This window comes from Ostrea edulis, chromosome 9 (genome assembly GCF_947568905.1).
Source record: "Ostrea edulis chromosome 9, xbOstEdul1.1, whole genome shotgun sequence".
Lineage (NCBI taxonomy): Eukaryota > Metazoa > Mollusca > Bivalvia > Ostreida > Ostreidae > Ostrea > Ostrea edulis.
In genome coordinates, this window is record NC_079172.1 from 38,052,984 (window position 1) to 38,125,072 (window position 72,089).

At 36.0% G+C, this 72,089-nt stretch overlaps 4 protein-coding genes across 6 annotated transcripts in view; 1 reads left to right on the top strand and 3 right to left on the bottom strand.

The window, feature by feature from the left end:
* Positions 1-12,215: 12,215 nt before the first annotated feature.
* Positions 12,216-37,007, bottom strand: LOC125658753 (uncharacterized). 2 transcript variants are annotated; one of them, XM_048890147.2, is made up of 3 exons: positions 36,812-37,007; positions 22,677-22,760; positions 12,216-14,786 (listed from the first exon to the last, which is right to left on the bottom strand). In XM_048890147.2, the coding sequence occupies exons 1-3, from the start codon at positions 36,852-36,854 to the stop codon at positions 13,855-13,857; spliced, it is 1,059 nt and encodes a 352-aa protein (XP_048746104.2). In that variant the 5' UTR covers positions 36,855-37,007; the 3' UTR covers positions 12,216-13,854. The 2 variants fall into 2 exon arrangements, with proteins under 2 accessions (XP_048746104.2, XP_056005098.1); XM_056149123.1 differs by lacking the exon at positions 36,812-37,007 and adding an exon at positions 23,042-23,147.
* Positions 37,008-45,526: 8,519 nt separating this feature from the next.
* On the bottom strand, positions 45,527-53,645 carry LOC125658754 (probable 28S ribosomal protein S26, mitochondrial). The gene is made up of 4 exons (XM_048890149.2): positions 53,320-53,645; positions 50,296-50,436; positions 47,088-47,211; positions 45,527-46,167 (listed from the first exon to the last, which is right to left on the bottom strand). The coding sequence occupies exons 1-4, from the start codon at positions 53,556-53,558 to the stop codon at positions 45,946-45,948; spliced, it is 726 nt and encodes a 241-aa protein (XP_048746106.2). The 5' UTR covers positions 53,559-53,645; the 3' UTR covers positions 45,527-45,945.
* Positions 53,646-58,309: 4,664 nt separating this feature from the next.
* Positions 58,310-68,229, top strand: LOC130050128 (uncharacterized). 2 transcript variants are annotated; one of them, XM_056149125.1, is made up of 4 exons: positions 58,310-60,207; positions 62,829-62,925; positions 63,571-63,641; positions 67,939-68,071. In XM_056149125.1, the coding sequence occupies exons 1-4, from the start codon at positions 59,991-59,993 to the stop codon at positions 67,965-67,967; spliced, it is 414 nt and encodes a 137-aa protein (XP_056005100.1). In that variant the 5' UTR covers positions 58,310-59,990; the 3' UTR covers positions 67,968-68,071. The 2 variants fall into 2 exon arrangements, with proteins under 2 accessions (XP_056005100.1, XP_056005099.1); XM_056149124.1 differs by lacking the exon at positions 63,571-63,641 and having other exon boundaries at positions 67,939-68,229.
* Positions 68,230-69,466: 1,237 nt separating this feature from the next.
* Positions 69,467-72,089, bottom strand: part of LOC125658755 (uncharacterized) — a 6,229-nt gene continuing 3,606 nt past the window's right edge. The window contains exons 2-3 of the mRNA XM_048890150.2: positions 70,859-71,048; positions 69,467-70,031 (exon numbers count right to left, since the gene is read on the bottom strand). Coding sequence (XP_048746107.2) covers positions 69,545-70,031; positions 70,859-71,037 — 666 coding nt within the window. The 5' untranslated portion in view covers positions 71,038-71,048 and the 3' untranslated portion in view covers positions 69,467-69,544. The remainder of the gene's footprint in view (positions 70,032-70,858; positions 71,049-72,089) is intronic.

Consider the following 72,089-nt stretch of genomic DNA (forward strand, 5'->3'; position numbering starts at 1 on the left):
TAATTCATAACAATTTACTCTCAACCGCTTTTTGTAGATCAATGGGAATTTAAAGGTTTCTTCATGCTGACTCGGACATTTTACATCACGCGATTTAGAATGACAGCAAACTTTCTCTAACTGAAATTTGTTATCATCGGAATAAATGACGTTAACATAAGCAATAATCTTAGTCATAACAATACTCAGTCTTGTATTCCATCATATTTTAAGTGTAGGTATATATGTTTTTCTTACCAAGATACTTTTGCTATTGCATCCAAAATTTTCAATTACAAATTACATCGATCGTATTTTAGAAGAATTTTGCTTTAATTCAACATTTGGTTATGATTCAACTTATAGTTATACTAAAAATTTTCTTTCAAAAGACGAATGTCCACAAAATTCAATCTCCGTTTTCAACATACGTTATTTTTCAGTCAATGGGATGATTAAATTTGACTTACCGCACCTACACTGGATTCCAAAACTTCACAAAACCCCTTACCAACACAGATGCATTGCAGGATCCAGTAAATGTCTCATCAAACCCGTCTTTATTGCTCGAGACAATATTAACCACGGTGAAGGAAACAGTTTAGACACATGGTGCCACAACATATGTGAGAAATGGTGGAAAGAATAAATTCTGAAAAATTCCTAACAACTTTTGATACAAATGAAATCACCAATGTTTTCGAAAATGGAACAATATCAAAACAAGACTTCAAAACCTTTCATGATAAATCAAAGGTTAGGCTTTATAAGGACAACTGATTCCTGAATAAAAGTGGAACTCAGGAATATTCTCATCTTGTGATAAAAAAAACTATATTAAAAATCCATTATGCGCAAATGTACAATGAAGTTGGTAGTAAAAGACACTGGAGTTCCTTGTTGATAATATTTCCCAAATTCTTTTGAAATCCCCATGGGTACCAAATGTGTTCCTTCATCATCTGACTTGATTTTGCATTTTTATCAGGAGAGATATATTTGCAATAATCTGACTATGACCTTCAACTCGATATTTACGTACATCTATCAACAATATTTAATTTCATTCACATGACCGGTTGCGGTAGCTCAGTAGTATACATATCGATTCATAACTGGGAGGTCGTGAGTTCGAGTCCCGTTCGTGCCATGGCCGCATCAAACATAAGACGCAAACATGGGTAGTTATTGCTCCTTTGCCAAACTCTCGGCATTTGGAAGTGAGAATCACCGGTCTTTCGGATATAACCTTAAAAACGGAGGCCCGTGTCATTGAAGGCGTTAGTGTGCTAAAGAACCTTCACTGCTACGGCACTGAGTGATAAGCATACGCCTAAATTTGTGGTACTTCACCTGAAGCAGGTGACGTCTCAATATGAGTGAAAAACCTCGACAAGACGTAAAACAAACAATCAGCTGACCTACAACTGGTGATGTCTCCACATAACTAAAGTGAAGCATTCTCGAAGGGACGTATAACAAATAACCAACCATTATCATGGTTCCCAACTCATTCGATATGCAGAAGCTTGTTCTGAGTGTGATGAAATTTTAAACTAGACAGGCTACTGACAAATAAGGTGATGTTATAGGGATTTCAAAAGTCTCGTTTAAAATCAGCATTTCGCAATTTTTATGGTTATTAACATTATCTTTTATTGCCAATATACCCTGTCTTTGAGTCGTATGCTGTCCGAATGTTTGATACCAATTGTTAGGCCGTACATATTTATTGTGATTACGGATTACTCCGTCTACCTGCTCGAGGTATAAGGCTCATGATGGGTGTGACCAATCATCAGGGGGATGTTTACTACTCCTAGACACCTGAACCCACCTCTTGTGTTTCCAGGGGTCCGTGTTTGTCCTATTCTAAATCTTGTATTCTTTAGAGGATTTATAAGCTTGAGTACCGTTTTTTTTATCTTCACTTTTTCATTCAATAATCTTAGGCTTCTTGATTGATAAGGATGTTATACTGTAAATTTCTCCAGTTATGTCGACTGAGGTCGGGGTAACCGTCGTCTATGACGAAGCCTTCCGTTCTGTATCTGTACTGAATCAGAAAATTTCCCCACGAGCTGACGTTCGAAATTGATTATTTAATTTACCTTTAGAAACTGAATTTGATTAATATACGTCCTTAGATATGAACCAGTTTAATGATGAACTACCGGACATTACAGGCTTCATCTGATTGTTAAAGCACAATATCAATAATTGACAAAGACCAAAGTTAATCCAGGAATATCAAAGTTAAAAGGCAGCTATTAAAGAATTTACTGAACAACGAAACGTTTTTACAGGATTTCCTCAGATCACCGCTTACTTCCATCATTAATAACAGCGCTGTGATTGCAGAACTTGATATCGAGTTGAACATTTTGACCATTCTTTGAATATAATTTGTGAGATCAGAAGGTTACTTTTCTTCACCTGAACATGCATATGTAATTGGAAAATAGGCTTGATGATTAGTAGATCGAGACCGTACAGGGAGAACACATGATTAGTACACGTTGAATGTAAAAGGGAAGATGATCAGGCAAAAACTAAGTAAATATAGTAAAACCAGTATGTAAAGAATGATCTAACGATGGGTATCAAACACAAACAGTATTCAACCTAATGACAGGCTGCATTTGCAACCAAGATCATTGTAACCACCACATAATTTGTGAAATGATGAGTTAAACATAAGATATGTAGAGTAGAGACCCTGAACATCAATGTATCAGTCCGTAGTTTGTCTCGGTTTGAAAAAAAAACCATTATATGGAAAACATTGTTTAGTGTATCGTATCATTGAAAAATATCAACACCATGTGCACCAGATCCCACCTCTGGTATGACCCGGGGTTCGTTTGCCCAATTCTCTATTCTGTATTCAGAAGTCAGAGATTGATCATTGTTCGTTATCTGCACCTTTCATGTAGCTGTTAATGGAAGGTTAAGATGGAAGGTTGAAAATTGAGAGACTGTTCATCCAGTTTGTCATAAAGTTTAGTTGTTAGTTTGCTGATAAAACTTGTGCTCAGTAAAATATTCAAATAAGAAGCAGACGTGAAAGTCTGTGGTTTTTGTTTCGAGATTACAGAATATATCGAATCTACATATACTAGTAAATAAAAGTAGATATTGTTAATAAACTAAGCATCTTCGAAGCATCTAAATGTCGAGCTGAAGGCTTCTTCTCATGTAGAAGACTGTGAATGAATTCTGCTTCAAAAGAATGAAAACGACAAGCGAAACAGGTTAGCACATCCAGGGTACTTCCACAAACTGTTAGAAGGTTACATACACGTTCATTATTTGCAGTAATGGAACGTGAGGAGGTTTCAAAGTTAGTAGAAAGAGAACGTATATCGAGGTTTCGGGATTATAAGGATGCAATTAATCTTTCACAGTTCAACGTACAACATTCACTCTATTAACAACGAAACAAATTCATTCAATATCCCTGCTGTTAAACATAAAACGTTCAGTTCGTGGTTGTTGATCGTGTCAGAACTTTTAGTTTGGAATGGACTTCCACCGGAAAATCAGAACTCTTGGTGATTATAACATTTTTAAGCGTTATGGGAAATCAATTTATTTCAGAATTATTTTCCTAAGGCCTTAACCACTCGATAACATTGATACTCAACAGTTAGTGTTTTCATTCAAAGTTCATATTTCTGGCATAATTTCATCTTAGTCAATATATTTACAATGTCATTGATTGCGTTTTGTTTTGTAAAATTGTGCGCTATATGAATAATAAATTAACAGTAATAATTGATCTTTATTTTTGCCATGAAGATATTTGGGGTTTATGTACCTGTTGCGGTGGTTCAGTGGTAGAGCGCTCGCTTCGTAACCGTGAGATTGAGAGTTCGAGCTCCACTTGTACTATGGTCACGTCAAACCTAAGACGTTTACAAACATAGGTAGTGATTGCTCCTTCGCCAAACGCCGGGTATTTAGAAGTGAGAATCACGGGTATTTCGGATATGACCTTAACAACGGAGGTACCGTGTCGTGACAGGTGTTGGCACGTTAAAGACCCCTCACTGCTACGGCCTTGAACGCCACAAGCATAGGTACAAATTTGTTGTACTTTCTCTTCAGCTGATTAAGTCTCAATTTTAGTGAAAAATTTCTCCACAGGACGTAAAACAATGAGGTAAACAACCTTGGGTTGTGTATGTAAAACTTATACGGTACCAATTTTGATGCACCAGATGAGCATTTCGACAAATAATGTCTCTTCAGTGACGCTCAACCGAAATGTTTGAAATCCGAAATAACAATGAAGTTTTAGAGCTATTATAGGGAAAACAATGTGCCAAAAAAAGAGGAGTCAAGTTCGTCTAAGGATAAGAGCTATGCGTTAGGGAGATAATCCTTAATTTTGAAATGAATTTCTAAATTTTATAACAGCAATTAAATATACATCCGTATTTTCAAGCTAGTGACGAAGTACTTAGCTACTGAGCTGTAGAGACCCTCGGGGACTAACAGTCCACCAGCAGAGGCCTCGACCCAGGGGTCATAATGTAAAACTTATACGGTACCAATTTTGATATACTGACAATAAGTGTAGCTAATCATTAATGAGGAACAAGATAAAGTACATTAAAGTATCTCATTTATGTATTTAGCATTAATGATTGGCTGTTATAGAATTAATGTTTGGCTGCGTTAGCTTTACTCTATGCTACGACATTAATGGTTGATACAACATTGACGAATATCTCTTTGCAACATTGACATTTAAGTTTACATAGATTTTTTTTTTTTTTTTTTTTTTTTTTTTTTTTTTTTTTTTTTTTTTAGAAAAAGCTTTCATAGAATTAATATTCTTTACAGTGTTTATGTTTTATCTTTACAGCAATCAATACGTATTTGTTTACAGCACTAACCTTAGACAGTTTACAGAAATAATACTTCATAGTTAGGATGGGTAACAGTGCCCATTGATTGTGATAACGGGCAATGCTTGCTGATGATAGACATTGAATTTGATTGCTACACTGTGGAATCATTAGAATTCGTGGTGGCTCAATTTTCGTGGAATTCGTGGGTACCCCTCACCCACGAATTTACATCCTCAACGAATAAAGAATCATAATTACATTCCATAGTTATCTTTCTTACAAATATATAAATCCACGAAATTACGTCCCCACGAACCCGTAAAAATTCAGCAATCCACGAAAATTGGCCCCCACGAATTTAAATGATTCTACAGTATATGACTGTTGATCTTAACCGCAAGCAATTCTTGGCAATTTGAATATTTGCAATAATTGTTGATTATGCCTGCTACAGATGCTTGATAATCGTCATTCTTACTTGTTTCCATGCTACCCTTGTGAGCAACGAAAAAGTGAATGCAACGAAGAGTGATCAATGATCAATCTCATAACGTATACCAGGAATACAAAATTAAGGGTTGGGCAAACACATATCCCTGGATATACGTGTATCAAAGGTGGGATCAGGTGTCTAGGAGGAGTAAATATCCCCTGTCGACCGGTCACACCCGCCCTGAACCCAATACATTGATCACTTAAACGGGGTAATACGTAATCAAAATCATTGTGCGAAGAACAGCCGTACAATTGGTATAAAACACGTCAGACATCATTTGACCCAATGGCAGGTTGTGGTGGCAAGCTAGATTGTTATAACGACCATATAATTTGCGAAATGCTGACTTTAAACTTATAACATCAACTTATTTGTTAGTAGGCTGCTTCGATTAAAAAACTGAACATGCGTAGCTCTAGTTCTCGCTTATCGAATTCATAGGCGTAGCTTGGGTTCGAATATTACCGAGGCAGGGGGTCTGGGGGGCGCAGCCCCCAGAAGCTATCGACATTTTAACAACGTAAAAGGTGGGTTTTTTTTTTTACCGAGTTAGCTGCCTCGGTTGCCTCAATGGAAGCTACGCCACTGGAATTAGTTGAGAGACATAAACACCATTTGTAGGTGATAATGGAATATACATAAATATGGGAAGTTGACGATGGAGAAGCCGAAGCCACCCCGTTTTTCACAAAGCTGAGACGCCAGTCTGCAGCCAACATCCATCTCCAACAAAACATCCAAGCATAATTGATTGATTAATTTGTTTTCATTCATATGTCAATTCTATGTATCTCATTGAACTTGAAATAAAAGAAACCACATTCTTTCATTGCATGACAAACAGGATGCCTTCAGCTTCTTCTTCATCAATTTTCCATAGTCGCATAGTAATAATCCATAATCACTTGCATATGGCGTCTTAACACATTCTGAAAAAATAAGTTGAAATTACAAAGGCCTCGACTGTTTCGTTACAAGTCCGCATTTCACAATATCTATGGTCCCTATAATGATCTTATTTGTTAATACAACTTGCTATTTAAGTCGAATACTGTCTGACGTGAACGGTGAAAATAACGAACAGTGATCAATCCCATAACTCCCACAAGGAATACAAATAGAGAATTTGGCAAACACGGACCCCTAGACATACTAGAGGTGGAATCAGGTGCCGCCTAAGAGGAGTAAGCATCCCTTGTCAACAGGTCATGTCGTATACCATAGCAATTTTTAGGCCATTCTATACATACTGATTTTGATTACAGATTACTCTGTATACCTGATCAAGATAGAGGGTTCATTGTGTGTGTGACCAGTCAGCAGTGAATGCTTACGCCTCCTAGTCATCTGATCCCGCTTCTGGAGTTTACAGGGGTCTCTTTTTGACGCCTTTTCAATTTTGTGTTCTTTGTAAGATTTTTGAAACTGATCGGTTATCGCTGTCTTCACATTTCCCCCCCAAACTTATGTACAGTGAATTTTCCTTGTTTGTTCAACTCTTAATTTAATTGTATATTACTTATAGGGATTATGAGATAATCCCTGCTCGTTATTTTCACCAGTGCACTTTATAAAATTCACACATTTTGGTAGATCTCGTTTTCTTTTCATTTTGTTACATATCTTTTTCATTAATTCAATGGTTCATTCAAAATATCATCAGTTCTCTTTCAAGTGTTTATATCTTGAAGGAAGTATATTGTATCGCTTTGTTTCCTCTGCGTGAAATAAGTGTGAGGACGTAGCAAAAAGCTGAAATGTGAAGATAACGAACAGTGATCAATCTCATAATTCCTTCAAGGAATATAAAATAGAGAGTTGGACAAACACAGCCCCTGGATATACCAGAGGTGGGATAAGGTGTCTAGAAAGAGTAAGCATCCCCTGTCGACCGGTGCAAAATAGAGAGTTGGACAAACACAGCCCCTGGATATACCAGAGATGGGATAAGGTGTCTAGAAGGAGTAAGCATCCCCTGTCGAGGTATATTGTATCACTTTGTTTCCTTTGCGCGAAAGAAGGAACAAATATCTGATATAAAAACTTATATTAAGTCTCCAGTTGCCGATTAGTGACGAATAACGTGTATAGAAATCTTCAGTTACACCCATCTGTTGTCAAACTGTAAATTATCTAAAGTAAATCGAGTCTATCACTTACAGCATGACTTTACGGGTCGCGGAATCCTAGTAATTAGGTTATTTGTTTCGCAACCACGAGGTCCCGGGTTCAATTCTCCACACCGGCGTTAGGCTAAACCAAAGAGATTAACATACGTAATGACTGATCCTTAGCGAAGTGTCTTGCTTTAGAAGTGAGACTCGGGGATTTTTGGATATTCCCTTAAGGTGGGATATAGCGTTAAGGTGGGAGTCCAATGTCACATTAGGTGTTGCCACAATAAACAAAACCCTCACTGCTACAATCTTTGGAGTCATGCATGAACCAAAAAGTGTTGTAATTCACCTGAAGTCTATCAATAATGTCTGAAAATTGCCCAGTATGACTTAAAGCATCACACGCCTTGCTTTAGGTAATGTCTAATTTCTGTAACGCCTTACCTACTTCTGAACCTCCTGTCGATCAATGTTATAAGTATCTATAGAAACATTTAATTTAGTCTATATACTGTAGAATAAGGCACCTTATTATGACTAACAATACAACTAAGTAGCCCTGAAATATGTTTGGCACTTACAGCACAGCTTTCAACAATGGCTACTCTTAGCAATACTGGATGTTCTTCATGGAAAGGAAACTGTTTCATTGACTGGATTTATTGTACCTTAATTCCCTGATATGATTCTTGCACACATTCATATCTAGGCATCTGATCCCACCTCTGGTGTGTCAAGGGTTCCGTGTTTGCCTAACTATCTATTTTGTATTGCTTATGGGATTTATGCGATTGATCACTGTCGTTATCTTCACCTTTCATCAAAGTCTTTAGAGTTGTTTGGTTTGTTAGCGTCGTCATGGTTTAGTACTATTTTTGACTTTAGAATTCCTGACATACTCTGAACATTATAAACTGGGTGAATTGATGGTTAGCAATAATGTTGCAATTTCTCGAGGTAATATTGAGAACAGAATAATTATTATACAATAGGGATCCAGGAGAATCAATTACCATTACAGTAGTTCCATTTCAGTGAAGATAATTACTAATGTTTATCTCATGATACTTGCTCAGAATTAATTGGTTTCTTTGTGTCGTAGTCATGAATAACTTGTACTCGAAGTCACAATTAAGCTGCAATTATAATGCAGTTAGAATAGGATTAGACTGTAGTTAGAATGCTGCAGTTAGAATAGGATTAGACAGTAGTTATGATGCTGCAGTTAGAATAGAGTTAGACAGTAGTTATGATGCTGCAGTTAGAATAGAGTTAGACAGTAGTTAGGATGCTGCAGTTAGAATAGGATTAGACTGTAGTTAGGATGCTGCAGTTAGACTGGGATTAGACTGTAGTTAGGATGCTGCAGTTAGAATGGAATTAGACTGTAGTTAGGATGCTGCAGTTAGAATAGGATTAGACAGTAGTTAGGATGCTGCAGTTAGAATAGGGTTAGACAGTAGTTAAGATGCTGCAGTTAGAATAGGATTAGACTGTAGTTTGGATGCTGCAGTTAGAATGGGATTAGACTATAGTTAGGATGCTGCAGTTAGAATAGAGTTAGACAGTAGTTAGGATGCTGCAGTTAGAATAGGATTAGATTGTAGTTAGGATGCTGCAGTTAGAATAGGATTAGACAGTAGTTATGATGCTGCAGTTAGAATAGGATTAGATTGTAGTTAGGATGCTGCAGTTAGAATAGGATTAGACAGTAGTTAAGATGCTGCAGTTAGAATAGGATTAGACAGTAGTTAGGATGCTGCAGTTAGAATAGGATTAGACAGTAGTTATGATGCTGCAGTTAGAATAGGATTAGATTGTAGTTAGGATGCTGCAGTTAGAATAGAGTTAGACAGTAGTTAGGATGCTGCAGTTAGAATGCAAGGTGAAGATAACGAACAGTGATCAATCTCGTAACTCCTATAAGCAATACAAAATAGATAGTTGGGCAAACACGGACCCCTGGACACACCAGAGGTGGGATCAGGTGCCTAGGAGAAGTAAGCATCCCCTTTCGACCAGTCACACCCGCCGTGAGCCCTATATCCTGATCAGGTAAACGGAGTTATCCGCAGTCAAAATCAGTGTGCCAAGAACGGCTTAACAATCGGTATGAAACACGTGACACAGCATTTGACCCAATGCGAGGTTGTATTGACGAACTAGATCGTTACAACGACCATAGAATTTGCGAAATGCTGACTTCAATCGAGACTGTTGAAACCCCTGTACCATCAACTTGTTTGTCAGTAGCTTACCTCGATTTAAAAACTGACCATACGCAGAACAAGCTCTTGCATATCGAATCAATTGAGATATATAAACACCATATGCAGGTGATAATGGAATATCGCTACATAAATATAGGAAGTTGACGATGGAGAAGTTGAAATCATCCCGTTTGTCATACAGTTGAGTTGTCAGTTTGCCGTTAATGTCTACTTTCAATAAAATATCCAAGTATGAAGCAGAAGTGGATGACTCTGTGGTGTCCTTTATTTCGAGCTCACAGGGATATATCAAATCGACATATGAATGAAATATATTATTATTAATAGACAAAACGTCATCGATATATCTAAATGTTGAATTGAAGGCCACAGCGAGAGATTTTTCTTCTCGCGTAGAAGTTTTTAAATAAATTCTGCTTCATAGGAATATAGAAACAGGTCAGCTAACAAAGGAGCACAATTCGTGCCCATGGGAATTCCAACAGACTGTTAGAAGACCTGATCACCAAAGACCACGAAGATATTGTCAATGAGGAACTCTAGCATATTTTTTATTTCAACTTCAGAGTACTTGAGTGTGGAATCAGAGTGGTGTTTAACAAAGTAAGTTTTTGAATGACTGATCACTAGATATGAATATTTCCGTTTTCCGTTTTTGTTGAAGAAACAACTGTCTATGATGTCAAAGAGTCTAGTCTTTAATTTATCGTGAGGAATGGTCGTGTATAGTGTTGAAAAGTCATGAGTTTTGATGTTATTGATTTGGGAAAAATTCTGCGATTTCAAGTTTAATAAAAATTCTTCAGAATTTTTTAGAATCCGCATTTGATTAACACCACTTCTGGCATATGTCGTCGCACAGTAAGTTTGAAGTTTCTCCTTCACAGCTGTTAATATTTTCGTGAGGAGCAAAGATAGGGGCTTGGTAGAGCATTTACTGGATCCAGTAATGTATCTTTGTTTGTATGGGTTTTTATGTAGTTTAGGAATCCAGTATAGGTACGGTAACTCATATTCATTCGACCCATTGATTGGGATATTAAATGTGTCTAAAACTGAAGCATGGTTTTGAAGACTTTCATCTTTTGAAAGGGTAGTTGGAGTATAAGTATGATTACCAAAAGTGGAATTAATGCCAAGTTCGTTTAAAATACAGTTGTAATAATGAGCCATACACACAAAGACAATGTCGATACTAGCTTTGTCAGCTGGAACCAAAACATATTCCTCATGTAACCTATTTAATTCTTTTATCACTTCTGATTTACTAAACACAGAAGGATAGATGGTACGTACTTTTGTTTTCATGTGTCTAATGCGGGATTTTAATATCCCTCTTATGCTTTTAACCCATTCTGACAATGTATCAAGTTCTTCTTTTTCATATTTAGTCCATCGTCTGACATAATCTTCGACATAATTCATAATAGAGATGAAGTTCTGTCGCCAATTAAAAGACCGAGGTTCTCTGTATTTAGGACCTTTTAGAATAAGTGATTTGAGGTCCTCATTTTCAACTATATCAACATCACCAGTAATGACATGTCCGGCTGGACTATAGTTGAAAGAAGATGAAGAACAAGAACATATTGGAGGATTACGTATAAGATGGTCTATATCTAGGCACTGCAAAGTTTGTTTATAATTAAAAAGTTTGGATGCAATACTAGAAGTATAGCTGTAGGAAATACAGGGTGTAGACTTGAACTTGAAATAAGTTGGAATACACGACTGAACCCTTTTATGACGAAGAATGTTGCTTATGTTGACGGCATCTATTCCTTTGTTTGACAGGGTTAGACAGTAGTTAGGATGCTGCAGTTAGAATAGGGTTAGACTGTAGTTAGGATCCTGCAGTTAGATAAGGATTAGACTGTAGTTAGGATGCTGCAGTTAGAATAGAATTAGGGTGCAGTTAGACTGCAATTCGAGTACAGTTACTATACAGTTTAATTTGTTACAGTTACTTAGCAATAAAATTTAATTATCTTTATCTCCCTTATGAGGCATTGTGAACTTTTACTTTACATGCAGTCAAATTGTAAAAATGATTTGAATCGAATTGGCTAAATTTCTAGTGTCCTCACGCGGTCAACTATAATAAATTCGCTGGTTTCGAGTTATGTAAAATTCTGTAGTAGAGATGATTTCCGTTTTACTTTTGAGACAGATTCACTATTAAAAGAATATGGTTGGTTGGTTGCGTCCCGCTCGAGATTAAGACAATATGAAGGCAATGCTTGATAAAAACGGTTAAAATGCTCCAAAAAAGAGAAAATTTTAAAATAAGGTCATTTTCGCAGCAGGTATTTTAGTTGATGTCTTATATTGATAACCACGGTCTGGCGGCGATTAAACTGTGTATGAAAAACTCGTTATCACAAATGTAGTGATAATTATTTGTCCCAAAGCTTGTTTCTAGTCTTCACAATTATGAAGGTTTTTCAGCGGATATACCTCGAAAGAATCACAAAACTTCCGCATTGAGAGTTTGTTCACAGTAAATACATTTTTAAGTTCTAAATCAAATTAATCTGATGTTATAGTTTTATTGAAATAATTCAATGCTTTGTAAAATAAACATTAAATAGTGAATAACATACAGAAACATTACAATTTTTACATGCTGAATGTTTCATTGTTTATATGTCATGATACAGAGGATGGACGTATCATGATAAAGAAAATATGTATCACAGATTTAAGCCTTAAAACACGATATAACAAATAACAATTACAATGATCAAATATAAATCTACTCTAACGCACTATCAACAGTCTGTATTAAAGATGCTGGTCATAAATAAAATCCTGCACTGATCCCTGATGTTTTAATGTGTGGCTTTGAAAAATATTTCAATGCGTTTATATTTTGATCAAGTTTATGCTATATAAGACTGACTAAATCTTGTAGTATTTTGTAATGACGATTTGTCGATGGTTGTTCAGTTTCCTGGCTAAAATCTAGCAATGGAACAGTACAGTATTCAAACAACAAATAAAACTACAATAAAATGTTAGACATTTTTGTCAATGTTAAAACAACAATGTGTAACATTTTGAAGAGTCGGGCTTGTCGAATCTTGTAAGGGATTCAACGTGTACTATGATTTTTTATCTATCCATTCTGAGATATTTGATGAAATGATAGCTGAAATTTAATTGTATATTTTTGAAAATTAGCAACATACATGTATTCGTTAGGTTAATAATATTTTACATATGTTCAAATCATGAGAATTTTATGTTACACGTGCAATTATGATAAACTAGGAAACTACTGAACAAATATCTATGATATGAATAAATTGTAAATGTAGTTGTTTCTAAATTATCGAGATATACACTGTCGTTAAAATCTAAATTTCAAGAGCTTTCTTTTGTGTATTGCAACGTTCCACGGCTCAACTGGGACCCAACGTTAGTTAGTATCACCCACCGTGTAGTTCATCCGCTCTACTGGGACCCAGCGTTAATTAGTATCGCCCACCGTGCATTTCCTTAAGCGGTGTGAACAATACAAAGTGCTACATAATATACGAAAGTTTCTAAGAACAATAAATTAAAAAATTACACTCAAATTGCTGCATACACAAAACTGTCTACAAAACCAAAAAAGATCTTCATCGCAATTATAAGGTTTGATTAATTTTGTATAATTTACATATTAACAATAAATCTGATTTTTTGACACATGTCATCACAACATCAGCTTGTGTTCGTCCATTTTCCTCCGAAATATCTAGAAGCCTGATCCCATCTCTGGTGTTTCCAGGGGTTCATGTTCGCTCTGTTCTACATTCTGCATTGTTTACAGATTTAATGAAATGGCCCATTGTTCGTCATGGTTACCAGTTTCTTCCAAAATATAACAGAAAGAAGTTTGTTTCATAGAATTAAATGTAGAAATTAATTACATCGTCAATGTATGCGAATGGAATAAGGAATATATACATTGATTATTACTCCGTGTGACAAACATTTTTTTTTTTTTGCATTTCGATAATTTCAGGGAGGGCGACATCAAAACGACAAACTTGTGTTTATTTTCTTCTCTAAAATTATCAGTCTTAGTGTTTCATGAACACAGTCTCTATCCATTTGCGACTTCATCTTATCACTTTCTCTATTTCATTTCTAGTTCATTTAAAGATGGACTAATGCCACTTTCTTTATCCATTAAATACTCTATGTTTCCACTTCTTCACCTTCTTCCTCAGTGGAACAACATTTTCCGTATCGTCCGGAATGACGTCCGGCATGTGCTTTTTGTCGCTGTAGTAATTCAGAATATCTTCAATGTCTCTTGGTGTCAGATCAAAAGCCTCTTTGCCTTTCGACGACTTGCCGTCTGGTGACGTCCGTTTTTCATATGCGGGCGGGGGCGATGTCTTTGGTTTTGTCGGTGGTCTAGACAATTTGCTAGATGATCGGGAGTCATCTTGAAAATAATCCATGCCTCTGTTCACATCTTGGACCTTGTTTGTTTCCGCCATTCGAACATGTACCGGTGTCTTAATGAAACTTGTCTCCTCCTCTTTGTATTTTTCCTGAAGATTGTATTGTGTTTCGTGGGATTCTTCGATATCTTCCAATGGTAGGTCCTCGTGTTTTAATCGTGTTTGTTCATATGCCGGCGGTGGAGAGTTGTCCAGCGCTTTATCTTCATTGCTGTGTATACTATCTGCATAGACAGGGGACAATGCCCTCTCTGATTCAATGTTCTGCTTCTCCTGTGTTTCCTCTATTCCAGTACAACTTCCGGTGTCAGAAGTTAATCTTTCCCTCTTTTGCATTTCTTTTTCCAATTTTTTCCGTTTGACGTAGCGACAGCATTTGTGAATGCAATAAATAGAACTACATCCTCCATATATCAACACAATCAGAGGAAGCACTAAATACATAGCTCTGTTGTTTGGATCGGCGTAAAACTCCTCGATTGCGTTTGCATACTGTTTCGGAGGTGGTGCTGAATCATTGGATCGTTTCACACGAACGTGAATGTTTCCTGAGAGGGCTGTGTCGCTGTATTCGTTGTCTAACAATAAAAAGGACGAGTGTGATTGTTTCGCTCCAGTTGGATAAGCATGCCCAGGATCAGAGCCTGAAATATACAAATGTTTAATAATTGAAAAACCAATTTTTACGTATCTAAAACGCTTCTACTTCGTGATCATAAAACCTATTATAAGGAAGAGAAAAAATCGATACAGAAAACGGATTGCATACCGAAAATAAAAATAATGAACAAAAACAATTAATGAACAAAAACACCACAGCGTATTGATAAACTTACATAGAATTATTTTTGAATCTTTAACCTATTTTAAACATTGTAGGGATCCGGGTTATGATAGGTCCCCAGTACCCCTTGTTTGTCGTAAGAGGCGACAAGATGCAGCGGTCCTTCGGATGAGACCACAAAACCCGAGGTCCCGTGTCACAGCAGGTGTGACACGATAAAGATCCTTCCCTGTTCATGGCCATACGTGCCGAGCATATGTATAAATTTTCCAGCCCTTCACCACCAATGGTTACGTCTCCATATGAGTGAAAAATTCCCGAGAGGGAGTTAAACAATATACAATCAAACACTCAATCGAATGATTTTATTGGGGGTCAGAATGAAAAGGTGAAGATAACGATCGCGAACAGTGATCAATCTCATAACTCCCATAAGGAATACAAGACAGAGAGTTGGGTAAAACATTATGCTAACTATTTGAACTATAAAACATAAACCATTCTTCATCACAAGAGGTTCACATACCTTATAGGTCACCTGAGTATTAGTTAAAAGTATCACTAGTGCACAGGCCTTACAAATAGGTTGATGTTACAGGGGTTTCAAGAGTCTTGTTTAAAGACAGCATTTAGCAAATTTTATGGTCGTTATAACGATCTAGTTTGCCACCTCTACCTGTCATTTGGGTCAAATGCTGTCTGACGTGTTTCATATCGATTGTTAGACTGTTCTTTAAACACTGATTTTGACTACGTATTGCTCCGTTTGCCTGATCAAAATATAGAGTTCAGGGCGGATATGACCTGTTGATAGGGGATGCTTACTCCTCCTAGGCACCTAATCCCACCTCTGGTATATCCAGGGGTCTGTACTCTTAATTTGTTTTCTTTATAAAAGTAATGAAATTGATAACAGTTCGTTATCCTCGCCTCTTTTCATTAGACAGATTAGAACAAAAGTTCGTACAAACTATCCCTCGGTATTTTGTGAACCTGAAGTGATGAAAAAATTAGGAATATGTACTGGTTCCAGCTAACAAACTTGTAAAACATTGTCTTCGTATGAAAGGTGAAAATAACGAACAATGATCAATCGTTACAGCTCATAATTATAATTGCATTTTAAAAGAATATGGCTTTGATTCCACATTGAGTAATCCAGCTTATACTTGTAAAAATTCTTTTTTACGCAAACACAACCTGTCTTTAAGTTGAATGCTGTCCGACATGTTTCATATCAATTCTCAGGCCGTTCTTTACATTTGATTTTGACTACAGATTACCATTGTTTTCTTGATTAAGATATAGGACTCACAGGCGATGTTATCATTCAAAAGGAGATGTGATCAGTCAACAGGGGATGCTTACTCGTTGGCACCTGATATCCCCTCTTGTGTTTCCAGGGATCCTCGATTGTTCTGTTTTCGATCTGGTTTTCTTTTTAGGATCTATGAGAATGATTGATTTTCATTACATTCGCCTTCTTTGTTTATATCCCGGTCAACAAGACAAATTACTTTGAGTTGCCGCATCTATACTAAATCCAAACTAATTCCATACGTAAGAACACGATCTGCGTATGATTAATTTCTGAACCTTAGGATCTAATTCCACCTCTTATATGTTTGCCATGTTCTCGATTTGCATTAAATGTATTCATAGGAATGCATCACACAATCCATGCTTCTCGTTTTTAAAGTAGCCATCTTTTAAAGTACTGGTATTTAACTTTGGATACATTGCCTTAAGATTCCTTTTTATTTGAGGAATGAAAGACATATTCTTGAAACAATAAATGGTGAAAAATCAATCCCTGAATCAATAGATTTTTTAAGTTTGTTCGTATGGTGCTAAAGCGGTTTATCATGCAAATGCAAATCCTCCAATAAATGTCGGTGAAATACATTCAAACATTAATAATTCATAGAGAGATTCTGTTTAGAAAAAGATAAACTTTTTGATGTAAACAATGATCAGATGAACAATGTAGTTTTACAAATGGAACCAAGGATGGGTCATTAACTATTCATAACTTCTAATCAGGATATCCGTAGCTATGTTTTTATATTTTTGTTTTGTTCATGTCAATACCAAGCCATTGGTCAATTTCCAAGCTTTGCATTGCATTATTTACTCGTTCCATTGCATATGAAAAGGATAAAAAGAACATTAATAAATGTAATCACACACAACAAACTTCAACTTTTGGGGTGTTAATTGTCATCCATTATGGCTTTTTATCTTGTACGTTCAGACTGATTACACATATCCGATGACTTGGTTACACAAACAGAAACAATTTTGCGGTAACACTCATGATCATATGACAATCTTTAAAAGTTCAATGCTGTCGAATCACCGGGATTCCCGCCTTTCATTCCAGATCCTGTGACGTATCAAACGTAAGACGTAAAACAGACGTAGTGACAATCGGATCACGTGCTCGTCTTTTTCCGTAACCGGTAAGAAGATGCAGGGAGTCCCGATATTTAAATTGGCAAAAGTACTTCAGATTTTTTAAAATGAATTCTGTTGGAGATTATGGCAGACGATGAATTACATTTGAAGAGTAAGACCTTGATATTTTGTCAAAATGGACTAAGGGGTCCGTGTTTGCCCAACTATCTATTTTGTATTGCTTGTAGGAGTTATGAGATTGATCACTGTTCGTTATCTTCACCTTGCACTAAGAGTACTAGTATAAGAATAATAATATCAAAATCTCGTATAAGACCAGTTAAATGAGGATCAACATTTGATTTAACAACATTTGATTTACACCTCTTCTTGCAAATGTTATGACGCAACACGTCTATAGATTCTCTTTTACACCCGTTGATATTTTCATGAGGAAAGAAAATAAGGGGTTAGTAGAACATTAACTAAATCCTGTCATATCTTTGTTTGAAAGGGTTTTTGAGAAGTTTTGGAATTCAGTATGGACACGATAACTCAAATTCGTTGGTTCCATTGACTGCGAATATAAATGTATTTAAAACATATTTAAATCTTATGATTTTTAACATAAACAGTAGAAATTTGGAACTAATTCAAATGTTGTAAATTCGTAAATTTGGTTGATGTATTTCAAAAACAGAACATCGATCCTAAATTATGTTTGCATAATTTGCTTGAAAGTTTTGTTTCTTAGTTAATCATTAAAAATATGGTCCACAGTTCCCACTGTTCTATGTTTCATCTTTATATATATTTTAAGACAAGGCATTGCAACTGCTGTGTAATATTAAACATTGACAACATTGCTCTTTGGGATAAAACAAAAGTGTGCGTTAGTTGACGTTGTGTTGACGTTAAAGAACAGAACAAGTTTACGCGAATAAATCAAAAGGAGATTTTAAGTGTAAACGTTGAAATTTACATGTAACACACCACAGTTTAGTGACATACACTGTGGCCACTATTTTTCTTTTCATAATCCAATTTCAACGTACTAATCAATAGAATTAACAAATTCACAAAATTTAGATGCGACACGTTATATATTTCTAAGTTATGTAATGGCATGAGAGATGAAAAAGAATAGATAATTAGTTCCGAAAAGCTAACCTAAGGGAAGCACTCTCTGAGATTGATTTTCAGACCTTCGCCTGTACTTAATCAGTTGTAAAGGGGAGCAATTATTTAATATCTGGCGGTCAGATTTGTCGGTGGGAGCATTTAAAGAAGCGTATCCGGAAATGTACATAATTGATGTGCATCAAAAACTCACGAGCATTCCCAAGATCAAGCGTGGTGTCTTTTGGAAAGATTTTTAGTGCTCTATTTTCAAAAAGAGCACATTACAGTTGTTGATGAAATACGAATGCTGCATGTGAATTATAGAGTGAGTCTAGGGTGCTTCACGTGCAATCAATAATTACAATGATACATGGACATTAAAATCATCCGGTTTCATTACCTGCCATTATTGTATATCAATATTTGAACTTCACTTGTGTACAATGAACACTCCCCGAGTCGTTTTCGGAAACCTAGTTTAATACTGTGAATATATGATATTTGTCGTGTACCATTTTTGGAGGAAATCAATTGTTTGCTTGTTTGGCTTAGATCTGATTTCATTTTTATTTTTTTCAACTATGCATAAGTTAACCCATAATGATGGACATTTTGTGATACACTTGATTTAGCGGAAGGTATTTTTCACCAAGAGCGGTAAAAGGATTACATCACAATTAAATAAGTTTACAGTATGCTGTGCAGAATTTCACTTGACTTTTGAACTGCCAGTCCCTGCCTTCGATGGATTTTGAACAGTCCGTTTGATACTTTTATTATAAATATTTTCTTCCGTATTTTTGTATGTATTGCAAACAATGGCACATGCTATTTTGAGTTTTTAGATAGGTTTTATCATCGTATCAAAATATTTCATAAATGTGTGTACTATTCTATTCTATATCCTCAACAACGTACATGTATGAAATTGAAGATAACAAACAGTGATCAATCTCATAACTCCCATAAGGAATACAAAATAGAAAGTTGGGCAAACACAAACCCCTGGATATACCAGAGGTGGAATCAGGTGCTTAAGAGGGGTAAGCATCCCCTGTTGACTGGCCACACCCGAATTGAGCCCTATATATCTGGATCAGGTAAACGGAGTAATCCCTAGTCAAAATCACTGTTCCCAAGAACGGCCCAACAATCGGTATGAAACACTTCACACAACCTTTGACACAAAGATAGATTTTACATAGTTTCTCTTTATTTCCCTGATACCCAATGTGACATCAAAATATAAATACATGGTCAATTGTATATAATCAAAGTATACCGTAATACTGATATTGTTTTGCGTCCATATTTGCTAACGCATGTAAAGTAAAAAGTAAATGTGGACAAGAAAAAGTGATAAATCTCACAAATCCCACAAAGAATACAAAATCGATACTAGGGCAAACACGAACCCCTGGAAACAGCAAGTGGGATCAGGTGTCGACGAGAAGTAAACATCCACTGTTGATCGGCCACACCCATCGAGAGCCCTTGATCAGGTAAACGGAGTAATCCGTAGTCAAAATTAGTGTGTAAAATTGGTATGAAACAAAATTTCACTTGATGATAGGTTGTATTTACACATAAGACCAACATAAGGACCATGAAATATGGAGGGAACAATAGTAAGCACAGCTTAAAATCACCGTATTTGTTACACGTTACTACGATGTCAGAAATACAGTTGGTAGCTTAACTTTACCTTCATTTTCTGTCTGAAATAGCAGATTCCATATGTTCTACAAATTAATTATTCTTGATCAATCATATTTCATGTAATATCAATTAGTACGGGGTGGTTCTAATTTTCACTGTTTTGGTTGAAAATACATGTAAAGAAAATGGAATCATCCATGGAGTGAATAATACGACCCATAGACAACGACATCAAACCGGGACCACGCTTATATTAAAGACGTCTTAAGCCATGAATTGTATAACAACTTATGAGACTATTGTTTGAGAACACAATTCATTTGAATTGCATATGCAGTGTCAATCAATGAAATGTTACTTTCTATGTGTTTAGCTCAAAGTTCCTATACCATTTGTTTTTGCATCAAAGTTCCATTGATCGAAGTACTACTTTTAGTTTTAGAAGCAATACACTCCAAGACCGAAAAATGATCAGGTGTTCATAAATGATACTATTTTGAATTTAAAAAAAAGCCCAGTGATTGTTCCGATCGACTTTAAATCATAACGTTTTTGATGCATGCTTTATAGATACTCATTATGTGATGCAGTTTTGTACATATGGTGCTCAGTTTTGTACATATGGTGCTCAGTTTTGTACATATGGTGCTCAGTTTTGTACATATGGTGCTCAGTTTTGTACATATGATGCTCAGTTTTGTACATATGGTGCTCAGTTTTGTGTACGGTGGATATGTTTCCTTTCTGTATTTTGAGCAGTATTTACTGGTTGCATTTAATTTGTGATATGAAAAGTGATTCCAGAGGTTACTTTATTTGTGAAAATTATATTGTAACTATAATTTACACAACATGGGGAGATCCGTTTGATATACTGCCAATAGAACTGTAATTTACAATCATGGTGAAATCCGTTTAACATACTGCCACTAGAACTGTAATTTATAAAAGTTTGTAAGTGTTTACAATATCATTTCATCAGAATATTGTCATATTTTGATCAATAAACTTTTCTTTCAATATAGATTGGGTTTGTATATTTTGATGTGTAGGTCTGGAATGAGGAGAGATAAAGAACCTTTATGCACATCATTTATTGGGATTCTACCTAAACCATGAAAAGGGGAAGATAACGAACAGTGATTAATCTCATAAATCTTGTAAAAACGCAAATCTAAGAGTAGGACAAATACGGCCCTCTGGAAACACCAGTAGTCCGCCGTCTTCTTGTTATACGACATCCATTTGGATAATTTAAAGTTTAAATAACGTTACAAAATGCATCAATTTATGATTCGTTGACTTTCCGTAAAGCATAACAAACAGTTAAATGAAGATAATGAACAGTGATCAATCTCATAAATCCTATAAAGAACTAAAAAAATCGAATGTAGGACAAACACGAACCCTTGGAAACACGAGAGATGGGATTTGGTGCCTAGAAGGAGTAAGTATCCCCGTTGACTGGTCACACCCGCGTTGAGTCATATTTCTTGATCGCGTAAACGGAGTAATCCGTAGTCAAAATCAGTAAGAACAGAAGGGCCTAACAACTGTTCGAAACACTGGACGTTATTCGACGTAATGACATGCTGTACAGTGTATTTGTAAAGTAGATCATTATAACTAGCATATAATTTGCAAAGTGCTGAATGTAAAGGAGACTTAAACAAGATGTGTTTGTGAAACACAAATGCCCCCGATAATGGCCAATTCCGAAGATGGCCAAGGTCACAAGGGCAAATATCTTGGTACCAGTAGAAAGATCTTGTCAAAAGAAATGCTCATGTACAATATGAAAGCTCTAATATTTACCATTTAGAAGTTATGACCAATGTAAAAAAAAAAATCAAGTAGGTCAAATGTCAAGGTCAAAAGGTTCAATACCAACGGAAAGATCTTGTAACAAGGAATACTCATGTGAAATATCAAAGCTCTATCTCTTATTGTTCAAAAGGTATTAGCAAGGTTAAAGTTTTCAAAAAGTAGGTCAAACTCCAAGGTCAAGGTCACAGGGTCAAAAATGTTGGTACCCACGGAAAGGTCTTGTCACAAGGAATACTCATGTGAAATATCAAAGCTCTATCTCTTACTGTTCAAAAGGTATTAGCAAGGTTAAAGTTTTCAAAAAGTAGGTCAAATTCCAAGGTCACGGGGTCAAAAATGTTGGTACCCACGGAAAGGTCTTGTCACAAGGAATACTCATGTGAAATATCAAAGCTCTATCACTTACTGTTCAAAAGTTATTAGCAAGGTTAAAGTTTCAGACAGAATGACAGAACGACAGAATTACAAAATGACAGAATGACAGACAGGACAAAAACAATATACCCCCCGATCTTCGATCTCGGGGGCATAAAAATACCACAGAAATATACTATGTGTTGAGCATGCGCAGTTTTGGTAATCAATCAACACTAACTTAACATACTATGGAACCCAAAAATTACCACCGCAATGATGAGTTGACTTTTCAAAATTAAAACTTAGTATGAATCGAAAAAATGAATTAAATGGATAAAAGATGGTCATTGGTTCCATTCACAAAGGTAATAAATATGGGATAACTTACCGATGATCAGGTAGAGAAGACAGCACGACCATTGAAGACGGGTAGGGGTCCTGACTGCCCAGTCTAACCATTGACACAGTGCTCCTAAAATATAAAAATGTACATCACGTGATTACCTAGCCGAACCACTGACACATTACTCCTAAAATATAAAATGTACATCACGTGATTAACTAGCCGAACCACTGACACATTACTCCTAAAATATAAAATGTAACTAGCCGAACCACTGACACATTGCTCCTAAAATATAAAATGTACATCACGTGATTAACTAGCCGAACCACTGACACATTGCTCCTAAAATATAAAATGTACATCACGTGGTTAACTAGATATTGCCACGTTCATTGTATAACATTTACGTTTCCAATGATCCTTGTAATGATAGTCTCGTGAATGTGTTGCAGTTTTCAACAATGCGCGTATGAATCTTGGTAAATATAGTACGTCCATTTTAACGATTGGGAATTCCGACAAAAATAATTAAAGAAAATAAATTTCACTTTTGAAATTACATGAGAGTATGAACTGTGATACTTCATGCCGGCATACTTTACGAAGCGCGTTATTTATTTCTTACATAGATTCTGCACACTGCTAGTCTTGACCCAATTACACAAGATATTTGATCAACAATATTTCATTTTATAATTTATTGAAAATATCGACTATTTCAATAAAAATTTTATCCTGCTGTCATTCGCAGAGAATTAGTATACATAATTTAGGGACACAACAGTGTCTTGTTTCTAACGATAAATGATTCCTCGTCATACGGAGCACCTGATGAGTATCAAACAAAAGACGAGTGATGGATACTTTTAGTAGCGTGGATAAGTTCATATCGGTCATCGAATCAATGATCGGGTTTCTCATCTACTCAAGCCATTGTCTCATTTTCTGTTCACAAGGGAAGAATAATCACTTTGTTTTCGATCATTTCAACCAACAATAAAATACAATCTTTTGTCTCTAAGCAACTCAAACTTCTTGTTTTGCTTCTGAAGTGAGGAAGTATGGTGGGGTTTTCCAATAAATCTATTCAGATAACATAAAATGTCTTGCACTGGACATCAGTTAAATTACTTAAGGAAACTGGTTTCTTTGAGATTACTGTACCATCATTTTAGGCACCCCCCCCCCCTTTGATCATACCTTTAATTAGTTCATGTTAATTTCAAGATGAAACCAAAATATCAGATTGATAATGAAGATTAATGTGTTTTATTATTCCGCTGATACGGCTAATCACAATGATCATCTTCTATTTTGAAGCTTTTTCAACAAACATCATAATGCATGCATGTATGCAAAGCCCATTAGCAATAACAGAGTGCAGCATGGAATGCTAATACCATATTTACCTCTAAAATGATGCGGAAATACTGGGAAAGATTCCTCTAAAGTTTAACAAGATATTTGATTTAATACATGTATTTACATTTCCAATGTTTTTACTTTCAATATCCCTACATATTGTAACGATAGCCATTTCCTCATAAATGTGTTCAATGCACGGATGAATCTTGATACATGTACATATAATACGGCTATTTTAAGGGATTGAAATATTCCGACAGTATTGACTATAGAAAATAAATTTCCGTTTTGAAAATACATGAGGATATGAATGCAACACTCCGTACTAACGCGCTTCGTGAAGTATGCTGGTGTGAAGCGTCGCAGGTCATGTCCATATGGCTTTCAAAAATGAAATTTATTTCATAAATGTATACGTGTAGACCACATACATTAGTGTTTGTATACTGTGTAGAACACTTACATTAGTGTTTGTATACTGTGTAGAACACATATTAGTGTTTGTATACTGTGTAGAACATTCACATGCATTAGTGTTTGTATACTGTGTAGAACATTTACATTAGTGTTTGTATACTGTGTAGAACACATATTAGTGTTTGTATACTGTGTAGAACATTCACATACATTAGTGTTTGTATACTGTGTAGAACACATACATTAGTGTTTGTATACTGTGTAGAACATTCACATACATTAGTGTTTGTATACTGTGTAGAACACATACATTAGTGTTTGTATACTGTGTAGAACACTTACATTAGTGTTTGTATACTGTGTAGAACACATACATTAGTGTTTGTATACTGTGTAGAACACATACATTAGTGTTTGTATACTCTGTAGAACACTTACATTAGTGTTTGTATACTGTGTAGAACACATACATTAGTGTTTGTATACTGTGTAGAACACATACATTAGTGTTTGTATACTCTGTAGAACACTTACATTAGTGTTTGTATACTGTGTAGAACACATACATTAGTGTTTGTATACTGTGTAGAACACATACATTAGTGTTTGTATACGTTTAGAACATTCACATACATTAGTGTTTGTATACTGTGTAGAACACATACATTAGTGTTTGTATACGTTTAGAACATTCACATACATTAGTGTTTGTATACTGTGTAGAACATTTACATACATTAGTGTTTGTATACTGTGTAGAACTTTTACATACATTAGTGTTTGTATACTGTGTAGAACTTTTACATACATTAGTGTTTGTATACTCGTTAGAACACATATATTAGCGTTTGTATACTGTGTAGAACACTTACATTAGTGTTTGTATACGTGTAGAACACATATTAGTGTTTGTATACTGTGTAGAACATTCACATGCATTAGTGTTTGTATCCTATGTAGAACACATGCATTAGTGTTTGTATCTGGGTTTTCATGCATGACATTAACAGGCTCGGAAGCTTTATCTAATTACGGAATCTTTGTCCAAGCTGTTGGTTTTATGGGGGCATATAAACAATGGAAACGTTGCGTGATTTTTATGCAAATAATTATGTCTACGTATCTCTTATAATACATATATTATTAAGAGTTTTATTCTTCACATTTATATTTTGTAATATAGAAGTTAATGTCCAGCTAAGAGGTCAGTGGGGTTCATTAGGTCACTGTCTTTATCGAGAAATAAAACATTGAAAAAAGCATAGGTATAGTACTGACACCCCCCCCCCCCCAATACAATTTTGGTTGATGTAGATATCAAAATACCCATTATTCTGGTTGCGTTTTTATATCATTCAATCTGTACTGATTGCCCCGAACGACTGTCAGCTAACGCCGATCTGTGTAAATAATTGTCCCAGTGGCCCTGCGAGTTTTGCAATGAATTTATATGTTAAATGCAGTTCTCAAAAACAAAGACAAATGTAATCGATAAATGAATGCTGTAACAACTGGATATGATGGTGAATATTGAAATATTGATTAGACGATTCTGTCTGGGTGACGAGGAAACAAATAATTATAGGATAATGGTATCACAATTTCGATTTCAAGAGCTTGTTATGACATAACAAATAGCTCGGATAATGAATGTGCTGTATAATCCACTAGATGATTGCACTTCTTATTTCCAGATGAATAGAAAGAGTTTATGTTACATTGATTGGCAATTAAAATTTGGATAGGTGTAAATTTTGATTACATACACACCATTATTTAAATCCAAAAAGATGCTAAATATATTCGTATGTTTTACGATATTTAGAAACATTTTTGGGTGGTTTTTTTAAAAGATCAAATACGTAATGTTCGTGTCTTTAATATCAATTTTTGAAAAATATAGAAAAAACCCAATTAGTCTAATTTGCAGAATAAAGAAATGATGAAGGATTGGGTATATGGATGGCGAGAAACAGAGGAGGAAAATTTGACCTGGGCACATTTCAGCTTTTTAATGAACAAGTGGAATAGGACACGAACTCGATGACTCGTTTTACCCTCTATCTACAATATTTCGCAACCGGAAGTTCTCAGATTCCCGATCCCTTCACCACGACAAAACTAAGACCTTTAACTTGGGTAGTGACTTTCCTTTACCAAACAACCAGCATTACAAAAGCCACAGATCCTTTGAACATGGCCTTCAAAAAGGAGTTCCCATATGACAGTGGGTTCTTTCACGATAAAGAAACCCAACAATTACGGCCTAAGCGTCACGCATTGGTCAAAGTGTGAGATAGACTTTACCCATGTGAGACAGCCATGTGAGATTTTTCTGTCTCACACTGCTGCGACGTCATTTGATTGTGACGTCATATATTTTCTATGATGTACGTTGCACGGTGAAGATTTACGTTACACGATGAAGCAAAAATATTTTGCATTGTTATCTTTAAATTTTAATGTATATAGCTTTCTGTTGGACAACCCTGGGTTTTTTAGTTTACACTTACATTGTCAACCATTTTCGGGAATGCTCTTTCTGCCTATCTAATTAGTTTTTGCATCGAAGTTCAAATGAAGATTTTGATAATTTAGAATTTTCTCAAAGCTCCTAAATATATGCACTAAACTGTAGGTAAAATGTGAGAAAAATAATCCTTCATTATTTACTCGTGTGGGATAGGGAAATTCCACCTCTGGAACAAGATTCGCTGTCTAGGACTCGGCAAAGCCTCGTCCTAGACTGCGAATCTTGTCCCCTCGGTGGAATTTCCCTATCCCACACTCGTACTAATGAAGGATTCTATTAATATCAGAGGAGGAATTCTCAAAGGGACGTAAAAACAACTGGCAAAACATGTCATTTCTCTGATCTAAGTGGATAAATGAATCTGAAGTACATCAATAATAGATCCTAAATATTTTGAAATCAATACTTCATTATTCCAGAACTAAGTCAAAGTAAATTTTCCTTTTATGAGTGAGAAGAGAATCCCATATGGTTTGTTCTAGATGAATAATTTCATCTGGCCTGATAGCTTGATGATTTCAGCCATTTTATTTAGTAAATTTAATATGATTCAATAAAAATAGAATATTAGCATTATAACCACTGCATTCGGAAAATTTGAAAATTTGCACAATCTGATTACCATGAATATCAAGTAAAAAATGTGGTGTTAAGTGAGGTTAATTAGCAGACTAATTCTTTAAATTGGAAACACAACATACATTGCTAGGTCTGTTAAATAAAGGCTGAGAGAGAATTACGAAAAGATAAGGTTTCCCCTTCCATCTAGTTTCAAAATCATTGTCATCATTTTTGTAAATTGATTTTTGGGTTTCATGATAATTTTAGGTAGAATATTAAAAAATGAACACTCAAATCATTGTCAGTGCATCATGCTATAAAAATCTGATATTCTAAGCTCATGAAAAGGTAATTTTGAATATCCTGTTTTTCTCGAGCATATCCAAAATATCCTCTATTTTTTGCATATATGTTTAGAGTCATTCGTACTATATGTTACCTTTTACTAATGAAAATATTTATCTTATCTATCATACTCTTAATATAAACTTTATATATCCATTTAACCACCAAATACTGAATTTTTATCCATGGAGGAAAATGTTCCGGAAAAGAGACATCATAATTTAGTTAATCAAGACATTGACTCTGATATCATATTTCAAATATTTTTTCAAAATGGATTTTATGATATTGTTAAACTAATACCAACATAAATCGCCAAAACGTATTCAGAAATCAATGAAGGAAAACATTCCAAAAGGAAAGAAGCTATCTAAAATGATTGTCAGAAGGTTAGCCACAAAGTTTGGGGTGAAAGACACGACGATCCCGGACGACCATTTGAGGATATCAAGGACCAAAAAAAAATCACCAAAAGGACCATAGTTTCGGAACTTCCACAGAAACGTATCATCAGGACGTTTTCAGAGAGAAATGCGGACAACACAAATATTTCTATTAAATATATAATTTCTAAAATACGATATGAAAATGACACCCGACAAGATTTTCAATTATGTAATACGTCAAAGAAGTGGATATTAAATACTAACTTGAATTTGCAAGATGGATGTTTCAGTATGGGAACGACATCTCTCAGAAAATTTGGTTTTCAGGTGAAACACATTTTGACTTGGATTGTTGGACGAACATACAGAATGTGTGAATCTGGTCAACTGTAAAACTAGATTAAGCCTCTATATCCCCAGAAAGTAACGATGTGGGCTGCGTTAAGTAGTCAAGGGGTATTGGTCCTTTCTCTTCTAAGGAGAAAGATTAAATCAGTGTGGTTAACTTAGAGTCTTTTCTACACTCATTGAGATTTGATTATTTCCTACCAAGAAAGTATGCTGATCGACGGTAAAAACCGTTTGGTTTAACAGGATGGAGAGACAGCCCACACTTTGTTTGTAGTTTTAACAGGATGGAGAGACAGTCCACACTTTGTTTGTAGTTTTAACACGATGAAGACACAGTCCACACTTTGTTTGTAGTTTTAACAGGATGAAGACACACTCCACACTTTGTTTGTAGTTTTAACAGGATGGAGAGACAGTCCACACTTTGTTTGTAGTTTTAACAGGATGGAGAGACAGTCCACACTTTGTTTGGAGTTTTAACAGGATGGAGAGACGGTCCACACTTTGTTTGTAGTTTTAACAGGATGGAGAGACAGCCCACATATTGTTTGTAGTTTTAACAGGATGGAGAGACGGTCCACACTTTGTTTGGAGTTTTAACAGGATGGAGAGACAGCCCACACTTTGTTTGGAGTTTTAACAGGATGGAGAGACAGTCCACACTTTGTTTGTAGTTTTAACAGGATGGAGAGACGGTCCACACTTTGTTTGTAGTTTTAACAGGATGGAGAGACAGCCCACACTTTGTTTGTAGTTTTAACAGGATGGAGAGACAGTCCACACTTTGTTTGTAGTTTTAACAGGATGAAGACGCAGTCCACACTTTGTTTGTAGTTTTAACAGGATGGAGAGACACACACTTTGTTTGTAGTTTTAACAGGATGGAGAGACAGTCCACACTTTGTTTGTAGTTTTAACAGGATGGAGAGACGATCCACACTTTGTTTGGAGTTTTAACAGGATGGAGAGACAGCCCACACTTTGTTTGTAGTTTTAACAGGATGGAGAGACAGTCCACACTTTGTTTGTAGTTTTAACAGGATGGAGAGACGGTCCACACTTTGTTTGCAGTTTTAACAGGATGGAGAGACAGTCCGCACTTTGTTTGGAGTTTTAACAGGATGGAGAGACAGTCCACACTTTGTTTGTAGTTTTAACAGGATGGAGAGACGGTCCACACTTTGTTTGTAGTTTTAACAGGATGGAGAGACAGCCCACACTTTGTTTGTAGTTTTAACAGGATGGAGAGACAGTCCACACTTTGTTTGTAGTTTTAACAGGATGGAGAGACAGTCCACACTTTGTTTGTAGTTTTAACAGGATGGAGAGACGGTCCACACTTTGTTTGCAGTTTTAACAGGATGAAGACACAGTCCACACTTTGTTTGTAGTTTTAACAGGATGGAGAGACGGTCCACACTTTGTTTGCAGTTTTAACAGGATGGAGAGACGGTCCACACTTTGTAGTTTTAAACTGATAGAAGAAGACATTTGGGGACAGATTTATATAATTACGGATAGAGTTGGGTCTTCTCATTCGCCAGACCTCAACCTTTTTTTCTGTGTGGGTTACTAAAAGACAGGGTCTACAATCCTAAACCCCGGGTACTGCATGAACACAAAAAGAATATCAAGCTTCGAATGAAAGGAGTACCCGTCTCAGCAAACATTTTTGCTAAAGACCCCTTTCATTTGAAGTTTCTAATGTAAAGCTTAAAGTACACCTGTCCCCAAAAGATGCGACAGTGCATGAATGGTTAAATTCCTGACCGCTGCTAAGGGAAAAGCAAAAACACCAACATTTGTATTTTCGCCTCGGAAAATAAGATAATTTCGTCAATCCTTAGTAATAGAAAGAAAAAAGAATTTTTCACTCGTATGGTGACCATTGCTGGTGAAAGGCTGCAAATATGAATAAAGAATTGCAATTTACAAATGCTTCGAATGGTATGAATATAAATAGTAAGCCCAGCGATGTTGACACGTGATGTTAAGCAGGAACTTGGGGGCAGCAGCCCCCGACAAGTCAAGTCAAGTAAAAAAAAAAAAAAAAAAAAAAAAAAAAATAAAAAAAAAAATATATATATATATATATATATATATATAAGTAAAATGGATAATACAGTATTGGCTATTGTAGAATAGGAATATTTTTTTCTCTCAATCCAAACTTATTGTCGCAGTCGTGACAGGTTTTCCCATCCAAATTCATTTATTTACAGAGAATCACTTCTCTTACGTAAGCACAAACAATGTTTCAATATCAGGGGTATTTCAACGCAAATGAGCTGTTCATTTTGTTTACATCAATACCATGACGTGTAATTTGAATACTCATGAGAATTAGATAAAATAATGCACATGTTATAATCACCTAAACAACAGATTCTATGTTTATTTTGGAAAATAAACTGTATGTATTTCTGCATTATTTTACCATTGATAATTTAAATCTTTTTTAAAAAAAAAAAGCACAAGGAATTCATCTAAATGCTGTCTGACGTGTTTCATACCAACAGTTGGGCGGTTCTTTATACACTGATTTTGACTACGGATTATTCCGTATACCTGGTCAAGATATAGAGTTTACGCGGGTGTGACCGGTTGATAGGGGATGTTTACTCCTCCTAGGCACCGGATCCCACTTCTGGTATATCCAAGGGTCCGTGTTTGACCAACTCGTAATTTGCATTCCTTATACGAGTTTTGAGATTGATCACTGTTCGTTATTTTCGTTATCTTCACCTAATCACATAGTAGACCAGATGGCTAAACTTTACGGCATTGTCACGACTCTCTTACGAGCATTGCTAAAAGTATAGCAAACACAGAACTGTGAAGGACTGAAAGGGTAAAGGAAGAAAGAGAAAAATGAGAACACGACACGTTAGAACGATGGCAGAAAGAATATTTTCACTTAAGGGATTCAAAAGGAAACTTTACAAAGAAGCAAAAGTATCCTACCTACCACGACAATAAGAGAACGTCTCAGGAGTTAAACAGCGAAGAAACATTCACTAACAAAAACTCAAAAACAAAAACGACTGCAGTGGACTCTTGAGCATAGGAAGTGAACACAAAAAGACCGGGGAAAATGTTTATTTTCTGATGAACGTATCTTTAAAACACAATGATTGGAAAGTCAGTCGTTGCAAGATAGCGCTGAATATGCCTTTCAAACAACCTCTGAAGTTATCGCCTGTACGTAAGAGGCTCATGTGCTTTAACGGCCACCCAAGTCTTATACAACTTAAATGTGTTGCTGGTCAGCTTTCCAAGAAACAGAAGATATTTTCTCATTACAATTTTAGATTTTCCTCAGAACCATGGCTAACGATGTAAGACGAACTAATCGCACAACGCGCGATTTACTATCAACAAATCGTTCCATGCACGGTGTATGACGGACAAAACGGTTGTCGAAAAAAAATAAAACATACAAACCGCAAGAGGGACTTACAAAACACACGGCAGCTGTACATGTATATATCTCACGGACAAATAGAGCAGTATTGAAATGCATTTATGTAATAGCAACCTTTGATAGGTTCATAGTTACATTATCAGAAGCTTTCTCTATAACATTATGCGGAATGGTCATGCGAACATAGTCTAGATTTCTTTCTGGAATGTGTCAAACATTTAACGTATTCTCCTCAGTCTCCAAGTAAAGCCACCCGGACTGTTGTGGAAACAAAGGGAGAAATAAGTGCCTATTGAAAATGGACTTCGCCGCCCCGACACGATTATGATTTAGTAATTAGTGGAATAAAAAGACATTGATTTCGTCTTGGAGCGCATTCATTGTTCCACGAGCAAATGCCTCACGTCAGAATGATTCGTTAAAATATCGAAATGTTACATTTATTTGTCTCTATTATACCGGGGATTATTTCATTTCATGGTGGTCACAAAATTATGAGAAAACATTAATTGAAATATATATCATCCTTTGTCTCTATAGTTCTTACAAATTTCCTCTCCTACAAACACACGTTTTATACTCCAAGAATCCATATTTTACATTTCACATCTCAGTAATCAGTTTAGTTTTGAACATTGCCTTGACATTTCTCTCTCGATATGTTTTGATTTCAGACTGTTAATTGATCCCCTTCCCTTTGTATTTTGTGTCCTACATGTAAATTTGTATTTCACAAAACACTCTCATGATCAAACGCGAAACAGGTGGACATTGTTTATTGATGCTAGGTATAAAACGTGACCGTCACGTGCAACGTATCGCTCGGCATTTGAAAGGACAGTCAAATATTTTTCGAATGAGACATTGAAAACCTCGCAAATCAAATAATTGTCTATGTGTGCGTTTATTATTTTTTTTCAACAAAACCTGATTCTATTAACCAATATCGTATAGAAACATGTGAAACGAGATTTTACCTGATTACACGGGTAAAACCACCATTTTCCTAACGAAGTTCCATCCTCCTGTGACGTCAAGATTTCGCAAAGTCAATGATTTGATAAGATTTATGCATGACAGGAACATAAATTTTGTTGGAATCTTTTTCAATAGTTATTGTGAAAAATCTTGTTAACCATAAAATATTTCAAAAGTCTAAGTTATATATAAATAATCAATTAGATGTTTCAAAATATTGAATCCAAGGGCAATAACTCTTTTATCTTTAAATTATTTATCAAGTCCATTATGCTATAGATTTCCTTTATTTTTCACAAATATTTTGTATATTTTTAAAGAAACAGTTTCATGAAATTATTATGAATACTATTACATCGTTACAACCTGTTTTTGTGAAACTTTGATGAGGTGCTTAAGGAAAATTGCAATTTTCTGACGTTGATAACAGGTATATTGTGCTAATTGATAAAAAAAATTATTATCAATAATACCGCAACATACTTTATTTTATAATTTTTATTTGCTACCAAGATATATTATTTGATGAATCAGCAATCAAATATAAGATTGAACCTATAATTCTAGAAGGGTGAAATTATCTTAAGACATTATTCAAAGTCATTTTTAAATAAATCAGACAGATTAAGGAGTTTGAAAGAATACGCAATCTTTATAGTTTAGTGTGTAGAACATAATATCTATAGGTATATAACTATTTCATTGTAAATTAACACTATGTAGAGTACACAAATTCCCAGGTTAGTACAACCATACAAGTACGTACATTTGTAGTTTATGGCAGAAAATCCTTATAATATAACATATATTCTCAGATTAATAATAGGAACCCAACAGATCATTTAGAACTTTCTATTCTATTCTCTTTTGATTAAAGCAGTTTTCAACAGTTTAGCCACTAGACTTAACACTGTTTTATATATCAATACAAGTGACGATATCATGTGATTTAACACTGTTTTATACATGAAAGGCGAAAATAACGAACAGTGATCAATCTCGTAACTCCTATAAGCAATACAAAATAGATAGTTTAGTAAACACGGACCGCTGGACACACCAGAGGTGGGATCAGGTGCCTTGGAGGAGTAAGCATCCCCTGTCGACCGGTCACACCTGCCGTGAGCCCTATATCCTGATCAGGTAAACAAAGTTATCCGTAGTCAAAATCAGTGTGCCAAGAACGCCCTAACAATCGGTATGAATTAACACGTCAGATAGCATTTGACCCAATGATAGGTTGTATTGACGAACTAGATCGTTATAACGACCATAGAATTTGTGAAAAGCTGACTACAATCGAGACTGTTGAAACCTCTGTACCATCAACTTGTTTATCAGTAGCTTGCCTCGATTTAAAAATTGACTATATGCAGAACCAGTTCTTGCTTATCGAATCAGTTGAGAGATATAAACACCATATGCAGGTGATAATGGAATATCGCTACATAAATATGGGACGTTGACGATGGAGAAGCTGAAATCATATCGTTTGTCATACAGTTGAGTTGTCAGTTTGCCGTTAATGTCTACTTTTAATAAAATATCTAAGTATGAAGCAGAAGTGGACAACTCTGTGGTGTCTTTTATTTCGAGCTCACAGGGATATATCGAATCGACATATGAATGAAAGTTATTATTGTTAATAGACAAAACGTCGTCGATATATCTAAATGTCGAATTGAAGGCCACCGCAAGAATTTTTTTTTTCTCGCGTAGAAGTTTTTGAATAAATTCTGCTTCATATGAATATGCAAACAGGTCAGCTAACAAAGGAGCACAATTCGTGCCCATGGGAATTTCAACAGACTGTTGGAAGACCTGATCACCAAAGACCACGACGACATTGTCAATGAGGAACTCTAGCATATTTTTTATTTCAACTTCAGAGTACTTGTGCGTGGAATCAGAGTGGTGTTTAACAAAGTAAATTTTTGGATGACTGATCATGAGATATGAATATTTCCTTTTTCCATTTTTGTTGAAGAAGCAACTGTCTATGATGTCAAAAACTCTAGTCTTTAATTTATCGTGAGGAATTGTCGTGTATAGTGTTGAAAAGTAATAGGTTTTGATGTTATTGATTTGGGAAAAGTTTTGCGATTTCAAGTTTACTAAAAGTTCTTTAGAATGTTTTAAAATCCACATTTGATTAACACCACTTCTGGCATATGTAGTCGCACAGTAAGTTTGAAGTTTCTCCTTCACAGCTGTTAATATTTTCGTGAGGAGCAAAGTAGGGGCTTGGTAGAGCACTTACTGGATCCAGCAATGTATCTTTGTTTGTAAGGGTTTTTATGTAGTTTAGGAATCCAGTATAGGTACGGTAACTCATATTCATTCGACCCATTGACTGGGATATTAAATGTGTCTAAAACTGAAGCATGATTTTGAAGAATTTCATCTTTTGAAAGGGTAGTTGGAGTGTATGTACGATTACCAAAAGTGGAATTAATGCCAAGTTCGTTTAAAATACAGTTGTAATAGTGAGCCTTACACACAAAGACAATGTTGTTACAAGCTTTGTCAGCTGGAACCAAAACATATTCCTCATGTGACCTATCTAATTCTTATACCACTTCTGGTTTACTAAACACAGAAGGATAGATGGTACGTACTTTTGTTTTCATATGTCTAACGCGGGATTTTAATATTCCTCTTATCCTTTTAACCCATTCACGTGACGATATTATATGATTTAACACTGTTTTCTACATAAATTCACGTGACGATATTATATGACTTAACACTGTTTTATACATCTATACACGTGGCGATATTATATGATTAAACACTGTTTTCTACATAAATTAACGTGACGATATTATATGATTTAACACTGTTTTCTACATCAATTCACGTGACGATATTATATGATTTAACACTGTTTTCTACATCAATTCACGTGACGATATTATATGATTTAACACTGTTTTTTACATCAATTCATGTGACAATATTATATGGTTTAACACTGTTTTATACATCAATTCATGTGACGATATTATATGATTTAACACTGTTTTATACATCAATACACGTGACGATATCATATGATGTAACACTGTTTTATACATCCATACACTTGACGATATTATATGATTGTTTTATACATCAATTCATGTGACGATATTTATATGATTTAAAACTATTTTGACTTTTATCACTAAACTTTATTTCGTAATCAAAAAATGTAGAGCATTTTCAAAATGCCTTTTTGGACATAAGACGTAACAATATGTATAGGGACTGCTTCTTCGCCAAACGCTTGGCGGTACGGATCTTGCGGCAAGCATTGGTCTGAGTTGATAGTTGTTCACCCAACAGGTGGTGATGTCTTAATGAATGAAAAATTCTTGAAGGGAAACAAATTAGTACTGATATATAGCCTATCCACATTGATAGTAGTACCAAAATTATTTACTTATGATTATTTATTTTCTGTTTCTTACTATAAAAAAGTTTGAAAAAGGTGCGCAAAAATTTTGGAACAGAGGAATTCTGTTTCCACAAAATGGATTCAAACTTTCCGCACAATAAATATATATTGGTATAAAACTTATCAAAATCCAACATTATAATTAAAACTTCTAGTCTGTTTAATTCATTACTTTAACAGAAGTCAGGACAAACCAAAAATTAAATAAATAGATAAATAATAATTAAAAAAAAAAAAAAGACAAAAAAAATAAATAAAAAAATATAAAAAAAAACACACCAAAAAACCAAAACACAATAAAGCAACAAACAAAAACAAAACAAAACAATAAAATAAAAATATAAATATGTAAAAACAAAAAAAACCAGTCAGCCTTACCTCCCACTCTCCGCAGTGTTGTATGCATCCTAATTGCAATCATTTTAGCGACTGAAATTCACCACACATGGTAGAAGATTTCTTCTGTCGTTCCTAGAGAGATCTGTGTGATCCCCGTCCCGATCACCCGTGTGTTGTCACTCCAGTATTGATGAATCGACTGGCGGCGTGATCACGAGGCATGAAGCGGAACCGCTATATCGATCACTGCTGGTGCTGAGGGAGGAATTAAATTCCGCTATTGATGACGGAGCCGGTGATTGTGTTGAGGAATATCGTCATTTGTATTGTGTTACAAGTGTCATGTTTTATTGTCTCACAGTATCATCGTCATGTTTTGTTGGGGTTTTATCCCGGTTTTTTTTTTTTTTTAAAACATTTATGGGGTGAATACTAAGTAAATACCGCGGTACTTAAAACAGGGTTGTTCTGTTTTTGTATACTCTATATATAGCATGGTATATTTCAATAATTAAGTCACCCGTAAGAGAAAACTGTCCATTCTTAATTTATGCACAGTCATTCTTAACTCAGTGTATTATCACCGTTACCTTAATGTACTAGTCTTAAACATTGGAAACTAGAATGCTGCTGATGATAAAACACAAAATATATTTTGTCTGAAAAACTCTACAGTAATTAATGAAAGAAGAACAATTTCTTATTTTAATTCACATTTACACATGCATATCAAGCATTTGTTAACGAAGTCCTCTTTCTGGATCAAAATTCCAATGAGGAAGACGCAAGTCCTAATCTCAAGACCCTAAACTGAGAATGGGCTTAAGTTTGAATTTCGAATCCATCCAACGTTTGAAATAATTTTCATAAACAAATGCAATTTTCAGTATATGTTTTCATTTTAATTTTTTTTATATAAACCAGCACTTTTTTGACATATATATGTGCTAGAAAAACCTTAAGGTATAAGTAATAAAATTTTGACTAAAGTCTATTTATAGTTTATGGCCGTAAGGCCTGATGCAGTGTTTTAATTTTAACCACCTGTGAATTTCAGTAGATGCATAAGCAGAATCTTTTTTTTCAACAAGAAGCATGACTTTTCATTCTCTTCATACACGTTGTACATGAATAATGATGGATCCATAATATGAAAGTTTGAAGTTAAATTCCAGAATATTTCCTCGTTTTAGATCAAAATTTAAATGAGAAAAACATATTTCTTAATGCAATGTTAATTTTACTAGATGCACAGCTAGCAAAATCTTTGTAAGGACAAGAAATGCAACTTTTCATTCCTTTTTGTCTATATATCTTTGAAATTTTTGTATGTTATATATCTCCGTGAAAAGTGTCGTAGATGTATTGCATATATTATATCTATATAATATAATTGCTATTATAAACATGTTAATATTTATTACATAAAAAACACAACAAGGAGGAGGTCTGCCCTCATGTACTAGAGCTGCCATTGAGGGGTTGTGTATGGACTGTATTCTACGTCAGGCGTTATGGTAACCTTCAGAAATATATGTGTATATTCTTTATTTATATTTTGCCTATTGATACATAATATATGTGTTGTCCATTAATACAATTTATATTTTAGATGAATATAATTACATGTATATGAGGAAAAACCAAACCAACCCCCCCAAAAAAAACAAAAACAAAAAACAACCAAATACCAAAAAAAAAAAAAAAAAAAAAAAAAAAAAAAAACCTGATATTTTGATACAAGTTCATTTTATAGAATGGTTCATACTCATCGCATGTATGCATTTTTGTTCAGAATTTGTCATGAAAACTATAATATGCATGTTAATTCAATTTTTTTAAGACAGATAATATGTAGAGTATATACATGTACATCAAATGTATATTATTTCATATTGTTGTTATATGGTAATAAAATAATACACATTCACCCCCCCCCCCCAACTTTTCATTCCTTTCACCCTCTCTCCGTCATCTGAATCTGCCACATTCAGTGAATCATTTCTCTCATCCTCTCTCCGTCATCTGAATCTGCCATTCAGTGAATCATTTCTCTCACCCTCTCTCCGTCATCTGAATCTGCCACATTCAGTGAATCATTTCTCTCACCCTCTCTCCGTCATCTGAATCTGCCACATTCAGTGAATCATTTCTCTCACCCTCTCTCCGTCATCTGAATCTGCCACATTCAGTGAATCATTTCTCTCATGATACCCTCTATGTGGACTCTTTATATTTTGATTGAGTTAAAAATATGCTCACTCACATCTAATTTATTTATTGCTGTTTTCCGCCACACTCAACATTTTTTTCAGTTATCTGGTGGGCGCCAGTTCTTATTGGTGGAAGAGCGAACCCAGATACAAGGTACCTGGGAAAAGACCACCGACCTTCCGAAAGTAAACTGGGAACTTTCTCACTTAACGGCGCAAGCGAAATCGCCGTGTGATTGTGAGCGCGATGCACTAACCACTCGGCAACGTCGGTCCCCTCTTATATCTTGACTTATGAAGTTTACATAGGAATAAGTCAGAAATTAAGTAAGCTTTTATTCAAATCTAATATTACCTGGTAATGTCCATTAAAAGTTCAACATACCTTTATTTCTACCCTTTTGTTGTTAATTCTTAAACTGCTGGACTCTCCTTCTCTCTCTCAATCATCTATCTATCTTTCTCTCCAGCCAGTCAAGTGCGTTGCATGATAATAGTAAACATAATCGTTACCAGATACAGTTTATCATATCAACAATTTTAGAGAAAATGTTTTCAGTAGGATAAAGTCCTCAGACTTCCCATTCTGTGAGAGAAAAAAAATATTTTCCGAATTATTTTCGGTCCTTAGGAACTCGGTTCTTTCTCTCACAGAATCGATAGTTCTCAGACTTTATCCTTTACATACACGTAACCTGTTCAGTTAACCGCGACCAAATACCGAGATGATTGATGTATAAGGTGCTTTCAAATTATTTACGACCCGCTGTGAAGTCCTGGTTCAACTTTTTGCAAGTGGTCTGCATCCGTCGTCCGTTAACAATTGAACATTTTTAACTTCTTCTTGATAACTACTATGCAAATTCTTTTCAAATTTGGTATGAAACATCTTTGAGACAAGGGGGAAATAAATGGTAAATTTCAGTACTCCTGCACCCCTGAGGCCTTTGGGGCAGGGCAAAAACTGCCAATAATTGACCAATTTCCAAAAATCTTCTCTACAACCACACGTGCGAGAAGATACATCGTGATGTTGAGGAGGAAGACCTATACCAAACTCGTAAATTTCGTGATCCCTTGGGTTGAGGTTCTGACCCCAGGGCGGGGCCAAACTTGGTATATAGTATTTATGTGTAAAACACTTATATAACATCAGTAGTACTATTGATACTAAATTGAAACTAAATGGATATTTAGAAAGAACATATAGTCCTTTACCAAAATTGTAAATTTGATGATCCCAGGGGTAGTGGTTTTGGTATCAGGGTGGGCCAAAATGGTTAGTTATTAATTGTATGAACAATAGATCATTTTAATTTCTTGATAACTACCATTCCAATTCTTGTCATGAAGCATCGTTGGAACAAGGGGGCATTCCTGCACGCCTGGAGACTTAAGGGGCGGATACTGCCAAAAATTGGTCAATTAATTTAAAAAATCTTGTTCTCTACAACCACACGTGTACGAAAAATTAATGTATTGTGATGTTGAGGAGGAAGACTTATACCAAACTTGTAAATTTCGTGATCCCTGAGGTAGAGGTTCTGACTCCAGGGCAAGGCCAAACTTAGTATATAGTGTTTATATGTAAAACACTTAAATAACAACTTATTTAATGCTATTGCTACTAAATGGATATTAAGAAAGAACAGATAGTCCTTTACCGAAATTGTATATTTCGTGAACCCAGAGGTAGGGGTTGGTTTGGTAGCAGGGTGGGGCCAAAACAGTCAATTATTAAGTGTGTGTATGAAGCAGCTTTAGAACAAGGAGGACATAAAATGTAAATTTCAGAACTCCTGTATCCTTGGAACCTTTGGGGCGGGGTAAAAACTACCAAAATTCGAAAATCTTCTCTGCAACTCCATATCGTTTAGAAAACCTAAATGCATAGTGATATAGAGCAGGATGGCTTCTACCAAAATTGTAAGTTTCATGATCACCAGGGTAGAGGTTCTAGCTCCAGGGCGGGACCAAACTTGGTATATATAGTGTATATGTGCAAAATATGTAAATGGTATCTGCTTTAATGCTATTGATATTAAATCAACACTAAATGGATAATTAGAAGGAGTACGTAGTCTTTTACCAAAATCGTAACTTTCATAATCCTAGAGGGTAGGGGTTTGATTTCAGGGTGGAGCCAAAATTATTTTAGCGATTGCTGTATCTTATCATTTGAAGGGCTTCTTTAAGTTTACTGATACAGTATAAAAACTAAATGCATATTTAGGAAAAGCAGAAAAGGATTTACAAAAATAATGAATTTCGCAACCCCAGGGTTTCGACTTTAGAGTGAGTTCAAATTAGTGATATCGTTTAATGATAATACATATATATCATATTATGTAAAGCCTTTCAACAGTGTATGTACTTTTAAGGGCATTGAAGATTTAAGAACCCATCTTGATGTATACTGTTGCTGAATATTTGAATCTAGCTTCCATATGCAGAACAGGATTTTTTTCAAGAGTTTCAGCCCTTGGGACTACCGGTAGTGATACTTTTTAACTAGCACTCAGGTGACCGATAAGGCCTGTGGGCCTCTTGTTTTATTTCACAGAAATACTATGCTTAGCTTCTTGCTTATCAAAAACATATTATATCAGTAATATTCCTGTTGATACTTGCTTACCAATATAGGATTAACAATTAGTTTGCTCATCGAGGAATTCAACAACAAAAAGCATTGGCCACCTTTAGAGAAGCCGAAATCTTAATGTCAATGCTTGAAATTCAAGTTCTTCATCATACAGACAATCTACCTTGTAAAATACACTTGCTTTCGACATACTACCAGCAATGTTTTGGAAATTTACACCCTAAAACACAGAAACACATACACGTAGTGAGTTATATTACGTGTTACTTTTTCAGGAATTTGTGACTATATATTGAAAAGAATGGACAGTCTCTCAATGTTTTTTCTCGTAAATTATGAGGCAGGGTTTACTCAAAAACTTCTATGAGAAGAAAACCTTTCTTGCTGTGGCCTTCAACGCTATATTTAGATATATTGACGACGTTTCATCTATTGACGATACAGTATTCACTTTTATTCATATGTCGATTCTATATTATATATTCCAGTTACTTCGAGTCTTTCTGTTTGGATGTTTTATTGAACATAGGCTTTGACAGCAAATTAACAGCTCAACTTTATGACAACGGAATGACTTCAGTTTCCCCCATCGACTACTTCCCATACTTATGTAGCAATATTCCATTATCACCTGCATACGGTGTGTACTGATTCGATACGTGAGGGCATGTTCAGTGTACACGTCATCAATTTTTTAAACCGAGGCAGGTTACTGACAAATAAGTTGCAAGGGGATTTCAACATGCAGTCTCGTTTAAAGTCAGCAATTTATAAGAATATTATACTGATTCAATTTGCAGATACAAAGCGTAATGAGTTCAAATGCTGTCTGTCGTAACTTAAACCAATTATTAAGCCGTTTTTTAAATACTGATTTTGACTACCTACATATGTATTACTCCATTTACCTAATCAAGATAAAGTTCTCATAGTGAGTGTGATTGGTCATCAAATGGGGATGCTTACTCCTGCTAGGCACCTGAGGCCTGTTCCAGATGTGATACAATAAAGATATCTCACTGTTACAGGGATCAACATACATAAATTAGTGGCACTTCACATATCATAGTTACTGACATTTCAAACCAGTGAAAAAAAAAATTAAAGGGGCATAAAACAAGAGGCCCTTGGGCCACATCACTCACCTGAGTCACCTTGGCCCTTATGAACAAACTTGAATCTGCACTATGTCAGGAAGTTTTTATGTAAATCTCAGCTCTTCTAGCTCATTGATTCTTGAGAAGAAAATATTAAAAGATTTTCCCTATATATTTCTATGTAAAACTTTGATCCCCTATTGTGGCTCAAACCTACCCCGGGGACCATGATTTGAACAAACTTGAATCTGCACTTTTTCAGGAAGCTTTTATGTAAATCTCAGCTCTTCTGACCCATTGGTTGTGGAGAAGATTCTTAAAGATTTTCCCTATATATTTCAATGTAAAACTTTGATTCTCTATTGTGGCCCAAACCTACCCCCGGGGACCATGATTTGAACAAACTTGAATCTGCACTTTTTCAGGAAGCTTTTATGTAAATCTCAGCTCTTCTGACCCATTGGTTGTGGAGAAGATTCTTAAAGATTTTCCCTATATATTTCTATGTAAAACTTTGATCCCCTATTGTGGCCCCATCCTACCCTCAGGGGCCATGATTTGAACTAACTTGAATATGCACTATGTCAGGAAGCTTTTATATAAATGTCAGCTCCTCTGGCCCAGTGGTTCTTAAGAAAAAGATTTTTAAATGACCCTACCCTAATTTTGCATTTATGTGATTATCTCCACTTTGAAAGGGGCATGGTCCTTCATTTGAACAAACTTCAAAGCCCTTCACTCAAGGATGCTTTTCGCCAAGTTTGGTTGAAAGTGACTCAGTGGTTCTGGAGAAGAAGATGAAAATGTGAAAAGTTTACGACGCCGAAGATGACAGACAAATTTTGATCAGAAAAGTGAGCCTTTGGCTCAGGTGAGCAAAAAATATAACCGATGCTTACTTTTGTATCTTTATAATATTAAAATCTTGTAAAATATTTAGCGAATTCCTTTATATATTCCTGTACATGTTTTCCACTCTGACCTCAATGCCTATTGTTTAAACAAACTTGAATTTCACCTCTTCATAACGGTTTTATTTTCTAGTTCACTAGTTCCTGAGAAAATTATTTTTATGCACCCACTCTATCCTCACTTCTTCTTAAATTCATATGTACTTATCTCCATTTGGAAAGATACAGCTTCATTTGAAACGAAATTGAATAAAAAAGAATCACACATTATAAATCATAAGGATCTTTTTTCCAAATACAACCTCTCTGACGTGTTTCATATTGATTGTTAGGCTGTTCTTTACAAACTGATTTTGACTACGGATTACTCCGTTTACCTGATCAAGATATATGGCTCATGGCCAGTGTGACCGGTCGACAAGGGATGGTTACTCCTTCTCGATACATGAACCTGATCCCACCTCTGGTATATACAGGGGTCCATGTTTGTTCAACTCTTAATTTTGTATTCTTTATGGGATTTATTACTGTTCATTACATGCATCTTTACTTTTCCGAGTTTTTCGCTCACGTGAGCTAAATGATAATCCAAGAAATGAAAAGCTAATCTGAACTCATGGATCAGAGCTAAAAATAAAGGTACTATTTGTTTTACAGAAGGGAATGCAAAACTCATAAGCTAATGTATTTGATTGTATATTGTTTCTTCCCTTTGAAAATTTTTTCATTCATATGGAGACATTAGGTCTGCAAAATTTAGGTCCATGCTCGGTGCTTACAGCCTTTGAGCAGTGAGGATCTTGATTGTGCCACACCTGCTGTGACATGGGGCCTCGATTTTAGCAGTCTCATTCAAAGGACCACCCCATTTAGTCATCTCTTATGACAAACAAGGGGTACTGAGGACCTATTCTAGCTCAGAACGTGTATTATGATCAATTACAAGAGGCACATGGACCATATCGCTCACCTGATCACCACGGTCAGTCCCTTGGGGAGCTGGGTTAGAACAGGTCCTCAATATCTCTTGTTTGTTGTAAGAGGTAAATAAATGGAGAGGTCTTTCAATGAGAATGCAAAAACCGACGACCCGTGTCACAGCAGGTGTGGCACGATAACGATCCCTCCCTGTTCAAAGGCCGTAACAAATCTGTAACTACAATAAGTTGCCTGATATCTACTTGAAAATCTGTACCCTTGTGATTCTAAAGAAAAAGATTTTTAAAGCTTGTTCCTGTATATAGTCAATTTAAAACTCTGAATTCCTTTGCTGTTCCAGCGGTCATGATAGAGACTTCATGAGGATGCTTACAGACAATTTTTTCCTGTTGTTCTGGAGAAGATTTTTCCTATGCGAAAAAAGATTTAGTAAACATAATGAACAAATATCACTCCTATACAAAATTGAGAGTAATATAACTTATACCCGGTATTAAACTATGAACCCCTGTTACGGTCCCCAGAGATGATGGGTATGAACAAACCTGACACTACACTACATGTGAATGCTTGAACCTTGATTTGGCAATATTTTCACTCTTTATTCTTGAAAAGAACATTTTCAAACATTTTCCTTCATATAACCAATTTTAAAGTTTGTAGTCCTTTCCTTGCACCAGAGATTAAGGTATGAACATAATATTCTTACATTACATAAAGAACACATGCAGATCTTCAGTATATAAGCAATATTTCACAAGTCTCAGTTTTTCTGATTCTTTTGTTCTTCAGACAATTTATTAAGCATATGAATTTGGCTGAAATTGGCCCAGTGCTTCTTGAGAAGTCGAAAACGTGAAAACATTAGACATCAGTCACATGAGAGATGGACGACATACCGATCTTGAACAGAAAGGCTCACATGTACCTTTGGCTCAGGTGAGCTAAAACATTTCTTTGATGGGCATTCAATCAAGAGCAATTACAGTGTACAAAGTATCATATTTATTTTGATCAAGTTGCAGACGTCATTTCTAGACATGTCTGGCAGTGGAAGCATTTCACAATACCTTTAACACATTTCAATTGACAAAATATGAAATTTCAAATCAGATGAAGGGCCGTTCAGAAATCTGAAATCCAGGAGTAACATATAGCTTTGATGGACGACACACAAGAATTTGATGGTTTACAGTCTAATACACATAAGAATATGGCATGACCTGCAGTATCTGCTGTTGGTATGACATGACCTGCAGTATCTGCTGTTGGTATTTATGGCTGTTTGACAAAAGTCTATACAGAACTATTCACCTAAGCCTTACATCCACTCGTATCTGTCACACAGCTTGTCTGCTAACTCAGATTTCCCTAAAGTATGGTGTGTGGTTGTGGTTAGTGTGTCTGTGTATCAGTCTGTCTTATCTGGCTGTTTATCTGTCTGTTGAACACTAATCACTTCTTCGATATCGAATGTCTTCTCAGATTTTTTGCCGGACTTTTCTGTCTCTGTGTCCTGTAAACTGATCACTCTAACACCATCTCTGTCAATTGCAAAGTCGTAATCAGACGTCATCTCCAAACATTCCACCAGTCTTTCTTCCACATTATCCGGAGTAATGAATCCCACCTCCTGTCAATCAAAAACAACAATGTCATAAACCCCACCTCCTGTAACATAGAACACATCATGAACCCCACCTCCTGTAACATAGAACACATCATGAACCCCACCTCCTGTAACATAGAACACAATGTCATAAACCCCACCTCCTGTAACATAGAACTCAAATGTCATAAACCCCACCTCTTCTAACATGGAACTCAATGTCATAAACCCCACCCCCTGTAACAAGGAACACAATGTCATAAACCCCACCTCCTGTAACATGGAACTCAATGTCATAAACCCCACCTCTTCTAACATGGAACTCAATGTCATAAACCCCACCCCCTGTAACAAGGAACACAATGTCATAAACCCCACCTCCTGTAACATAGAACTCAAATGTCATGAACCCCACCTCTTCTAACATGGAACTCAATGTCAAAAACCCCACCTCCTCTCACAATGAGTGCCTACATGGTTTTTTCTATGAAGTGCCATAGTGATTTTGACCCTAAAATCAATAGGGTTCTTCCTCTCTTGATAACAAAGCTGCATGTGAAGTGTAAAATCAAGGTAGCAAACAATGTGGATTGTGAAGAGTCTACAAGCTCAGTGTTGCACACACACACTCACACATATCCACACGAACAAGCCCATTAATATATCTCACTCTTGCAATGAATTGTGAGGGGGACAATAAATGTCAGATAATCTGACTTCCTGTGAATTCAAATAAGCAATGCCGTAAATCACACCTTCTGAAACTATACCAAAAACATGCCAAAAATATCCCTCATGCCAAAAATATCAGTCATGCATCTTATTCAAGGTTATTAGCAAATCAAATTGATGTGTTCTGTCAATCAATAATGAATGCAAAATATTGACTCATTTGTTATTACATGATTACTACAGCTGAGTACATTTAAGTTAATTACTGCTACCTTTTCACGCTTTAGTCTCCTGAGTGTTTCCTCCGAGAACTGTTGTTGAATGATATGATCCTGTTGTATAATTCCCATCAATCTGTCTTCCTTCTCCTGGAACATCTTGTTTTCTGCTTCTTCCCTGAAACACATTATCACAAGTAAAAAACAAATCTCGCTAATAAAATAAGCATCCATCTCTCTAACAAAATAACCACCCATCTCTCTAACAATATAACCACCCATCTCTCTAACAATATAACAACCCATCTCTCTAACAAAATAACCATCCATCTCTCTAACAATATAACCACCAAATAACCACCCATCTCTCTAACAATATAACAACCCATCTCTCTAACAAAATAACCATCCATCTCTCTAACAATATAACCACCCATCTCTCTAACAATATAACCACCCATCTCTCTAACAAAATAACCACCCATCTCTCTAACAAAATAACCACCCACCTCTCTAACAATATAACCACCCATCTCTCTAACAATATAACCACCAAATAACCACCCATCTCTCTAACAATATAACCATCCATCTCTCTAATAAAATAACCACCCACCTCTCTAACAAAATAACCACCCATCTCTCTAACAACATAACCACCCATCTCTCTAACAAAATAACCACCCAACTCTCTAACAAAATAACCACCCATCTCTCTAACAATATAACCACCAAATAACCACCCATCTCTCTAACAATATAACCACCCATCTCTCTAACAATATAACCATCCATCTCTCTAACAAAATAACCACCCATCTCTCTAACAATATAACCACCCATCTCTCTAACAATATAACCACCCACCTCTCTAACAATATAACCACCCATTTCTCTAACAAAATAATAACTCATCTCTCCAACACATTATCACAAGTCAAAAACAGGTCTGGAGATTATAAAACTTTTTGAGCATGTTTTAATATTCAAACTCTGTGCTATAAATCGTACTCATACTAAAATATGAAGGTTATAAAACTCTTATAAAATCATTCTCGCACTAAAGTGGAGTACATGCTCAAAATTTTTCGAGTATGTTTCGAAGCTTCCTCAGAGGTTTACTAAATACAAATATGACTGAGTTTGAGTATGAGTACAGTAAAATTTTTATAACCTCCAGACCAAATCTCTCTAACAATATAATCACCCAAGTCCAAACCTCAAACTAGAATTATTCCAGATTAAGAATTCAGAGGCCTTTGGGCCTTAACAGTCACCTGAGAATGCACATAGTTTCCACTTACGAAATCATTGTTTACCTGTAACTTCTCTGAATTTATACTTTGTACTAGAAGATACAGTTATACAACTATCAGTCACAATTGATGATTTAGAGTTCTTTTATAGATGAGGAAGTTTTATCACATCACGGTGAAATGTGTCTTTCTATTTTAGTTTTAAAATATGGAAGGTAATTGTGTTCAAAAACACTGCTATTATAATCATACATAGTTTGTTTGCTTGATGTTCACGAGCGAGAATGGGGTATATATGATTTCCACAGTGTTGGTAGAGGACTCATTACTCATGATAATGCCAATAGTTTGACTGCTTGATGACAAGGTGTACAGAAGATTTTTCAAGATTGCATAAATTTTGGCTTTGGCCAAAGGGAGGCAGGGTCCATGAAATTTACAATTTTTGTTTCCCTTGATCAATAAATGTTCTGAAGCTGAGTCTGATCAAAAGCAGACACCACTGGGTGGGCCAGCTGAGTCTGATCAAAAGCAGACACCACAGGGCGGGGCAGCTGAGTCTGGTCTGTAGCAGACACCACAGGGCAGGGCAGCTGAGTCTGATCAAAAGCAGACCATAGCCGGTCTGTTCAGCTGAGTCTGGTCTTTGGCAGACACTGCCGGGCGGGCCAGCTGAGTCTGGTCTGTAGCAGACACCACAATGCGGGCCAGCTGAGTCTGATCAAAAGCAGACACCACAGGGCGGGTCAGCTGAGTCTGATCTTTGGCAGACACTGCCGGGCGGGCCAGCTGAGTCTGGTCTGTAGCAGACACCACAATGCGGGCCAGCTGAGTCTGATCAAAAGCAGACACCACAGGGCGGGTCAGCTGAGTCTGATCTTTGGCAGACACTGCCGGGCGGGCCAGCTGAGTCTGGTCTGTAGCAGACACCACAATGCGGGCCAGCTGAGTCTGATCAAAAGCAGACACCACAGGGCGGGTCAGCTGAGTCTGATCTTTGGCAGACACTGCCGGGCGGGCCAGCTGAGTCTGGTCTGTAGCAGACACCACAATGCGGGCCAGCTGAGTCTGATCAAAAGCAGACACCACAGGGCGGGCCAGCTGAGTCTGATCAAAAGCAGACCATAGTCGGTCTGGTCAGCCGAGTCTGGTCTTTGGCAGACACTGCCAGGCAGGTTAGCTGAGTCAGAATTATAACAGACCCAAAAACAAATTGTTGTGTAAAACACATGTACTAGATATTGTTTACTGACATGTGATCTTCATAAAATTCTGGAAGTTCTAGTTTGGGAATGTAAACAGCAACCTGTTAACAATTATTAATTGGAATTATTAATAGAATTTTCTTATGTTATAAACAGACTATACATTTTGTGGCTAATTGCAATTTGCAGAATTACATCAATTGGTATAATTAATGGTTCATAATTAACACTGTAAATTCAATCTACCTATTAACCTGTTAAAAGTTATACCCTTGTTCCCATTTTTTCTTTTCATCCCAATCTCTTATCTCATCATGACAGATACACAAATGTTCTAATACTGCAAACCAACTTTTATTCAAGACATCTTTTTGCAATTTGAAATAATGAACTCCAGCGACTAATTTTTATGACTGAGATTATCGTAAGCAAATACAAGTAACATGAAAGGACTAATTCAGGGTAAGAAATATTCACTATCATGAAGAATTCTCGCTAACCTTACAAAAATTTCTCGCATGCAAATAAATGTTGGACTATAGCATTCTATTCTACTATTGAATTCTGTCTTTTGACACAGTTGTTCTCAAACCCTGAGTTTCTGTTAATGAACTTAGAACCGCTTCATAGCTGATCTTCATTTTACCCTAAGTGCCCTTTCCCTTAATGACAGTTATTCTAAATCCTTATATTCCTTGATATTAGTGTTTCATTCCAGTTCCTCGATTTCCCCATCATTCCTGCTGACTCATAACATCTCTTCTAGTTCCTAATTTCACCCATAGTTCTTCAGTAACTTACCTTGTGACAGCCACGCGACTGTTCCAATACTTCATTCGATCCTGCATTTCTTGCCAGCTTGCGGTGGCCATTTTCTCCTTGTCTGCTTTCTTTTTGCTGGGGTTCGGTAAACTTTGATCAGGTATCAATTTTATCAGCTGCCTAAAAGGGACATTGAATTATTTCTCATACTGAAGATGTATTTCCATGTGGTATAAAATTTCCCTACCATTTTCACATTGGGTCCAGGGTCCATAGAATTGGGAAAATTGAAGTGTAAATTGTTCAAATTGGGCAAATTTGAAAAGGATTACTTTGTGCTGAATAATCAATAAAAGTGAAGGGGGGGGGATGCTCTAATGAATTTAAAGTACATGTATTAATGTTGATGAATTTGGTAATAGGAATGGGTCTGTTAACCTGTTCCAAAAATAAACCAGGAAACCCTATTTACAGTCTTGAAAAATCTGTAGACTTTACTGTTACATACATGTACGTTATAGTACTGTATACAGTTTAGATGTTTCTCTGCAAATAACAATCTACAATCCTACCATGCTTACAGAACCAATAATTTAAATTTTTAATATCAATAATTCATATTCAACTTTTATGATGCAAATCAATGTTGAAACAGACAGTGAATGACTTAATGCACCACATCATGAAAAGGTGAATCAATCTCAACACTCCTATAAGCAATACAAAATAGAGAGTTGGGTAAACACGGACCCCTGGATATACCAGAGGTGAGATCAGGTGCCTAGGAGTAAGCATTTTCTTAAATAGTTTATTTACTTAGGAATAGGCAAATATACAAGAAAATATTACAGAGAGACATACATTTAAAAGAAGAAATCTTGTACAATACATAGGGTACATGTACAAAGAAAACTCTTTAAGCATCTTGAAGCTCCCGTGTTGATCACTCATTTTATATCATACAATGACATCACAAGGATGGTGAAATCAACTGCATATTAAAGCATCTAGTGAGAGGACGACGTGTGATATATAAGGTAAGACCAGTCAGACAAACCATCACCTGAATATGTGACCTGCTGACCACAGTTATATAAGGTAAGACCAGTCAGACAAACCATCACCTGAATATGTGACCTGCTGACCACAGTTATATAAGGTAAGACCAGTCAGACAAACCATCACCTGAATATGTGACCTGCTGACCACAGTTAAGAGGAGCAAGTTCAGATGGTATGAGCATGTGACAAGATCAGATGGGCTCTCCAAAACCATACTACAAGGAACAGTTTACAAGGGAAGAGAAAGCGAGGCAGACCGAGGATGAAATGGGCAGACACCATCACTGAATGGACCAAGAGGAGTTTCTCCACAACCCAGGCACTTGCCCATAATCACCACATGTGAGCCAGCTGGTTCAGTGTTTATTACTTTAGTGCCCCTATGACTGGGATCAGTTTATTTCTCACTGCAAAATTCACGGGTGTTCGGGATGAATTCAAAATGTGCCTATTGTCACCTTTAAGTATACGCTACTCTCATACATGCCAACTTTCCCGATTTGTGCGGGATTCTCCCGATTTGAAGCAGTTGAAAAGGCAAATCCTGATATCCCGATCGGGATTGCAAAAATACCCCGAAATCCCGATTTTCTAAAAATACCTCCCATTTTACGACAACAAACCCCCATTTCCAACCGGAATTTGAAATCCCGTGTCATTTCTGAACTGGCCAATCAGAAATCGGGACAATAGTCAGCCATTGCTGTTTACCTGTGTCACATGGTATCGGGTGATGTAATTTACCTGGTCTGCCTGTGTCAGGGTGCTTATTGGACAGTGCGAAGCATGTTTTGATAGTAATTAATCGGGAAGACGGATTTCAAATTGACATATCCTTTATACAAACGTGAATGACAACGATAATAGTGTCACCATGCACCACCAAAGAATCGGACATTCCCGATATTTTGCCTCTCGCTGACAGCATCCAAAATATGCAATAAGGTACGTAAAATATATGTTTTTCCAACTATAATAATATAGGCTATCCGAATCTATCTGTCTATAGCGATGTATTACATAGTCTATATAGTGTAGTATTCAATAGACTTTGTGATGCGTAATTCGCACAAGTCTGTACTGAATTTTATATTAGCAAGTAGCCTTAATTTACAAGTAAAAACGTATATTTTGATGTGTTTTTTCCTGGTAATTATTTCAGATGTCATTGGTGCAAAGGTTTTGTTCGCAAACTTCATAGCAGGGAAGACTACTCCTTTTCTGGTTGCAATGCAGATTGTTCCACCAGACTCTGCAAGCCTATGTTTACAGACAACCAAGATCGCCTTTGTAGTCGTACCTAAATGCATGTGCTTCAATTTAAATTTTGATATATAGACCAGCCAATGTGTATATGGTGTAAAAGGATGCAACTTTAAGTATTATTTGATATTTGTATGTGACTTGTTGGAGAGGATTTTTTGCTGAATAGATGATTTTAATAAAATACTTATGTATATCTTTCAAAGTGTTTTTTTTTGTTTTTTGTTTTTTTTTATAGTTTTGTTCAAGTCAATGGTCAAACACACTTGATGTTGTGTTAATGTATGATACATGTATAATGATTAGATTGATATTTTATTTCAAAAGACAAATATTTATTTTCATGGTAAAATGTCGTGAATTTTGAGCGTTGGAAAAAGGTCGTCGTGCGCAAAATCCCCCATGGTGATTTTCAAAAGTTGGCATGTATGTACTCTTTTAAAATGAACTTCTGGGAGAATTCCAATACACATCTTTGGAAATTAATTTATGCTCAACATTTATCTAGAAAAACACACATCACCACCCAGTATGGCATTTAAGTTTGTTTCCCTCAAACACTAGCAGGTGCTTGGAATTCTTTTCCCCAGTTTTGGTAACTCTTTCGAAGCTAACGCATTTAACACAATCTCTTCCGAATTTCCACGGTTGTTTACGTAATAAAATTTTTATTTATGTTTTTATTTATGCAACCTATAAAATCACCGACTTAGAAAACACTGTGTTAATAGTACTTAACCATATAGCCTTCATTTGTGTTCTGTAATGGTTCTCTGTCGTCCGCAGCCATTCCGATTCTTGGGGGTCATATTCCTGTCTCTTCGGTAAAACGAATTCTTTACTTTTCGCACGTGGGACCCACCTTGGTTTTCTCCATCGTACAAACTCTAGAGTGGGCAACGCTTGTTTTTTTAACTCGAGACGACAAACCGTCACACTCGACCTAATGAAAATCTTGTCTAGCGTTGTCAATGACATATTTCAACAGGTCTATCGATAGTACAAGTAGAATGTACAAACGGTTACTCCGTTGTCACTGCCATCTTTTTAATGTTCAGATAGTTCGTTCCACATATAATTCGTACGGAAGCTTTTAACACAGCAATAGGCCTACTTTCTATTAGGCCTGTGACAAGTTAATAGTGATTCGACAGGGGATGCTTACTCCACTTAGGTACACCTGATCCCAACTCCGGTGTGTCCAGGAGTCCGTGTTTGCCCAATTCTCTATTTTGTATTGCTTGTAGGAGTTATGAGATTGATCACTGTTTGTTATCTTCACCTTTCTTCTAAATTATGAGAAAATGGCTAAACGGCTGTCTATGTTTTCGTCTTAGGTATAACGCAGTCATGGCACGGGCGGGGCTCGAACATATGACCTTCTTCATCAAGAGGACAGGCCCAAACTGTAATTCAGCTTGGGTTAAATTGTACGTATACAGATTTGTGTCCTGCTTTAGAATTTAGGTCTGCACCGTTTATATAGTCAAACGCTCTTCAGAGCTATCTTAATATATTGAGATAAGATTAAAACACCAGAAAGCAACATAATTCTTACCGGAACTTGTTGAAAGCATAAGACGTTATATAGCGCATCATGCCTACCCAAAAGCCCCAGTGGAACTACCCTAGATGATAATAATAAAATTTATATACGTATATGATAGCTAAGGATTAATTTGTTGATGCACTGACCGATTTTAATATTCGCCATTGTATTCAGCAATAGCACCGAAACTGTATGTGTAAAAGTTGAAATAGAATTTTTCTGTAGAGGGGAATGTCAAAGGACGATGTTGAATTCGTCAATTGCATTACCAAAGACCAAGATGTTACATCAACTTTATCAGAAGAACAGATCTTTAAGGAGTCTCGGTTGTTTATCAAAACATGGCTTCAGATATTTCATTCAATCTACTAATAGACACCGTGATAACTTTGACAGAAAGAATGTATAGAAGGATTGCAAAGATAGGGAAAATGCATTTGTCCAGTGACCCAGAAAATAGTGGCTGCTGACGGTACGCTGATCTAATGTACAAGGTAGAGGCGACATTTCAGTACAAATTTGCGCCCATGGATTTAGATGCCATGTAGTTGTAGCAAATACTCACGAGTCTGGATTTGTTACAATTTATCCAAGGTTTGGTCGATGTTTGGAAAAAGAAAATGAATGTCCAAGGAGTAGGGTGTGAATTGAAGCAGCAGGGGCATATTTGATATTTTCGTGCCACTCATTGTGACCAGGCCTTCAGTAAAAAGATCATGTTAGACGTCTGCATTCAAACCAAGCAGAGGTAGCGATGATCAGGTCGATCAATAACCCCGGGTATCTGCTGCTTAGGGTACTGGTATCATGGAGGGTTGGATCCAATAAAGAAATGATCTTAAACGATTAAGACTTTCAATTCCAAGCAGGAAGAAGATATCGAAAGAAAATTACACTTGTTTTGCCAGGAATCAACCAGCGGAAAGCCACTGAAATAAACGAACCCAATGCAAGCAGGAGAAAATGATGAACCACAACCTGAAGCAATAGATGAGCCAAGTGTCAGTGCATCTGACATTCAAGAAATGCTCTTCGAAGTGCAGTACTACCCATGTTATATCAGACACCTATGAAGTGCAGTACTACCCATGTTATATCAGACACCTATGAAGTACAGTATACTACCCATGTTATATCAGACACCTATGAAGTGCAGTACTACCCATGTTATATCAGGCACCTATGAAGTGCAATATACTACCCATGTTATATCAGACATCTATGAAGTGCAGTACTACCCATGTTATATCAGACACCTATGAAGTGCAGTACTACCCATGCTATATCAGACACCTATGAAGTGCAGTACTGCCCATGTTATATCAGCCACCTATATATGAAGTGCAGTACTACCCATGTTATATCAGACACCTATGAAGTGCAGTATACTACCCATGTTATATCAGACACCTATGAAGTGCAGTACTACCTATGTTATATCAGACACCTATGAAGTGCAGTACTACCCGTGTTATATCCGACACCTATGAAGCTGCGTCAAAGTTCAGGACTACTGATGCTGTAACAGTGACCTGGAAAAGACTGACAACGCAGTCTGATGTCATGCTCACCGAATGCATGAAGCAGAGCCACCAGGAAACCACCAAAGTACCAGAAAGATGGCGAGACTGAGGAGAAAGTCAGAGGACATATGATATGATTAACTTTAGTAGCATTAATTCACATATCAGTGAAATGTTTGCAATGTCTTCTGGAATTATGAAAACAGTAACATTTAGTTTCTTGGTGCATGTTTCAGTGTCATAAAAACGATAAAAACTTGTTATGTTGAAATTAATCAATGGATATGTGCGAGACGCATTGTATCAGAGGTGTAGGTAATGTAACGATATTGCATGCGATTTTAAGAGTAAAACATAAAGAAGACTCCAAATAACAAAACAACCCAACTAACCTTAAAAATGGACTGATCCAATAATTAACCAAAGGGTTTTAAAACTGCTGTAGCTCGGAGAATAGAGATCAGAGAAGCGACAGGGGCAAGACGAGGAAGGTAAGAACGGGCTAAGGTAGAATAAATCACCAGCAGGTAGTACTGCACGGGGAATTGACGAGGAAGGTAAGAACGGGCCAAGGTAGCTAGAATAAAGTATCAGCAGGTAGTACTGCACGGGGAATTGACGAGGAAGGTAAGAACGGGCCAAGGTAGAATAAATCACCAACAGGTAGTACTGCACGGGGAATTGACGAGGAAGGTAAGAACGGGCTAAGGTAGAATAAATCACCAGCAGGTACTACTGCACGGGGAATTGAAGCTGAAAATCAGGACGTAGTGAATCTGAAAAGGATTGAAACACCTAATTTCCGTCATTGAAAAGCAAACCGGTACAAGAATTACAATGTGAAAGGACCTAGTTACAGAAATAGACCCATGCCCACTCTGATAAATAATTCAGATCAATCATTACCGCACAAGTAGAGTTGAAAGGAAAATTATGTATAATAAATTATGTTAACCATTTACATTGACTTGGAAAATTATATGTATACCTTGTAAAGAACCCAGTCAACACGTTAAAATTGTTCAATGTCATTTGTTTGGTAACATTAGAATTGTTAGATATGTCATTTGTTTGGTAACATTAGAATTGTTTGATGTCATTTGTTTGGTAACATTAGAATTGTTTGATGTCATTTGTTTGATAACATTAGAATTGTTCGATGTGATTTGTTTGATAATATTAGAATTGTTTGATGTCATTTGTTTGGTAACCTTTGACAAATGAAGTGTTGAATTCCAAACTTTGTTGTTAATTTTGGAGTACCTGTAAAGTGCGAATCGACACGAAATCTACCGAAACGAAACGAAACGGATTGTATAATCGAACTCTTTTAATCATAATAATTGAAAATGGTATCTTAGGCCCCTGTAAAAATTACCACATATGATTAGATTCGCCTCCCCTTTGATGTAGGCTTTCGGCTTGACTGATACAAAGTTTTAAAAGTTGGAAGGGGGTGAGTAAGCACAAAGTACATATCCGAAGTTGATTAAATACTATGTGCAATTAGTTTCGGATCCATAAATTTCAGAACGGAGGGTTACAGTCTCAGAGGTCTGGGGAAACACGCTAAACGAGGGGTGGGGTCGCCGGCGTTGGATCCGTTTTTGAGTATAGATACATTGTTTGAAGAAGCTGGTGTCTGAGAAAGTTGAAAGCAGGAAGAGCTCTTAACCTCTTATTTTATCTCTAACTACTGAGGTGCTTGTCCTTTCAATAATGGAAAAAAAATAAGTATACCATATTATATGAATGCAATTCGGTATGATATATATACATGTATTATTAAAACTTATTATTGGTATGTAGTGAGTCTAAAGATAACTCTATAAATTTGGGTTGTCGCTCAGACGGGGAAGGGAATTGAAAACGGGACGGAAAACGGAATTTTTTTTAATGCAATAATATCAGGAGGAGGTCATCATTTTGTACAATCAAAAGGCTTATGAACAAGGGGAGCAGAACTTACAAAGAGAACGGGAAGACATACTCAGAATTCACCGTTTGATATACTATATACAAATACACAATACCCACATGTACATGTATATACATAGATTTGTCTTTAGAGCAAAAAAAATAAATACTGAAACATGTATTTATGCCCAAAGGCGGATCCAACGCCGGCGACCCCACCCCTAGTTTAGTGTGTTTCCCCAGATCTCTGACCCGTGAGACTGTAACCCTCCGTTCTGAAATGTATGGATACGAAACTAATTGCACATGGTATTTAATCAACTTCGGATATAAACTTTGTGCGAGAGCACAGGGGTTTGTCTTCCGGATTGTGGAAAAAAAAAAAAAGAATATGAATCCTCTTGAAAACCCCCCTTTGAAGGCGTTTTGATAACGTTTCTGCAATTTATACATGTACATCGTATAAATTACAACCCCTGCAAGTAGTATCATTTCAACACAAGGGACAAAGTCGCCATCTTGGAAAAAATACTCCCACTCAGTTCAACACCCGTTTCTGAACTCCAAACTAACAATTTATTGGATTATTTATTTATTGGAAAATTCGCTACAGTGATGATTTTCCTAAATGATGATGTGGCTGCCACCGGTTGATATTGGCTATATTTTTAAACACAAACTTATAACATATCTTTAAAAAAACCCACCTAGTTTTAATATTATTTTATGCCTTTTTCTATTTATTTATTGTTCTTTGTTTTTATTGTTTTACATATAAAGCGCTTTAGGGTAATTGTCTTAATTAGATATGCGTTCCATCAAAGAAAGCACACACGATCTCTATGGAACGTCAAATTAACATAAACTCAAATAATTGAAGATATCTTCAATTATTTGAAGATATCATCAATTCAATTATTGCTCTCTTTAATTGAATTAATGCGCGCATTAAATCAATTATTGCTCTCATCAAATGAATTAATGCGCGCTTCAATTCAATTATTGCTCTCATCAATTGAATTAATGCGCGCACCAATTCAATTATGGCTCTCATCAATTGATTTAATGCGCGAATTATATCAATTATTGCTCTCTTCAATTGAATTGTAGCGCGCATCAATATTCAATTGTTAATATCATTAATTCATTTGAAGAGATCATTAATTCAATTAAAGCGCGCATCAATTCAGCAGAAGAATTAATGCTATCATCCATTCAACTAATGCGCGCAATAATTCAGAATTGAAGATATTATTAATTATTTGAAAAAATCTTTAATTAAATTGTTGCGCGCATGAAATGTATTGATGATATCTTGAAATAATTGAAGATATCTTCAATTATTTGAGTTTATGTTAATTTGGCGCTCCATAGATCTCAACTATTTTGAGAGCCATCTCGTCAAATCGGTCTGAAAAGAACGTTTAAATTACACCCCCTGCAAGTAGTATATCATGGCATCTTTATCAAATCGTCTTCAAAGTTGTTTTTTTTCTAGAGGATTCATATTTTTAATTTTCTTTTTAATTTTTTTCCCACAATCCGGAAGACAGGGGCCTGTGTGCCATATATTGAGCGTCATGAAGGTTAAAGGGTGCATAGGCTGTTCCGTTTAACGTAACGAATGAGTCAACCATGATTTAGTACTTAATCTAGTTTATAATTTCAGAAAATACATAAAAATATAAATAATAAAATGTCGTTCTTTGTTGTTTCATCGGAGAATGAAGGTAGCAATCATTGCACAGGAATTATGATTTTTTTTCTGCAATGATTGCTACTTTTATCACTTGATGAAACAACAAAGAAAGGATTTTATTGTTTAAATCACGCCTTTATAATTGATATACACATGTATTAAGAAGACCGCCGCTCCTCTTTACAAATCTACATCTCGGGGATAAACAAGGAAGCAAATATTCGCATCACTACAATGGTGGTCGAAGTCACGTGATTCTTCCCTTGAACTTATTATCGGTGATATAAGCAATCAAAAGTCTAAGTACCATAACCAGTAATAAAATTAAGTGACCAGTTTAATGGTTTATTGTACTTAATATTATCATGCCCGCCGGTCTAGTATACCCGCCTCCATCATCTGCTTACTCTGATCTGATATTGTCCAGTCCACAGTATTACTATGTCCAAAAGGCTCGATTATTTATCATTTCTGATTTCGCAAAAATATTGATTCTACATTTCTCAAAAAATTAACTCGAATATCGAGGGTGCTCTTTTCAGTGACTTGGATCATATCAAAATACGCATGAACCTCCACCCCACCCCAAAGAAATAAAAACCACACACACAGAAAACCCCCACAAATCAAACCTAGGGTACGTTACTTAGTGACGTGTAAGATATCATTTTTCAAAAAGATAGAAATTGTACTTTTGATCCATTTCTTTCAACTCCTGATAGATGTATGTAATTTTCCTGTACATGATATTAGATACACTTTCAAGAGAAGAGCTTCTTTCCGAGTGGCCATTGTGTAGCGTGTACTTGCTCAGCGACATTATTTTTATCTACTCAGAGAGTGACAGTTTATCTCACGCGGACTACAGCGGCAAAATGTCCACGGTCAATGTCTTCCTCTGCTGTCTGGTCGTGATTGTTGGTGGAAGTCTCGGTGATGGTATTTATTTACATTTTGATATCGATTGGATTTAAATCTATTTATAATATATATACTTTCATATGTACATGTCTTTAATTACTGATGAGCATTTTCGATTTTGACGATGAATGTTAGTCATGTCTGCCTCCGACAAGGGGTATGTGATTTTAGACTGTCTCTCTCTCTCTCTCTCTGTATTAGATACCGGCTGGAAAATAACAAGGTTCACTGGTTTCATTTAAGAATCCCACAATATCAAGACTGGATTCATTTTCCACCCGATATCAATGATGCCCACCTACTAGCTTTGGCTGGTGGGTTCACCCTTCATTTCTATCGGTAGACCACTGGACTGTCGTGCCAGTGTTATTGGGTTCGATCCTTAGCAAAGACTTAACTTTGTTACATATTTTTTTTTTATATGTTTAATATCATATATTTACATTCACCGAAACTTTTCTTAATCAATGCATTTCTTTTGAAATTTATTAACGTTGCTTTCATCTTCGATAATCAATACATGTTTATTGCAAACTAGTTCTATCCGTTTTTTTGTACCACCTGTCCGTGTAATCATTTTAAAAACAATAACATGTTGTCTTTTTTATCGGGTGATGAAGGTAGCTAGCATTGTAGAATTAAAAAAATAATCATAAAACGCGAAATATAGGCATTTTTTCTCCAATGATTGTTACCTTCATTACCCGATGAAACAATAAAGAAAGACATGCTCTTATTGTTTATATCTATATTATATATATATATATATATATATATATATATATATATATATATATATATATAAACGAGATTTAAGTACTGAAATACCATATCGCTGACCATTTAGTTACTTTAAACGGAACAGCCAATTCATCCTTTGACTTATTGGTAATGATTATGCGGACAAGTGGTATCAAAATCCCGGATCGAACTAGTTTGCAACAAACAAACATTCATCGTCTATGATGAAAGGTGAATATAACGAACAGTGACCAATCTCATAACTCCTATAAGCAATACAAAATAGATAGTTGGGCAAACACGGACCCCTGGACACACCAGAGGTGGGATCAGGTACCTAGGTGGAGTTAGCATCCCCTGTTGACCGGTCACACCGGCCATGAGCCCTATATCCTGATCAGGTAAACGGAGTTATCCGTAGTCAAAATCAGTGTGCCAAGAACGGCCGAACAATCGGCATGAAACACGTCAGACAGCATTTGATCCAATGATAGGTTGTATTGACGAAGTAGATCGTTATAACGACCATAGAATTTGCGAAATGCTGACTTCAATCGAGACTGTAATATGAAAGCATCGTTCAATTTCAAAAGAAATATAGGGCGAATTTATTGATCTTCTCGGATATAAATAGGACCTCACAAGTAGGCTTCACTGTACTGTATATGTGGGGTACTTAATAAATATTAGCAAACCGTTTTTATTCCATTATGGAGGAATAATACTGCTGGTTAGTGGCTGCTAGCTTCAGTCTAGTAATAATACATCGTCATAATGGCTTACTTCAATTCCTTTCGAAACTTGAATGAAAATGTAAATATCACCAAAGCATGTAAATAACTGCTGATCTGTAGGCCGTTCGTTGGAGTCGAGCAGGTTTTCCCTCCCAGACTACCTTCTATTAAAACGGCACTTTCAAAAATTAAATTAGATAAATTTGAAACTTCTCATTTCAAAAATATTATTGTACATATCCTCCACTTTTCATCCATCAGATTTATTTGGTGTGTTATTCCTCCTTAATATAAAATACGTGACTAAGCGGTAGATCGCCATGGGTGCGTATTTCCTCTTTGTTCTGATCTGTAACAATGGATTATATGGTTTGTTGGACAAGCCTCGTTTCACTACTGGTACTTAGTGATTTGTATACTACATGTAATTTGATTTGCCAGTAAGTTGTACTTAACCATTCATTTTCAAGAAAGAAAGAACATGTATTTTACTGTCTAATTTAATTAGTCAATGGTGCATTCAATTCAATTTCCCTACTTACTTAAACAATTTCAAAGAATGTATTCAGTATAGCACGCTGAAAAGAATTGTAATTTTGCACGGTTTTCTGGTATTCCAAGAATCAAAATTTACCATATTTAAAAACATGTTGGTGAAGTACCACAAATTTAGACCTATGTTTAGCGTTCAAGGCCGTAGCAGTGACGGTTCTTTATCGTGCCAATGTCTGCCGCGACATTAGATCACCATTTTTAAGGTCATATCCGAAAGACCCATGATTCATCCTGTGATCCGAAAGTGATTTCTCCTGTGTCTATTTATCTATGGGATGGGATGACAATTCACTAATTATTGTCTATTTCTTAACGTTTTTATTGATTAGTAACAAATTTCGAACTAATTTATTTTCTCCGTTTTCATTGGTCTGTAGAAAAATAATTTGATAGTCGGTTAAAAAGCTCTACAGAGCTTGTGTTGACTTGTTGATTGTATTATATAGTACCAACTTTAAATAAAATTTACTTACATTTGACGTGTAGCGATTGGTCTGTACATTCTTTTTCCGTGTTTTGATTGGTCGGTAACCTAATTCTAAATCATGCTTTGATAGGTCTGCTGTGTTATTTGATCTGTATATTGATTATCCATGCTGTACTTTCTAGGTGACTGTCCGATTGGATACAGTGCTTGCTCAGACACGATATGGTGCTGTCCCTCCGGATATATTTGTACAGGAACTGCAACTTGTATCTCAGTAGGGTAAGCCTTCAATAACCAAAAACAAAACGCGCGCGTTTTCAACATACTATATACAGCGTTCAGATGAAATCCTTCCGTCACACCAATATCTTTCAGCGAATGCAATTTATTTTGACGGGTACCCTTCGCCCCCCGGCACCCCCAATTTTTTTTTTTTTTTTTTTTTTTTTTTTTTTTTTACAAAACACACACCAAAAAAACTGTAACGGACGACACTGTTCTCTTTGAACAATATTTTGTACACAGCCAATCCAGTCATTGAAATCGTTACTTTTGACAAAACACAGACGGTGAACAATCTTGTACTCCCTCCCACTTTATAATGAGGTTGCACACGGGAATCGACTCTCTCACCCCAATCCCCTCTCTCGTTGACGGTACCCAGCGTTACAATTACATATGCAATATCATTCTTTGCTTTACATCTCATCTATAATCAAAGTCATCGTCAGCGAACTAGCTCACTACATATGCCATTCATCAATGAAGTTGTGTATATATTTTTTTGTCATCGATATAGTCGCATTGATTGATATCCTCTTGTTACAGGGTGATAATTGATTGATACCCTCTTGTTACAGGGTGATAATTGATTGATACCCTCTTGTTACAGGGTGATAATTGATTGATACCCTCTTGTTACAGGGTGATAATTGGTCCCATCGTCGCTGTGGTTATCATCGGCATTCTCATCGCTCTGTGGTGCTACAGACGACGTAAGTAACAATTCATCATGAACATTTTTATCGCTCCGAGTAATAGCAAGACTAGTTCTATGGTTAAAATAAACTTTACTTAGACCATATTTTGAACTTGCTACTCCAAATCTTTTCTTTAATAGGGGAAAATTGAGAAAATCATTTTCTTTCTTTGATGGCCCGCTACCCCTATTTTTTTTTTTTATGTCAGTATGCACCTAATTATGTGGCGACGTGTAACCGAGCGGATTTACTAAAATTATTCAAATACAATAGATAATACACTACAGTAAAACTATTTTCCACAATTTAAACTGAGCCAACTGCTCAAAAAATGATTTGTTCTAATTCGTGGGATAAGCCCAGGTAACTTCTGAGAACCGTTAAAGAGACAAAAGTATATAATAAAACAATCAAATACAACTTTGAGACGGAGCAATGATTCTTAGCTAATAAAAAACTCTAAATGGGATGGAAAAACTTGATTCAGATGCTGGCTCACTTAACTAAGTATGTATCTTTTATTATAAAGATTGTCCTTAATATTATTAGGGAGATAGGGAAGGAAAAGCTTGTTCAGCCACTTCTAATTCCTACGGAAGCCGATAGGTGCCAGGGTATAGAATTAATATTTATTTAACTGGCGGCCGCCACTTAATTTGTGTGGCAGCCGCCACTTATTATCTGGCGGCCGCCACATAAATTAACTGGCGGCCTCCTCTTAATTTATATATGGCGGCTGCCAATTGTGCAAAAACAATGTAATTCGTATCGCTGAGTGATTATTTTGGAAAGATTTAGAATAGTACGCAAACTCGCAGCACCGTTTTTCAAAGTGTATGGACAGTCGTCGGAGAATTGTCTTCTACTATTGTTGACAAGCAGAAAAGGAACCTAAATTGTCTATTTTGTCCAAACTTCGCACTCCTAAATTGGAGGGAGGGGGCTCTGTTCATCCTTCAATTGATCAGTTAATTTAATATTACATTTTTACCATTCATTACTACCACCAAAAGAGTGGGGTGGGGGCCAATCCGCCTATTAATCTTATTTCACATGTGAAAATAATTTAGTTTGCATGTGAAAATAACAGAAATTGAACGTTATCAAAAAATGGAGGGTCAGTCCCGTTGTTCTACGTATTTAACAGTACAATCGAAAATCAATAATTTAATGCTCTTAATTGTGTGTGTGTGTATATATATATATACATTGTATATACATATTACTAAGCATTGGGGAGGGATTGCACCCCTTTCATTCTGAGAGAGACATAGAGAAAGAGAGGAGTTGAATAACTGGTGACAGCCATATAAATGATTTAAATTGAGTGGCGGCCGCCATATAATTAACCACAGGAGTCGGCAATTTTATCAATAAAGTAGAAATATATGAGAAATGGGCATAACTACTACCACTGAGCTTCGCGAGCGTAGCGACAGGAATGCAACGCGATTTCGGCAAAATCTGCTCCGGTGCTATGTTGCATGAAAAAGACAGCAGTACCCGGTATAAATAACATCAGTCGATGTGTCCCACCTGATATCTGGATCGGTCACCCTTTTAATTGCCGTCAATTACTCTAAAACCCAAAATAAACATACTTTCGAAAATATTCACTAGCCATAAGTTTTTATGAATTTGCAAGTGTTTATGAGTTCTGTTTTGAAAATAGACAGAAATGTGTTCCTACAAAGTATTTAGTACTCAAATCTCTCCACACACACGAACCACGACATCTACTAAGCATATACATACATTCTATAGTTGTTGCAAACGAAACATCACATCTTAACGTGTCCAATATGAATAGAATCCGTGTCTTTAAGGAGTGACACAACATAGAAATTTGATGTGGGTGAAAAGTGGAGGATATGCACAACAATATTTTGAAATTGAAAACTTTCAAATAATTATTCAGATTTAGTAAAAATAAATTAGTTTAGTAGAAAGCAATCTGAAAAAATCTAAAACCACTGCTGGACTCGAACCCGTGATCAACTGACAGTCAACTGGCTGAGCTACCCAATCAAATCTAAAAGGAATATACAAATATTGTTGATATTTTTTTTTTAAACAAAGCCAGCCATTATGATGTAGAATACCTTCTTGAAGCCCCATCCAAACTGAAAACTTGCACAATGCTTCAGCAAATTTTGTCTGCTTACATAACCCTAAGCCTGACAAAATTCCAAGTTTTAAAACAAGAGGCCCATGGGCCACATCGCTCACCTGAGTTCCACATATCTAAAGATTTTTCCTATATATTCGCATGTAAGATTTTGATCACTATTGTGGCCCAAACCTACTTCCAGGGAACATTATTTTTACAAACTTGAATCTGCACATGTCAGGAATCCTTTGTGCAAATGTAAACTTTTTTGGCTTAATGGTTCTTAAGGAGAAAAATTTTAAATATTTTTTTTCTATTTATTAGTTATGTAAAACTTTGACCCCCTATTGTGGCCCCAGGGGTCATGAGTTTAACAAACTTGAATCTGCACTATGTCAGAAGCTTTCATGTTAATCTCAGGTTTTCTAGCTCAGTGGTTTATGAGAAGATTTTTAAAGATTTTTCCCTATATATTTGTAAGTAAAAGTTTGATCCCCTATTGTCACCTAAATTTACCCCCGGGTGCCATCAGTTTAACAACCTTGAATCTGCACTATGTCAGAAAGATTTCATGTAAATATAAGCTTTTCTGGCTTAGTGGTTTTTGAGAAGATTTTCCCTATATATTTGTATTTAAAATTTTGATCCCCTATTGTGGCCAAATCCTACCCATGAAATAATGATTTGAACAAACTTGAATCTGCACTATGTCAGGAAGCTTTTATGTAAATATTTGTATTCAAAACTTTGATCCCATATTGTGGCCCCATCCTACTCCCATGGGACATGATTTTAACAAAGTTGAATCTGCACTATGTCAAGAAGCTTTCATGTAAATCTAAGCTTTTCTGGCTTAGGATTTTAAAAGATTTTTCCTATATATTTGTATGTAAAAACTTTCATCCCCTATCGTGGGCCCATCCTACCCCCGGGGCCATGATTTTAACAAACTTGAATCTGCACTATGTAAGAAAGCTCTCATGTAAATTTCAGCTCTTCCGGCCAAGTGGTTCTTGAGAAGATTTTTAAATGACCCCACCCCATTTTTGTGATTATTTCCCCCTTGAAGGGGACATGGCCCTTCATTGGAACAAATGTGAAAGCCCTTCAACCAAGAATGCTTTTAGCAAAGTTTGGTTGTAATTGGCTGAGTGGTTTTGGAGAAGGAATCGAAAATGTAAAAAGTTTACAGACAGATGACGGACAACAGGCGATCAGAAAAAGCTTACTTGAGCTGAAAGCTCAGGTGAACTAAAAGTCAATACTTTTGGTAAATTTCAAAACTATGCCTTTTGAACCAATTGTAGCTACATGTAGCTCATACTTAGACGGTAGTGCATTCACACCCTTATCATTCAATACTACTACACAGACGGATCCAGGAATTTGTGAAGGGGTGTGTGTGGGGTTCTAGCACTTTTAATCTTTTCAGTAATTTTCGCAATCTCACCCCACCTCATTTACACCTTTTTGCTTGTGTTCATAACATCTTAGGGGGATCGTAAGACAGCTTTTATACACGAAAATGCTTTGATTATTTATTTCTTGTTCCCACCCCCACCCACCAACGTTCTAGTCATTGTTGTCGCCATACTCAAACCTGATTTTAAATACTAAAAAAGCTGATATAAAAGATATTCCCAAATGGTCGGGGTCGCTTAGGCCCCCATTTCTGCAGTAAATGGTGCAAAATCCAGAATTCTGAACATTTCCTGGCACTTCTTTTTCACTTTTATATTGTCTGCTTCTTAAACAAAACTTTTATGTTACATATACTTTTTAAGAATTCTTAGTCATACATATATATACTTGTATCCGACAAAATAACGTAAATATATCTATTTCATCTTATTTATCCTAGAATTAAATGATACACTACAGTAGTGTTAAAAATTTGAATGATGCGATTACATGTAAGTATCCACCCTACATATCATTTTGACTCAAAGTCTCGTTAAAATAGATAACTTCAATTTTTTGGTCCGTAAAAATGGGGGGGGGGGGGGGGGGGGGTTGGGTTCCGGATCCCCCACCCCCTCTGGATCCGCCTTTGCTGCAGAAGAGATGATACAGAATTCATCACCCTGATAAACAAATTGAGACATAGGTAATTTTAAAGTTATATGCAAAGGAAACAGAGGAGTAAGGTTGGCGTTAGTAGCTTGAATGGCAAATTAAATTTAATCCATTTTTTATTTGCAGGGACGAGGACAACTTACAACCAGATATGACCAGCAATGTTGATGACTATATGATGTTGATCTTGTATCTCAAATTGTGTAGAATAGCCCAAGATCTCAGTTTACTCCATCTGAATAAAATGTATTGTCATTATTCTCTTCGTATATTTTGTTGTACGAGAAGATATTTCTGTACAGAAGATCAATTAGGACATATCAAAAATATTTATTGAATTCCAGAATTAGTCATTACAAATTTAATTTATTTCAAACTTTGAAATTCGTTTTAACGGATTAAATTTGTTTTAACAGATTTGTTGAAATTTTCTATACATGTAACATTTTAAAATTTCTGAGGTATCCCTTAACCTGAAAACAAAGCTTTAAAACTGCTATGTTTATATGATTTTCTATTATTTGATAAAACAACACCAAGTACATCAGTCATTAACGCATGGAATGCACCAATAAGATGTTTTCAAAGGATTTCAATATCTGGGTAATATTTTTCATAGATATTTTAGTAAATATTTGCTACAAGGCAAAAATAAAGTTGGTTTCATAGGAAAATTTGGTGGTAAGATATGGGTTTTTATTAATGTTCAAACATTTACAAATAGTTTTAGAAAATCCTGTATCACAATTATTTTGTGCATTCTATGTCCTGGATATGTAGGTAGGGTCACTGTATGCATCATATGACTCACTGGTACAACCTCAAAAGCTCACGGTTGGCTGAAACTACATGTACATAATGCTAATCTATGTTTGTATACTCAGAAGTCACAAGCTGTGCAATTCCAAACTGAGGATTCAGTGATCTATTTTTGGATATAACACACCTCCCTTCGCCCTCCTTTTCCGCCAAGATGCATCCGCTAAGTTTAATGGTCCTCGGCTTCACAATGCTGAAGATATGATCCAGACATGGTTAACTGAACATGTATTGCCATAAACATTTTTTTTTTTAAAAAGAGGCTACAATGACCTACTTTTAAATGGCGGCACATCTTTTCCCCTAAAATGTGTTAACTGACCAAGTTCAATGGTCCTAAATCATACAGTATGCAAGATATCACCTGCACATAATTAAACGAAAAGACAGATGGGAGAGCCCATACCAACACAATCCATGCATTTGTGACACTTCAACAATAGCTGAATATAAGAGAACAATTTTTGAAGGGGATATAAGAAACATACAAAACTAACAAATAGGTATGGGAAAACAGAAGTTTCTATATCCTTCAACAAACCAAGGGAAATTTTTTACTCTCAGTCAGGTGAGCAGATATTTTTTTTTTATCAATCTCATCAACATCATCATACATTTTGATTATCCAGGTCAAATCCATCCTTTTGCAAGGGTGAGGCCTGGCTGTCCTGTCGAGGTTGAAGTTTGTTTTTCCATAATTGGCAATATAGCGGACGTAGACTCTATGTCTCGTTTTACTATCTCATCCCAAGTCAGCTTTGGTTTACCTGGAGCTCAATATCCAGTGACATTCAATTCATCTGGACACATGAATTCTTGTCACAGAATACAAACAAAAATTTAGAATTTTATTATTTTCCCCTGTAAATAAACAGCAATTGAAAATTTCAGTTTAAAACTACTCTATCACACATCAACTTTCGCCAAATACTTCACTGGCAAACATGTCAAACTGCTCAGAGGTGAGATACGGTACCAAGGCTCCCAACAAAACCTGGGCAGCTAAACAGCCAGAAAACAGTCGGCTAAAGCTCTTATTCTTCAGTAAAGTTTTGTAAAACCATCCTAAGTTACCCTCCTGGGCATATGGCTTGATCTCTGTAGTAAACACTTTATAACTGGACAAAAAGCATGGATAGACCACCCCAAAGAATGTCTGAATGGCTACACTGCTAACTCCAAGCTGCAACCTGCGAGTGTTGGAGCCACTTATAATGCGGTCATGGACAGCTAAGGTCTGTAGAATGTATGTAGGGAGTACTGCACTAAGCGTCCCACCCATCATTATGCTGATGGGCATGACCTTGGACGAGAACACCTTCATCATTCCTCCAATCAGGTAGGAGGTGGTGACTGCCGACACACTGGAGGAGATTAAGGGGCCACTCATCAGCAGGAATCTGGAAGAGAGATCGTAGGGCTAGTAAGAAAGTCACAGTTACCGGGTATCATAATTAGGTCACACAGACTGCAAGCAATATGGATTGTAATAGTTAGCCTGGTTCCGGCCTACCCATAATGCTCCGCACAGAAGTACTGTGTGGAGCATTATGGGTAGTCCGGAACCTGGCTATGTAATAGTTCCCTGTATAAAATGTTACAAATTCTAAAAGTTGATCATTGCCCATGCGTTACTGTACTCTTTTCATCCACAATACTGTGTGCATTAAAATTTGGCAGATTGGATTCACTTTAAGTTCAAACTTTTTTTTGCGACGACTACCAAACAAATCTTAAGATACTTGGACCAAAAATTTTAACATCTAATGAAGCAGGTGCTTTTTTCTTTCTTTTTTCTTCAAGCTGTATTTTTTTAGTTTCCTTTCTTTGACACATAAACATTTTTGATGTAAAATTACCCAACTGAATATTCATTTTTGTACACTTATTATAATTCATTCACTATCATGAGTAAACAATGTTTCAAATACTTGTTTTTAAAAGTATGCAAAAAATAATTATCTTATCAAAAATGAACTTTTGATTTTAGAAAACACTTCTTGATTAAATTCTGAAAGAGAACATTTATTCTAATTATTCCCCTTCATTATAGTTGATTTGTGCAGATTTAAGCTTTCAGTCTAATTAGGTGGTGCATGAAAAAACTAATACAATGTCAGGGCCCCAACTTTCATAGTTGCCATACCAATTCATGTTCTGTGAATGACCTTTTTGAAATTGAGTACATGTACTTAAAAACTCTCACAATATCTGCCAACCGACTTACGTGTCCTGATATCGTGGGTGATCTGCTATTTTTTTTTGTATGACTGTCTTGACCTGTTCTGAGGTCATGAGAACGGCTCCCTCTGGTAGTCTACTGCCAGCCTTCCAACGTCGGACCCTGACGGGTGACCTTGAAGTCTGTGACTGGATGTGACCTTCGGATCTCTCATCTTCTGCCATTATTACATCAGCTGTGAAAATAATAGTCATTATTAAATACAGTTGAAATTCAATGTCTTGGACACTAATATCTTAAATACTATGGATATGTCGAAGTGATTCAAAGTCCAAACCACTTGTTCTTTACCCTCGATATCTCGAATCCTTGGATTTCTTGAAGATTTGTCTCGGTCACATCGAGTTCGAGATAAAGAGGTTTGACTGTGTGATAATTTTTGTTGTGTTTAGCAACTGAAACATAAACACTTTCTGGTCAACAATTTTACTATACACTGAACAACATTGCTTATTAGAGTTGGTGATTGTCATGTGTTGAGATGGTACTCTAACAAACATTGTACTCATTTTGAGAAGGTTGTTCACATTGTGTCCCTTCAATTTCTTAACTGATGTTACTCACAATGTGCAGAAAAACTTGGAACCTGAGAGTGTACATCAACATAAATATTGCATGATTAAAGCAATTGTAACAATCAAATTGATTATAAATTTTCAATTGAAATTAATGGGTCAAAAAGAACTTTGGGTTGGGTGACGATAAAAGCAGAATTTTAGAGCTATTTTGAATCGGAGTTTTGAATAAAAGCGAGTTTCATACCTTGTGTTTTTATTTGGGAGTGATATGGTATACACTCCTACTGTACAGTCAAAATTACCAGTTTTTGTGTCCTATAAGTTCACCCAGTTCTCATACATAGCCCTTACCCAAGTTATTCCAGTCAAAGAGTCAACTTGAAAATAGTTTCGTTCAGATCCATATAGGGCTGAAACCATTAACTGAAATATTGATACTGTTCAATATAAATGCTCGATTCATTGCCTCGATTTTTGATTTGATACGTTTATTACAAACAAGTTCAGTAAAATGCATCAGGCTTGACCTGTACTTTAATATTATCTAACATACCTGCATGAGAGACAATGTCAATATAGCTCTAGTCAAATAACGTTCAGATTTTTGTTTGCACGAGTCTGATGAAAAAGATAATGAACTTTATCGGTTTAAACTGCAGAGTACAAATCCAACTGGCATCTCACCATTTGGCAACATT

Coding starts and splice junctions, on each gene's coding strand:
- LOC125658753 (XM_056149123.1), bottom strand. CDS start 23,132: ATGGACGTACTATATTTACCAAGATTCATACGCGCATTGTTGAAAACT. Junction 22,761..23,041: donor TTACAAGGATCATTGGAAAC/GTAAATGTTATA, acceptor TTTATATTTTAG/GAGCACTGTGTCAATGGTTA. Junction 14,787..22,676: donor TCTTCTCTACCTGATCATCG/GTAAGTTATCCC, acceptor TGTATATTTCAG/GCTCTGATCCTGGGCATGCT.
- LOC125658754 (XM_048890149.2), bottom strand. CDS start 53,558: ATGTCATTGACAACGCTAGACAAGATTTTCATTAGGTCGAGTGTGACG. Junction 50,437..53,319: donor ACACAAATGAAGGCTATATG/GTTAAGTACTAT, acceptor TGTCCCTTTTAG/GCAGCTGATAAAATTGATAC. Junction 47,212..50,295: donor AGTCGCGTGGCTGTCACAAG/GTAAGTTACTGA, acceptor AATGTGTTTCAG/GGAAGAAGCAGAAAACAAGA.
- LOC130050128 (XM_056149124.1), top strand. CDS start 59,991: ATGTATGTAATTTTCCTGTACATGATATTAGATACACTTTCAAGAGAA. Junction 60,208..62,828: donor TGGTGGAAGTCTCGGTGATG/GTATTTATTTAC, acceptor TGTACTTTCTAG/GTGACTGTCCGATTGGATAC. Junction 62,926..67,938: donor GCAACTTGTATCTCAGTAGG/GTAAGCCTTCAA, acceptor TTTTATTTGCAG/GGACGAGGACAACTTACAAC.